The sequence below is a fragment of the Mytilus trossulus genome, chromosome 3, assembly GCF_036588685.1.
Source record: "Mytilus trossulus isolate FHL-02 chromosome 3, PNRI_Mtr1.1.1.hap1, whole genome shotgun sequence".
Taxonomy (NCBI): Eukaryota; Metazoa; Mollusca; class Bivalvia; order Mytilida; family Mytilidae; genus Mytilus; species Mytilus trossulus.
This window is the reverse complement of record NC_086375.1, coordinates 25317173-25389261: the sequence shown is the minus strand read 5'-3', so window position 1 is coordinate 25389261 and position 72089 is coordinate 25317173. Positions and strand designations below refer to the sequence as shown.

Sequence of the window (72089 nt, the reverse complement as noted above, 5' to 3'; positions counted from 1 at the left end):
CGATAGCTATAAAATGCAATCAGCTGATTAATAATTTTCTGTCTGAATCTTAATGAGGTCAAGGTGAATTCCGAGTATTGTCTGATCGGGTAAAGTCCGAGAAACTCGAAAAAAAATTAAATAAACAAGATGGAGGAAAATAAATCGTTGTATATATATCTTTCGCCAAATTCTTTCGCAAATGACGAATTTTTATCGCCACAATTATTATTTTTTCGCAAATTGCGAAAATGGGACCGCCAGCGGAAACCCTGGCGGACACAGATCAGTATACTTTAGATAGACAATAATAGTGCATTGACTTGACATATCAACGATATAAGGATATGGCTTAGAAACGGGGAAATTCGAGACTCTGACGTTGATATGTCAAGTAAATGCACTATTATTGTCATTATACTGCAATCTAAAAAACATTTTCAATCGTTGTTTCAGTACTGTGTTAATTTTATCATTTAATTTAATTATTGGGAAACTTCCTCCTTTTATAAAAAGGCCTCATATCATGCAGGCGGAGAAATAGCCAACACGATGAAATGTACATTATCTGTTGAAAATCGCAATCGATGGTGAACGAATTTGTTTGAAAGAGAACTAAATTATCAACATTAAGCATAAAACATAATGATTTATAGTTTGCAGACCAAAAATATTAACAAGTGAAATATGTTTTTTATATGTATGAAATAGGTTTAAAGTCATATGTTATATATCAGTATGTATGGTCAGATTATGTTTCTGTTTGTGAGAGAGAGTTGTTCCCCTTTTGTCAGTATTTTGTAATTATGTTTGTGACATCATCTTTGTCTGATTAAAATGTAGAAATGGAAGCTGATGTTGTCTATGTGTCCGTATATAATCGCCTCCATCCATGCTACCAGAGCTATTCCCCTAGTCTGTAATATGGTGGATTGACCTAAACGATCGTGAATATGATTTATACATATTTTGGATTTTGTTTTTAATGGATTTTGGATATTTTTACTTGTGAAATTGACCGACTGTTCCTGATGGATCCTGCCATTGCCGCCATGAAGCTGAACACTTTTATTGATTTTAAATTTTTATACCCGAACTTTTATTATAATTCCAACATTTAAGTTTATTTTTGGAATAAAGAAGAACAGACCATGTCTCGTCTTGTATACGTACTGTCTTTGTGATTTGTGATGAATGTCAACTACCTGTATCCCGTTTTAACCTGAAGCACGTGAGATTTACTCGTTGCATCATGCATTTTATTTCTGTAATATTTGGATCCTGTTTATACATTTATTATATGCTATTTTCATTTGACATTATTTAAATAATTTGTATCGGTGATAATTGTATCGCCATGCATACTCAAGTTCCGATTTCACCAGAAGCGCCAGTTTTACTGTTTATTGATGTTGACCCAGATTAACCCGGTGAACTACACGTGTGATGTGTATTGCGTAATGTTGACTGTATTGCTGTTGTGTCCATTCCGCCGTTACCTATATTTATAGATTATTGTTGATTATCTCAACGAGATTGATTTTCTCGCTTGAGCTGGAACAGCGAAAGTGAGAAAAGCAATCGAGTTGAGATGACCAATGATAATCTGTTTATCGCTATTTTACCTATGACGACGTTGTCAATTTCAATGTCAATTTCGTTAGCAACGCACGTGGTCTCCTTAGTTTCTAGCTATAATTTTTCCATCTCAAGCGAGAAGCATGATATGAAAATTATCACAAAAAAAGACTAAAGGAAAAATGCACAAAATAGCGATAATAACTGTTATATTTACCGTATTTTGGTGATAACTGCATCGCCATGGTTTTGAAGAGTTCCAAGAAGACCTATTTTAAAGAAATTCTGTCCGAGAACATTTTATTTTTAACTATGTTGATTTTATGAATCCAGATACTTTTCATGCTAATTTTGTTTACTTTGAATTTAAGCTGATGTGAATGGGTTTATCATTTAGCGATGTGATATTTATTATAAATAAAACCTTATTAAATTTAAGAGTTTAAGGTCTCTGGTGATATTATCAAATGTGTATTCAGCTTTTTATAATGATATCAGTTTGTCTAGTAGGAAATGCCATTAATATGTGTGTATCACTGTAATTGTTTGTGTGAGAGTAATGCGTGCATAAGGTCATCCGAGGGAGGAGTCCGAGATGCCAGACTTTCGGTTTTGCAGCGTTGATACGTTTGTTTTAAAATGGTTACTAGAGTGTGAGAGATCAACTTAATTCATATAAACTTTTAATTTTGATTTGAAATGATTATAAATTGTATTTTTTTATAACACATAAACATATTGACCATTGTAAAAATTTAGTAAATTTTTGTTTTGGGGGCGGGATGTTATATATCAGTATGTATGGTCAGATTATGTTTCTGTTTGTGAGAGAGAGTTGTTACCCTTTTGTCAGTATTTTGTAATTATGTTTGTGACGTCATCTTTGTCTGATTAATATGTAGAAATGGAAGCTGATGTTGTTTTATGTGTCCGTATATAATCGCCTCCATCCATGCTACCAGAGCTATTCCCCTAGTCTGTAATACATATGAAACGAGTGAGTGGTGAAAAATAATGTTTATCCAATTCTTAAACCAATGCATGTATATATCATAAACTTAGTCCTCTGTGCATGATTTTATCATTATTTTCGCAAATATATCATATAATCGTCAATTTTTTTTTCTCTCAGTTTGTTATGATTTAACAAATATGGCTGCTCATTAAATGCCGAGTTTTACCGATTGTCACCTTATAGTAAACAAATCACAAAAAGCATGGGTATTGAGCACGTGTTTAACATGTATAATCAGATATTTGTTTATTTCAATGACAGACCCATGCGTATTGCGATCACCGGATATGTCGGCGAATTGCTTCCTGGAAGCAAGCAATTAAAAATAAGCAAACTTCTTCTAAATATGGACAAATTAAAGAATTTTCCTCAGAAAAAAGTATATGTACATAAGTTGTATAGTGAAAACTATCCATTTAGTTATAAAAAAACATATTTATTTTTTTTTAATTTGAGGTTTCTTATGACTTTAATTAAGTCGTTGTAACATTGAAAAAAGGTTGAATAGGTCGTATGAATAATTAATTATAATTTCGGCATTTTCTATTTAAAAATGCATAAGGAAAAGTGATATCATGTCAGTGACTGTATATGACATAGAAATATACGGTCAACGCATTTTGACTGCTCAAATAGAACGAGTGCAGTATAAATCCGAATATGACTGTTTCGATCTTATTAATAGTATCGTGACGTGTACTTTAATTAAAACAATTCATTTATTTGGCTTTTTAACTATTTTGATCTGAGCGTCACTGATGAGTCTTATGTAGACGAAACGCGCGTCTGGCGTATTAAATTATAATCCTGGTACTTTTGATAACTATTTACACCACTGGGTCGATGCCACTGCTGGTGGACGTTTCGTCCCCGAGGGTATCACCAGCCCAGTAGTCAACACTTCGGTTTTGACATGGATATCAATTATATGGTCATTTTTATAAATTTTCTGTTTTAAAAAATATGATTTTTTCGAAAAACTAAGGATTTTCTTACCACAGGAGTAAATTACCTTAGCCGTATTTGGCACAACTTTTTGGAATTTCGGATCCTCAATGCTCTTCAACTTCGTATTTATTTGGCTTTTTAACTATTTTGATCTGAGCGTCACTGATGAGTCTTATGTAGACGAAACGCGCGTCTGGCGTATTAAATTATAATCCTGGTACTTTTGATAACTATTTACACCACTGGGTCGATGCCACTGCTGGTGGACGTTTCGTCCCCGAGGGTATCACCAGCCCAGTAGTCAACGCTTCGGTGTTGACATGAATATCAATTATATGGTCATTTTTATAAATTTTCTGTTTTCAAAACTTTGAATTTTTCGAAAAACTAAGGATTTTCTTACCCCAGGAGTAGATTACCTTAGCCGTATTTGGCACAACTTTTTGGAATTTCGGATCCTCAATGCTCTTCAACTTCGTATTTATTTGGCTTTCTAACTATTTTGATCTGAGCGTCACTAATGAGTCTTATGTAGACGAAACGCGCGTCTGGCGTATTAAATTATAATCCTGGTACTTTTGATAACTATTTACACCACTGGGTCGATGCCACTGCTGGTGGACGTTTCGTCCCCGAGGGTATCACCAGCCCAGTAGTCAACACTTCGGTTTTGACATGGATATCAATTATATGGTCATTTTTATAAATTTTCTGTTTTAAAAAATATGATTTTTTCGAAAAACTAAGGATTTTCTTACCACAGGAGTAAATTACCTTAGCCGTATTTGGCACAACTTTTTGGAATTTCGGATCCTCAATGCTCTTCAACTTCGTATTTATTTGGCTTTTTAACTATTTTGATCTGAGCGTCACTGATGAGTCTTATGTAGACGAAACGCGCGTCTGGCGTATTAAATTATAATCCTGGTACTTTTGATAACTATTTACACCACTGGGTCGATGCCACTGCTGGTGGACGTTTCGTCCCCGAGGGTATCACCAGCCCAGTAGTCAACGCTTCGGTGTTGACATGAATATCAATTATATGGTCATTTTTATAAATTTTCTGTTTTCAAAACTTTGAATTTTTCGAAAAACTAAGGATTTTCTTACCCCAGGAGTAGATTACCTTAGCCGTATTTGGCACAACTTTTTGGAATTTCGGATCCTCAATGCTCTTCAACTTCGTATTTATTTGGCTTTCTAACTATTTTGATCTGAGCGTCACTGATAAGTCTAATGTAGACGAAACGCGCGTCTGGCGTGTTAAATTATTATCCTGGTACTTTTGATAACTATTTACACCACTGGGTCGATGCCACTGCTGGTGGACGTTTCGTCCCTGAGGGTATCACCAGCCCAGTAGTCAACACTTCGGTGTTGACATGAATATTAATTATATGGTCATTTTAATAAATTGTCTGTTTTCAAAACTTTGAATTTTTCGAAAAACTAAGGATTTTCTTACCCAGGAGTAGATTACCGTAGCCGTATTTGGCACAACTTTTTGGAATTTCGGATCCTCAATGCTCTTCAACTTCGTATTTATTTGGCTTTTTAACTATTTTGATCTGAGCGTCACTGATGAGTCTTATGTAGACGAAACGCGCGTCTGGCGTGTTAAATTATAATCCTGGTACTTTTGATAACTATTTACACCAATGGGCCGATGCCACTGCTGGTGGACGTTTCGTCCCCGAGGGTATCACCAGCCCAGTAGTCAACACTTCGGTGTTGACATGAATATCAATTATATGGTCATTTTAATAAATTGTCTGTTTTCAAAACTTTGAATTTTTCGAAAAACTAAGGATTTTCTTACCCCAGGAGTAGATTACCTTAGCCGTATTTGGCACAACTTTTTGGAATTTCGGATCCTCCATGCTCTTCAACTTCGTATTTATTTGGCTTTTTAACTATTTTCATCTGAGCGTCACTGATGAGTCTTATGTAGACGAAACGCGCGTCTGGTGTATTAAATTATAATCCTGGTACTTTTGATAACTTTTATTACAGAAACTTTATTGGAATGCGTTTTGCATTGACTCAAGTAAAATCAATCATTCCAATGATAATTCGCAAATTCCATCTTGAATTGGATTCTACAAGACCAGCAAAACCCGAAAGTATGCTGATACAAAGGAGTAAAAATTGTCTGTATCTTAAAGTGACACCAATATAAATCTTGGAACTGACAAAAAACTTGTCGTCTTTGCTACTGGAAGATTGCTTCGTAAGGTCATGATCCAGTCGAGGAAAACATGGAGCAGCAGTATTAAAGTTGTAAATCCCATCTTATAAAAAAGAAGATGTGGTATGATTGCCAATGAGACAACTATCCACAAAAGACCAAAATGACACAGACATTAACAACTATAGGTCACCGTACGGTCTTCAACAATGAGCAACGCCCATACCGCATAGTAAGCTATAAAATGCCCCGATAAGACAATGTAAAACAATTCAAACGAGAAAACTAACGGCCTTATTTATGTAAATAAAATGAACGAAAAACAAATATGTAACACATAAGTCTGAGCTGGCACATTTAATATGAATTAAATAAAATCTTTAAAAAAATAAAATATTTTTTCTTTAAAAATACCAAACTACACCCAAGTCTTTGGAAGAGAAATTGTAGAAAAGCTTTGGTTAGCTATAATAAATAAATGACTATGAATTAAGAAACAAGCATGTTCATAACAGCGTGGACAGCGCTCAGGTTATCAATTGGCTGGGTCAGATTAGGTGAACGTTCGTCTGTAATACCTACTTGTCATATGATACGCTTTATAGACATTTAAACTGTGGTGTCGTGAAAGGTTCTAAGCGCCTAAATCAAATAATACGAATAACTAGCAGAGAACTAAACCTTGTGTGTTGATTAAATGTTGAATACTTAAAACAAAATCTTCTCGTGCACCTGCATGTTCTTTTCTGTTTTATTCTATTTTAATCCCCACTGGAAGGCCTCTAGCAGACAGTTTGAGCCTAAAATCACTGTTATCGATAGCCGATGACAAACAAGTTAAAGGTAAACGATTCAGTATTATTAACAACATATTAGTATTCATTTGTCCACAACATTTTGAAAATAATTCTATCCATATAATGATATATTCAAATGCTCCTTCAATCGCATTACAGCACATGTATATACCACTCATCCTTGACTTCCCATACGTGTTGCCTGTTTGACTAATCTACATAAACAGTGGTGTGATCAAATTTCATAGGCGGAGGAAGCCAGAGAGAACCTCCAACCATCGGTTGGAAGACTGACAATCCTTGTCAATAAATATTATATTATGAGTAAAAAATTGTTATTTAAAAAAGATATCTTTAACAAATTGTTAACGTCATTGGAAAACATTTTTTGTACCTTAGTAAATCTTTGGAGACTCTGTAGCAGCAAGACAAAGCACGAGATACTTACATTGTCGACGACACGATCTTGCTTCGTTTTTGTGTTCATTTATTCACTTCATGTTGGTTTGTATTCGGAATTGATTTCCAAATTAAGAGCATCGGTATGCATTTGTTGCTTCATATTTCGTACTGCAGAACATGTTGTTTAGTTAAATCAGATGTACGTTGTACATATTCTCTGTCAAGTATGATAAAAAGTAAAACTCAGCTACTAACAGGATGAACAGTTTTTACTGAACAGACCAACTTTACTGCATATAACTGGATTTAAAGTGTCCATTCTTCAGGAATCTACCTATGTTTTTGGTAGATTAGATTTATTTTTAGATTAAATATATTTAAACAAAATATAAACATTCAATCAAACAAGTCATGCAGTCTATGCTCTGAACGCTTCGTTGTAATAGAGGTAACCGGTGAGATCACGAACCGACGAATAATGACGAACGAACGTATTAGGAGCATTGATTTTCATATTGGTTAAAGTTTATTAAAATCGAATAATGTCCTAAAATACCACTGACACCTCACAAAGTTCCCTTTATTAGAAAACAACGATACAATACGAGCTTTCAAGTATAAGGATGGATATATAAGACTAAGTATTTTATATACCGGAAGTGCCTAAGTACGGATCAAAACGAAGCAGTACGTATAAATGTATACCTGTGGTGATCACCTTCTACACTTTTAATAGTCACGTGGAATGATAGCATGGTTTAATCATGGGGACAATCTATTAATTAACCACGGCGCATTTGTTTGAAAGAAAAAAATATAGAAGATATTGAATATATATTTGTTCTAAATTAAACATTTTAACTAGTAGGAACCGACCATTTAACTTGAAAAAAAATATGCGGCGCGACAATTTTTTTTTTTTTTTTTTTTAATTTAACACTATTTTTTGGTGGTTATTTGCCAAGATAAGATTTTTTCTTAAGAATTTAAAATCAAATATATTATTTCCTTCCGTCTTTTTACTTTATATTATTTTATATATCAGTTAAAGCGGGTATCGATCATATTTCTTTGAGGAGGATTGTTTATTACACATGTATCATTTTACCGTATAATAGAGTTTGGAAGCCAGTTTATTTTAGGTGGGAGCCAGCATATTTATTACTATTATTTTCCTGACCAACAAATTTATTTACTTGACCTGCCAGCTCCGATCCTAGAATCAAAGGGTCGTCTACTAACCCCCATTTAGTATGCGGTGTTGCTGGTATTATTTAGTATATTTTGTCCAGAATAGAACGCCGAAAAAAATTTGGAATTGATACGCTGGAATTATAAAATTATATTATTATATCTAAATTGGTTATAATTCATTGGTCATTCTGCGAAAGAACACATAGTATATTTATATGAAGTTTTCGGTTAAGTATTTGGTATTCTATTTTTTTTTCTTTTTCCCTAAGTACAAAAAGTAGAAGGAATCTCCGCCTTTTTGTTATTTAGCTCATTTTAAACAATGATTCGAATTAATACAAATTTCCAGTTTATTTTTTCTAAAGCTTTTCAGCTTTTCAAACGAGGGGTCAATTCATATTTTAAAAGTATAAATATATAGCATTCCGCAAGAATTAATAATTTTTCAACTCGTCAAATACATGACTGGGTATGAAATTTAAAACCTTATTATATGACTTGGTCGTTAATTTCAGCCCTAAGAATTGACCAGGCGAAACTTATCAGGCAAATCTAAGATTGGGACAGAAATTTTAAACTAAGAGACCAGTATGGGGAAAGGGCATGTTCAAGGAAGGACATGTCCAATCTTGTCGTCAGAAATTATTTTTGTCTCTGCCATTTCTAGCCATTCTTTTTTCGTTCAGTTTCTAAGAATTTAGAATCAAGTTATTTATTTCAGAAAAATACCCCCCTTTTTCCCTGCAAGTTAAATGCAAGTTAAATGTTAAACTCATGTTCTGGTCACAATTTCAACGCGAGATGTGTGGTTTGGGAGAGTTTAGACCTGCATCCAATGAAAGTTGTTACTTGTTTTTAAAAGCTTCAAATTTGCAATAATGAAAAATAAGCGAGCCTAGCTTTTTATCTTTTTATGATTTCCTTATGGCCGGTCCTGCCTTTTTATTTCAGCCCCCCTTTTCCCCTACAAATTAAACGGTCGTGCTCTACTCTTTGTGCTGGCCAGAATTAATTCTTTTACCGAAATCAGAATCAAAATATTTTCTTTTAAAAAATATATCCCCCCTCCACTCCCACCAGAAAATGTTTCGTGACTGACGACGACATACAAAATAAAAAGAATGAAATAGGCAGTACGCGTATCAATCAATAAAAAAATGCACTTATAATCAAAGCGAGATACTCATGAACAGTTACACATCCTTACTTAAAATTAATGATCCCGCTTCGTGTCATACGGCAAATTAGGTGATACGTTCGTGATTCGTACGTGATTCGTGATCTCACCGGTTACCTCTAATAGGCCGAGACACAATCAGATAGGCTGGTAATATCGAGAAAAGTCATTTTATTGGAAATCTCTATTAAGAGTAAACTATTGTCACCATGTGAAATTTGGCGTAAATATAAATTTTCAATCCTGGTATCTATGATGAGTTTATTGATATTTTCCTAGTTGCAAAACTGGTTTGAGAATTCATTCGTTCGTTCATATCAGCTTTTCTCTCGATGTTTTAAAGATCTTTAAAGTCTTTAACTGATCAGTTCTTCTCTTATTATAAACACTTTTTTATCTTTCTGTAAATAATATTTCCGGTGGAATTTATATGTTTGTGCATATAAAAGACTTTATTTCTTTACCATAGTCTACTATTTTTGGAAAAAGTTGTCTTTAATTCAAACAATTACAAATATTGAAGATCCATACTTTGATATGAGTATAAAGATAAAATAAGATAAGATTTTATAGAAAAAACATGTTTACCCTGTATAAGATGCAAACAAACCTTAATAATGCATCTATTTTAAACTTGTAAAGCCATAAAAGGGAATGTAAACAATACACATACTAGTATACCAACTTTGCCATTTTTACTTTCTCTGATAAAGAGTTCCATTTTTTTTCGTTTAATATCAACTGCATATCAGCCTGATTTTTACCGATACTAAATGACAAACACTATAAATAAACCTTATCTCAACAACATATGGGGTACGCATATTTTAGTTGTTATTTTGTGAACTTAATTGTATATATTGTATTATTGATGTTATCTGTCACAAGCTTTAAATTTGCAAGATTTGTTAAATGCTCAGTGTTATGTAATCAACATTTCAAGTAACTACGCAACTTACATATTGCTCATAACAACTTAAAAAGAAGGAAGTATCTTATTGAAATGGCGTTCTCTATGTCACTTAAAAAAGGCCAAGTTCCTGTTAAATGTAAATTATGTGAAACAGATAGACCAATACAGTGTAAATGCATGGACTGCAGTATTCTTATGTGTGTTCATTGTAAGAACAAGGTACATTCTCAATTTAAAAACGCACAGGATCATAAAATCATTAGCATAGAAGAGATCGGACAGCACAGAGAAGAATTGGATTTTACCAATATCAAATGTCATGAACACACAGGACAATCATCATGCCTTTACTGCAATACATGCGAAATGCTTGTGTGTCCAACCTGTATTGCAAAAGTTCATAAGAAGCACGATTTAATTGAAATTAACGATGCATACAACAAAAAGGTAAAAAGACTGAATAAAGAACTAGGTAAAATGCAGAAGAGTAATCAAAATATGAATGCAGCGAAAGGCAAGCTCAACAAACTTATGTCAGTGGAAAATTCTAAATATTCAAAGGCAAGACTAACTTTTCTTATTCATGAGAAAAATGTTAAAGAACGAGTAGAAAAATATTTTAAAGAACTCAAATCTAAATTGAGTCAGAGTCATGAAACGGTTTTAACAATATTCACATCTGATCTCAATTCTATATCATTATTCGCAAACAAGATAGAGGAGAGAATCAACCAAGTCCAGGATTCAATCGCGATTTCCAATGCTACTGACTTCTTTGCACATATCAAGACATTGGAGAAATTTACATCAATTAAAGAACCACAAACCAAGTTTAGCTATAGTTCTTCACTCAGATTCGTTCCAGGTAGTTTTAACCAATCACACATTGGTTATTTCCAAGATGATGGAGTTTTGGAAGTAGAAAAAGATATTTCCCTAGAGATTGAAAGTGAATATCAGACAAACTTCCCTATTATAGCATTTATAAGTACATGCACGGATCATTCAATTTGGTTAAGTGCTAGTCAATATAAATTATTACAGAGAGTTAAACCTGAAGGAAACAATCTGAATGTTATATCTACATTTAACATTAAAGTTTGTGGAATGGTAGTTACCCCATCTCATCAACTCCTTCTGTGTATTGAAGGGAAATCAAGGTTACAACAAATCAGTAGTACTGGTGAACTGACTGATTCTGTTTATGATGTAACTCCTTTCCTTCCCTCGGCTATCCACGTTGTCAGTGAAAATAAACTTATAGTAGGAGCTTATAATGATCACCTCTGTAAAAGTGCTGTGATTATAATGAACGAGAAGGGAAACAAGGAGACTATGTATGAACATGATGAACATAACCGACCTTTATTTGCCTATCCCAAACGTATTACCACAACAAGTAATGGTCATATACATGTCGTGGATAAGATTTCAGGTGACCTCAGCGGTAAACTCTTGGTAATAAGTCCCGATGGACATATAGCAAACGAATATACAGGTCATTCGGCCATCAATAAGAGTAAATCTTTTAAACCAGTGAATATTGTGACATCACCAAATGACAATGTTGTTGTGATAGATAAGGCTACACATATTTTGCACATCCTCAATAACAATGGTCATTTGGTTTCATATTTCAATACTAATGATATAGGAATCTTATTTCCATGGTCTCTTGGTTTCAACACCACTGGACAACTCTATATAGGATGCACAAAGACTGCGGATAGTCAAATTATGGAAGCAAAGTTATATGTAATTGATATTGTAGGATTCTAACTATTCCAAAGTTTTTGGGAACATAAACATGACTTTGGTGAAATATTGGTGATAACTCAACTTAAGTATACAAAATCAACATATCAGATCTGTCAAGAATGGTATCTTTTTGAACTATAAATGCTAAGACAAGATTGTCAATAGTAACTATGGTAATAGCATTTAACTGTTTTCGGGATAAATAAACATTTAGAAATGGTATATAGAACTGAAATTTTACATTTATGATGAATGTTCAAATTTTTTGAAAAAAATATGCGCAGAAAGAAACCAAAATTCTGTCTCATTCCATCTTTTTAAAGAAATAGTCTTAAATGCATTGACCATGTCCAAACCTAAATTATGTCCACATCATTGTGTCCACACTCGTTGATTCAACACTGGCCCATTTTTACCGCGATTTCAAGTGTTATGATAATACGGAAGTCTGTTGATATGAGGGTATAGTTTTTACGCCTGTACAATTTCGTAATAAACGACTTAATAAAAGAGCGAATTTATCAAAGGACATTTTTAGGCATAAGTCGAAAATAAACTTACACCAGCATGACAAAAAGACAAACAACAGTACACAATATAGAAAACTAACGACTAAGCAACACGAACCCCAACAAAAGATGGAGGTGATTTCAGATGCTCCTGATAATTCTTTGAACTAGTTAGCTAATATAAAAAAGAAGATGTGGTATGATTGCCAATTAGACAACTATCCACAAAAGACCAAAATAAACAACATTAACACCTATAGGTCACCGTACGGCCTTCAACAATGAGCAAAGCCCATACCGCATAGTCAGCTATAATAGGCCCCGATAAGACAATGTAAAACAATTCAAACGAGAAAACTATTGGCCTTATTTATGTAAAAAAATGTATTTATTTATGACTTGTAAGAAAAAATAAAAAAACATTCTTCCCAATGACACATTACGGCTTCCGTAAACATAATATTTATAAATAAGTCGGGGTCTTACATTAATTTGTAGGATCCTTTACAATAGATAAATCAGCTGATCTGTATCAATTTCCATCGTCATGTCTTTTATAGCATGTACTGGTGTTACGACGATAGATTAAAAGTGACGAGGTAAGGTAACACCCACGGCCAACGACCGCTCTATTTTAAAGAGCCTAGTTGGTCGGGCATAGTGCAATGCGATTTGGTGCCACAGTATCTCAGTTCGAATCTCGGTGAGGGAATAACAAAAAATGTGCTAACGCTAACGCAAATATTTAGATCCAAAATTGTTTTGCAGATGTTTACACGATTGATATATACAGAATATATTTTCAGCCTTGTATCGCCATCACTGCTGGTGATCTAAAGGATAAAATCTGTTGTAGAGTCGTCACTGGTTCAGATGTACTTATATATTAATATATATATAATTCGTCTAAATAACAGCCCATCAATGCTAGATGTGTGTTTTTATTATTTTTCCTGGCCGGGATTCGAATTTATGTTACTGAGATATCGTGTTACCAAATCAAATTGCAATATCCCTGGCGAACTATACCACTTGACCATTTAGTTTTGACCGTAAACATATACCTCTGAAGCACCTCTCGGTGAATTCGATTATGTTATCTTCACGTAGTTCTTTTTGATTATTAATGTTCTTGAAGGCAAACATTTTTGGTTGGTACCATGATTTATGGACGTCACTGGTGGGTCTGATGTAGACGAAGCGCGCGTATGGTGTATAAAACTGTAGGCCTGGTACCTTTGATAATAATTAGCATGTCGAAATGTCATATTTTATTGTTTATTTGTGTATTTCTCTGTCCGTAATGTTCTTGCATTTATTTGTACTGTAGTCCTGTACTGTAAATTTATCTATATATAGTTATGTTAAAAAGTCATAAAAGCGGGAAGTTTGCCTAGCCGAAAACCCAGGTTCAATCAACCTTTTTTCTTTTTATTAAAATATCATGTACCAAATCAGGAAATGGCAGTTGTTATCTTATAGTTCGTTTCTGTGTGTGTTGTATTGTCGTTTTGATTTTTGTTGCACTTCAGTGTTTCTGTTGTTTCGTTGTTTTCGCCTTGTATTTGATGTGTTTATCTCAGTTTTAGTTTGTTACCCAGATTTTTTTTCTCTCAATCGATTTATGACTTTCGAACAGCGGTATACTACTGTTGCCTTTTTTGCAAGTTGAAGGCCTTCTGGAAACAATGTACCTGATTTACATCAAGTTCTAAAATAGCTATTATATTTAATTCAACAATTGACCAAATTGAGTTGTGAGGCCTTTGCATGGTTCGTTCTCTTTTTGGAAGATGACAGACCAGTTCCTATGAAACTGTTTCCGTTTTTCAATTGAATATGAAGTTATCAAAAATGAATTTAGAACCAATTTGAAACAACAACCTTTCACGTATTTATCATATACTTGTAAGAATTAGTATCATTAATTTTCCAACTGACTTTCTGATATCTATTTCAAGTTTTTTGAAAGGTTGAATAAGACATTCATCAGCTAATGGTTCGTCCTTTTCAAATAAAACCATTTTCCTAACAGCTTCATCAAATATCATTTTATCAAATGAATTGCGTTGAAGAAGGCCTATAAGCGTTTCCTGATTCAAAATAGTCTGTCTAATGATTTGATATTATCAAAAGCCTTGCATCGTTTCATTTGAGTTTGAAAAGGATACAACATCTCGAATATAATCAAACCTTAACTTAAAAGATCAACTCGCCTTTAGAACAATGGAGCACCTCTGGTACACAGTAAAGTTTTGTTCCAAGTTAACTGGTAAGGTATTCGTGACGGATACTAATGTGTTGCCGTCAGTTTAATACACGGTTCGGGCGGTCCCATAGTCACCAATTTTGACTGTACCCGACTTGCTTAAACGACGACGAGTGTCGTTTTTAGCAACCTTGACTGCCAGCGAGGGTCTTGCACGTCGGCCCTGGCTTGTGCCATTTTGGGCATTTATCATGAATAGTGTTGTTAATGGGACAACTTGAAGATTTCGCCATATTATGATGATTGTTTTTATATAAACTGCTGCTGCTAATGATGAAACTGTGTATCATCATACGATTGATGGACCAATACGTTTTACATCTAGTGGTACATATAACATAGGAGACAGGATGAGATCACTTCAAGGAGATATAAATATGAACTATGCTTTGTAAGATCGACACGCTGTGCTGGAGTTTAGCAGTAATTCACAAGGTTTAATACAGTTCACAGGAAGAAATGTTACCCAACTCGGATATATCAGTGGGATTCAAGTCGACAAGTCTTTACACCAACTCCTTAATATTATTCTTGTAAAAAGGGTGTAGATTGATTCTAATATCTATATATTTTTTTTATTTTTAAAGAGAACAAATCTTTTGGGAATTTCAGATCTATTAAGCAGCTAAGTTAGTTTTACTTTCAGCTCTTATTTTAAATCTATGTTTTCCTGCATAGCGACTACGACATTAAACACACCCCAATTACTGCCAGTTACCGTTCACCAATTATTTAGCACATACTTACAACTTCTCGTCCAATCAAATTGCTTGAATTTGCCTTCTAATTTTCATAGTACATACTTTTTCCGTGTACTAAGTAACTACGCATGAATGAACACAAGGGTAAGATTTCATTGTATTGTAATCAAGATATTAGAACAAAAATTGCTACTGGCTATTTTGAAATAAATTCTGAGTTCCAAATTAACTAAATAGTTTGTAATAAGTTTTCAAACAGATTTTAAACATCCTACTAATCAATCTTTTGATCTTCTAAAATTTGTAATCCTTTATCTTCCATGCAATTACTTTGTACACAAAAAGAGTCAACCATGAATCTTTTGAAGGGAAATTATTAATAAAGCAATTTGATATATTTAGTCATAAATTGGTCGATAATTGGTTGCCTAATGTCTAGTGACAAATATTTCATGCATATAAACTATTCACTAGACTACCTATGGGAGTATGGGTACATACCAGGGGCAGATACAGCCATTTTTAAAAGGTGTTTCATCCAAAGATGTGGGAGAGGGGTCCAACTGTTTGTACTCATTCAAACGCATTTTCAAGATAGTTTTAGGTTTTATGTGAAATTAGAAAATGTTTTCAAGAATGTAAAGCTTTCACTGCAATTTAAAAATGTCTGCTCTTGGTCAATTCATTTTGTCATCTTTCCATGTAAATAAGTACATGTAAAGTAAAACAACGCTTTATATCAATAAACATACTTACACCAGCAGCTACCTTCTTTACATTCTAAAGTCAAGCGCCTTTTGAAATCCCATTTTTACAATGATATTATAGTGAGTAGATTTACAAAACTATGTAAATGAGCTACATCCAGTCAGCCAAAACATATCAATAGACTAATTACAGGATTACTCAAGTTGTAAATATGTGCTAAATTGGATATTGTATAGAAAGGTATATACTATGAAAATAAGAGCTTTGGGCAAAGCCCCGCGCTCTAATTTTCATAGTATATACCTTTCTATACAATAACCGAGACGTATGTTATGGTTGCTCACCCAATTTGGTCAATACAATTTAAAACTGCATAAATATCTTCTCTCCTTATGCTGCTCAAACTTTGATAGTGAAATATTCAATTAGATTAATTAGAAAATATGCATCGAAGTGAAGAAGACGAAAAATGCGAAAATGCATGATGTAATGATCCTAAATAGTTATCAAAGGTACCAGGATTATAGTTCAATACGCCAGACGGTCGTCTACACAAGACTCATTAGTGACGTTCAGATCTAAACAGTAAAAAAGCCAAACAAGTACAAAGTTGAAGAGCATTGAGAACCTAAAATTTCTAAAAGTTGTGCCAAATACGGCTAAGGTAATCTACTCCTGGGATAAGAAAATCCTTAGTGTTTCGAAAAATTCAAAGTTTTGTAAGCAGGAAATTTATAAAAATGACAATATTATTGATATTCATGTCAACACCGAAGTGCTGACTACTGGGCTGGTGATACCCTCGGGGACGAAACGTCCACTAGCAGTGGCATCGACCCAGCGGTGTAAATATCAGGCTTATAATTTAATACGCCAGATTAAGATTTTTTTATGGGTACACGTTAGATGTTGATTTTCAAAAGCTTAATTTGCAGCGCGTCATCCATACATTAGCTGGCGTAACGGGGAGATACAAAATCCAAAAGTTTAGTGTGCCATTATATAATTAAATTTTACAATCCACTATAAAATTGGACAGCCGAATTTGAAATAATTTAAATTTAGTTCTTGAGTTATGCCTCTTTGAAAGTAAAAATAAAATAAGCGAATTTACGGTTTAAACCCATCTTTATTTAAAAACTTCATCAATCGTTTTCCCCATTTTGTTTAATCAAAAATATTTGACATGTCAACTGGGAGGTGGGAAAATTTCATGATGCTATTTATTTTATTCTGTTTTGTTCTTTTTTACATGTTTGTTTGTTTGTTTGTGTGTTTGTTTGTGTGTTTGTTTTGTTTTTTTGGTTATAGGTTGGATTTGTATCATCAACAGCAGAACTTTTTTAAAGTTTTATTACATTTTGCTTTTACAATAATTTCTATATTTACTCAATACTTTTTTTGTATTTAAGCTTTTTCTGTAGTTTTATCACAGTGTAATAGTGTTGACTTGAACAACAGAAGTATTTTGTTTTAAGTACGTTATTATATTTTAATGCTATCCCAGGACATTTCTAATTAAACCAATCTTTTCGTTTGTTTTGTTTTAAATGTCACACTGTGGCGTTGTGATCAAGAGTAAATGGTTTCTTTGATGTTGCGTAAAATTAGGGGGCAAATATAACTTAAAAAAACTTGTGGCAGTTGACTGACTTTCGAAATTATGGAATCCTTACCTTATGAGAAAAATTAAAACAATGCGTCCGAAGCGCTTTTCTGTATTTTCAGAAAGTCCCAAAGTCGAAAAATCTATATATATATTGTTTAAATATTAGCTACTAGTAACTAAAAGTCATCAAAGACAATAAGAATTCTTATATTATATCAAAAACATGTAGTTGTAATTCGTTAAGTAGTTTATAAATTATTTACATATAAGTTTTATATTTATTCAATTCGTAGACCCAACTATAATACAGATTCACAAATAGGGATGGCAGAAAACCAATTGAAGAATGTCCTCAGATTTGTATATAATGTATAAAAGAAGGTTTTTAGGAGAGTAGTATTCATTTGGTTACACAAATAATACATGATGGTCCTGGTGTATAGATTCTGCGTACTAACGTTGATTATCATCTTAATACCGTGTTATATTGTTCTTTTATTTGTATTTGTTAGCTCACCTTGGCGTCCGTCGTCCGTCGTCCGTCGTCGTCATCCGGCGTCGTCTGTTAACTTTTACAAAAATCTTCTTCTCTGAAACTACTGGGCTAAATTTAACCAAACTTGGCCACAATCATTATTGTGGTATCTAGTTTGAAAATGTGTCGGTGACCCGGCCAGCCAACCAAGATGGTCGCCATGGCTAAAAATGGAACATAGGGGGTAAAATGTAGATTTTGGCTTATAACTCTGAAACCAAAGCATTTAGAGCAAATCTGACATGGGATAAAATTGATAATTCAGTCAACATATATCTGCCTTGAAATTTTCAGATGAATCGGACAATCGGTTGTTAGGTTGCTACCCCTAAATTGGTAGTTTTAAGGAAATTTTACCGTTTTTTGTTATTATCTTTAATATTATTATAGAAAGCGATAAACAGTAAACAGCAATACTGTTCAGCAAAGTAAGATCTACAAATTGGTCAGTTGACCCCTTAAGGAGTTATTGCCCTTTATAGTCAATTAACTAATTTTCCTAAATTTTTGTAATCTTTTACAGAAATCTTCTTCTCTGAAACTATTCGACCAAATTTTACCAAACTTGGCCATAATCATCATTGGGGTGTCTAGTTTAAACAATGTGTCCAGTGACCCGTCGAAGATGGCCGTTTTGGCTAAAATTAGAACATGAGCCCCCAGGGTAAAATGTAGATTTTGGCTTATTACTCTGAAACCAAAGTATTTAAAGCAAATCTGATGGCTGGGTAAAATTGTTTATTCAGTAAAGATCTATCTTCCCTGAAATTTTCAGATGAATCAGACATGGGGTAAAATTGTTTATCAAGCCAAGATATATCTGCCCTGAAATTTTTAGATGAATCAGACAATCTGTTGTTGGGTGCTGCCCCTGAATTGGTCATTTTAAGGAAATTTTGGTGTTTTTGGTTATTATCTTGAATATTATTATAGATAGAGATAAACTGTAAACTGTAAACTTTGAAACTACAAGGACAAATGTAACCAAATTGTCCACAATCATCATAAGACAACCTAGTGTGTGTTAGCCGACCCTGCCAACGAACCAAGTTGGCAGACATGGCTAAAAATCGTACATAGGGTAAAATGCAGTTTTTGGTTTATATCTCTGAAACTGAAGTATTTAGAGCAAATCTAACTGGTGGCAAAATTGTTCATCAGATTTAGATATATCTGCCCTGAAATTTTCAGACAAATCCAACAACCAGTTGTTGGGTTGCTATCCCTGAGTTAGTAATTTTACGGAAATATTGCATTGTTTGCTATTATCTTAGATATTCGCTATTATCTTAGATATTATTATAGTGTCTAATAATATCTAAAGCATCAGTAAATACAGGTGAGAGACACAGACTCTTAAGAGCCTCTATTTCTATTATTAATATTACTTTTACAGTTTGGTCTGTTTTCGGTGATATGCATTTGACAAGGCTCGGTACTTATACATTCCGTCAATGTGTTGTTTGAATTATCTTTCATTTTAGCAGGTGTATTTTATACGTGTGACTTTTTGTGTTTCTTTGGTACATATGACGTTGCTCTGTATTTTTAAACATCCCGCCATTACATGTACTTATTGTATTATAGTGCCATTATGTTATTGTTCTATTATAATTTTAAAAATACTTTGAACGACAAAATTATTTGATATATCTTCCTGTGTGACGTTTACATTCTGACGTCAAACACGCGACTCTACACTGAACCTTGCCATTCAGTCACAGGACTTCAAATATTTTAATCCTTTATGGGTTGATTTAAAATACATATATAAGTAAGCAATGAAAGCGGTTGTTAGATTGATAGATGTTTTTTGTGCTTTGTTTAATATTTGTTTGTTTTTGTTCTAATTGAGATTGTGACTTGGTGATGACTGCCATGCCCCTAATTTGACAATTTTACTTTTAACGTCTGTTTTGTTCACGCATCGTTGTAAATATAATTGAATTTGACGCGACTATCATACAAGTTAGAGGTTTGGCGCTATAAAAGCAGCAGGTTCAATCCACCATTTTCTACATTTGAAAATGTACCAAGTCAGGAACATGACAGTTGTTGTCCATTCGTTTGATGTGTTTTATCATTTGATTTTCCATTTGATTAGGGACTTTCCGTTTTGAATTTTGCTCGGAGTTCAGTAATTTTACTATGAAGATGCTTATAATAATAGAAATACCCGGAGAAATAAACTTAGTTCAGTTCAACAGCGCATGTATAACAATACTTTCTGTTCACTCACTGAAAAATTAGAGGCATATCTGCCGCGGAAATCTTGATCAGGACTATGTTATGTATACGAATTTATAGTAAAGTTATGAGAGTTGCGTTCCTTTGTATATTGATGCATAGAGAATTTGTCAATTTGAAATAAACATGTCATAACAATAGATGTGTTTTTTTTTATTGCTCTTAATTAGTAAAGATAACTTTAGAGGCATGGGGAGACAAGTATATTTATGTCCCCCGTGTACGTAATTACATTCGAATAATAACGTTTTTGCAGATTTCATATATTTATCTCCATTTTCATTCAAGTAACTTAAGGTCAATCAGAAATTATAGAATAGTTGGCCCAGTCTGTAGTTTTATTATATTCTGCGTGGGCGATATAAAAATCAATTGAATGTATCTATAGATCAGGTTCAGAGTATTGAAGATACAAAAAGGTCGAAATTGTTACATATTTTATAGGTGAAAACGAAAGAGATGTCAGCATATTTTATAAATTACAAACCCCTCCTAAAGCTTTTTCTACCTTCAATTGTGCCCAATAATGGCATATTATTAAAATACCACAGGTTGAATTAATTACAGGACGCTATTTACAATAAAATTGACAATTACAGTGGGAAAGCCAGTGACATTGAAGAGCTACTTCCGGTAGTCCCGCGGGAAAGGGGACATAATCTAAAAAATTTTAGGTGGCGCTGTAACCAGCGTGTAAACAAAAACGTAGCCTGTGCTTCAGACAATAAATCTATTAAAACAACTTATCATCCATCAGTATTTGAGTTTTATTTTTCATTAGAATAGATTTTGTCACACGACTGCCAAATTCGGTATTCAAATAAGTGCTCCGTTATTGAAATATGATAATCCAAAAGACTACCTCCGTTGATTTCCAAAAAACCGCGGGTAATCCCCACGACTACAAACAACTGACACAAATGCATCCTAAAGCTTTTCATTGGTCGAGATATAAATAAATGTGACCTAGAAACATATGGGCACATGACTATGTACAGGATTCCCCGTCACTCTGAGTCTTGTTTACATAATAAATACTTCAACCGGAGGTCAAAATCACAGGCACTTGTTTCTATCCATTGGAAGAACCACTATCAACGTATATTTACTTGTTTCTATCCATTGGAAGAACCACTTTCAACATATATTTACGAGAAGGTACCCAACTACTTTTTTCACCTCTCCGCTTAAAACCCTTATTTCTCTGTCAATTCAGTCTCAATTTTTTTGTAACATACACCATTCGATTTATGAAAAGTTTATCTTTCAGATGATATGCATTGTATTTACCCTTAGAGTACCCCTTACCCCCAGTACACAAGATTTGTCAATAAATTTTCATGTGATCGTTTTTAGTCCTCCTACAAAATACAACTATTTCCGTTTTAGATAATTTGCATAAAACAGTAAAGGATAAATCTAAAGAGTCACAAATGATTAATGTAAAGTCTAGAGAGTGAATGACCCTATGAACTATGAATCGACCAATCACAAGCGGTTTTAAATCTTTCTGCTTCAAACCGGTTGTTGTTGTATTTTGTAGGAGGACTAAAATGAGAATATGAAAATTTATTGACAAATCTTGTGTACCGGGGGTAAGGGGTACTCAAAGGGTGAATACAATGCATATCATCTGAAAGATAAACTTTTCATGAATCGAATGGTGTATGTTACAAAAAAATTGAGACTGAATTGACAGAGAAATAAAGGTTTTAAGCGGAGAGGTGAAAAAAGTAGTTGGGTACCTTCTCGTAAATATACGTTGATAGTGGTTCTTCCAATGGATAGAAACAAGTGCTCGTAAATATACGTTGATAGTGGTTCTTCCAATGGATAGAAACAAGTGCTCGTAAATATACGTTGATAGTGGTTCTTCCAATGGATAGAAACAAGTGCCTGTGGTCAAAATTCAACATTTTTCAGACGTTTTGGAAGTTATTTCGGTGCAAAATCAAGCAAATTATGTCATATTTTACAGATTTTAAGCACAAAATTGATTGAGACAACGAAGGGTGATGATGTTTTCAGGATTTTAAATATATTTTTCTTAAAACGTTGAGTGGTTGAAGGCTTTACAACGTCATTTGTTGATGTTTACAATTTGCTCAAACTCCTCGTATCACATTTTCTGTAGTTATTTAATTATGCTGCTGATGTATAACAGATTTATGGGCGAGATTTATGTATTACATTGAAACTGATTTAATCTATGAACGAATTTGTCCATATAAATAACTTCCATTGTCTGGAAGTAGACCTACCCCCCTTTTTTCAACAACAAAAAATTCAGTTAGTCAAAGTTGTTGTCTGAATAAGCATGCAAAAGTGCAAAGTGTAAGCACTCAGCTAGTCTTTGTTTTAAGCCAATTTTTAGGGTAATGGTTACAGTCATTCTTTGATTCTGTAAATTATTATAAATCTGAAATGTTTCAACTTGTCAATTTTAAAAAGTACATGTACCAATCAACAAGAATTGCCTGCCTAAACACTCACACATGTTTATAAATGTCTGTCCTTATTATGCGTATCAAGCAACCTGATGTACACTGTGACTAACTATTCATGTTTGAGTTTTTCTGGGCCCTGGGGCATATTTAACTCTTGAGAACTTGAGATTAACATTCAATAGGAATGCCCAATGCCTAGTACATCAAATTCTTAATACATGTTAGAGCTACATGTATATGACCATTTAAAGCATTAACAAAATGCTATATCACTTCCAAGGTCTGGTATATGAATGTCTCACTCTGATTTTGGTGATCCGGTTTTGTTGCATTGATATAACTGCTTGACCCATATTTTTATTTTACACCAGTTTACAAGAAAACAAATCTTGGACACAGGATATATTCTTTATTAAGAATCATACCATTCCTATATCTGTGTGCTGATTTTTCTGCAATAGAATACCTTTTCACACATTTTACTCCATTCTAAAAGCACACAATTGCAATAATTTGCAAAATCATGTGTATACATATCTAGGAAAAGGGTACATAGACATCTCATTCATAATACTACACAAGGAGCAGGATCTGCTTATTCTTCCAGAGCACATGAGATCAATTATATGTTGTGGGTTCAAGTTGATCAGTTTTCTTTTTTCTAATTTGTATATTAGTTTAAACTTTTCATCAAAAAGTCTGAAAAAAGAGATATGTATCTACTGAAAATGATTTATTTAGGTGCAGGGGTTGCCACACTTTGAAATCTACATGGAAGCAAAACAGTGAAAAGTCATGTCATGATAGGCTACTTGAGAGACCTCACTATGTCTAGGAGAAGTGAACAATTCTAGAAACTTTCCATTTAAGTCATTCAAACCTTATAAAGAATAAAAGACCATCATTTTGACTTTTTATATCTTTTTTTTCCTTATGTCTCAAATACTACAGTACATACATGTATATTTCTGATACCAGTGACCGATCCAGAACTTTTTCTATTTTTTTTGGGGGGGGGGGGGGGTAAGGGGTTGCTGCTGCCGACTAACTTAGGAGGGACCCGCTCCAGTGATTCCCTATTTAATCAACCAATTTTTTCCTATGAAAGGGGGGCCCTATGAGAATGCTAGCTTTGCATCAATGAATCTCAGGTTTTTCCATGACATTAAGTAATATTGTATTGCAACAGTATAGTGTCTCATGTACATTTACCCCACGTTATCAATATAAAATGGTGGAGTGTTTCACATTGTATGTATATTTGAAAATATAAAAATGTTTAGAAATAAAAGTTTATTAAATGATGAATAAATACAAAGTCATAAAAATAATGTTAAAATGAAAAATATGTAAAAAGTATTTTAAACATTTAAGGAGAACTATTGTTAAAATTAAAAAGTTTTTTTAAAGTAAAATCAAGTCAAATAGTCCTCTGTCCCATACATGTAAATCCTCAATATAGAAATCCTGCTCTTCTTATTCCTATTGTTATCTGAAAATATATAATTTATGCAGATGATATTATCAAATGAATATAATTGCAAACTTCTCTAGATTTTCTATATGATCGGTAAATTATTATATATTTTAATTGTCTACTGACAAAAACATGATCTTCTGAGGTCCCAATTAAAAAAAAAATGTTGAAAGGAAATACTGGAATCCGAAGGATCAATCTCGAAATCCTGAGCTATAAAATTACCAAATCCAGACGTCCCGAAAAAGGTTCTCTAGAAAAGGTAATACTTATACACACCAACAGATGTTTGGAAAAAATTTCTACTTATAAATTCATTTACTTAGTATTTAAAATTCATCACCATAATAACATATCAACCTTTTTAAAAGATATAAATAATGTTTTAATAAAGTATAACGAAATATGCAACATTAAATTATCTTACAGGTATCTGTTATTTAAAAGATAACTTTTCATTCAATCATTCATATCTTTAATTCTTCATACCAGTAATTGATAATAAATGTATCCAACGCCAATAAAACCTGGCCACAACACCAAGCCAATACTGAAGGTGGCAATAAAATTCAACAATAAATAACATAATTTTTTTAATTTTTTTTAGCATGGAAGGAGGAACAGAATTTATACTTTCCTACTGGTGAATATTTCATATACCTGAAACCTTTTAAAAGATATTTTACTTGCCGATATGCACTATTCAGCAAAAATAATAGTACTGTTGTTCACATAGACTAGGGTCTGGATGGGGTGTTCTGCATTTCTTTATCATTTAATCTTTTAGGTCATTGGTCTCTATTTTTTTATACTTTTTGTCCATAATTTCTCTTTCCTCAATATATAAATTAGCACATCAATACTGTAAATTCAGAAATTATTGCGAGGTTTTTATTATTGCGAAAAATGCGACAGAGTTGTAAACGCAATAATTAAAACTTGCATTTTGTAATATTTTAACTGAATTAAGCATGACTTTTCTCAAAATCGTAAAAATTAAAATTGCATTCAAGTTTAAAATGACAAAATCGCAATAATAAGTGCACGCAATAATTTCTGAATTTACAGTAGTTCAAAATGATTATGACCAGACCTAAGGCTTGCTGCTAAGAATATTAAGATTTTTTTCTGGGATGCATAGGAAGTCGTCCCAGAAAAAAAGTAGTCTTGTCAGACTTCATAATAATTTGGACTAGCATGTCATTTGCTCTATTTTTTACTTATTTTATGGTAAATTTTCTCTATTCTTGTTCCTATAGTAATAATTCTCTAATTCTTTATACCTTTTAATAATCATAGTTCCCAGTAACAGATCCAGGGATAGGGTTCCAGGGATTGGAATCTCCCTTTTTGGGGATGATCAATGCATTTGAATGGGGGCATATAGTTGGAACCCCCCTTTGTCCTGGGGTAGTTATTTTTTTCATATATTTTTATTTTGTTTGTTTTTTGTGTTTTTTGTCACACTTTTTGGGTTCAAAAATAAAAATATTCACCTTTTTACTATTCGAGACAACCAAACAAATCAGCACATATGCAGTACACAACTGCAAAACTTTAATTAAAATTTAAATGCTAACATTGACCTGCCAAAATTGAAGTTTTATTCAAATTGAGGTCTCACGCTGGAAAAGGGGCATTTATTTACATGTGGTCTACGGAAATTTACTGGATTTAAGATTCGAAAAGAGGCAAACATGTAGCCATAACCCGATCAGATCAATAAATTATGTTATGGATAGTATTAATATCTTTCTACTAACCATTAAAAGTAATAATACTAGGATTTCGTGAGCTCAGAAACCTTAATCTGTTAAAAAATGGCGTCGATTTGTGTGCTTCCTCAGGCCTTCCTAACTTCCGGATAGGCGCCATATTGGAAAAAACTGGACATACTCAGAGAGGTAGGTCGTCAATTTGAAATGTTGAATTAAGAAAATCTAGCAAACCAATTTTGTATTGGATAAGTGCATATTGTACTGTGAGTTAAAAATTTATAAGTTATCATATTTTTATAAACAAAATTATTATGGTTATTGAGAAAAAGTTCAGGATTGCCAAGAATGTTGCGAAAACACATGTCTGATAAAACCAAGTCTTGGTTTTATGAATTTTTGACAATTGTTCGTTTTTGGATAAGAAATTTCTTTAAATTAAAGGTCCGATAAAAGTTTAATATGTTTTTGAATGTTTATATGGCAACAACATTGCAAATCGGATGTAAATTATGCATTTTGACGCACATGTTATGCCGCTTCATTGTTATGCAAATGAGCGACTATAACCGGTTGTTTGTGTACTTTAACACACATGATGTATCATTGAAAACTTGCAGGCATTGTATGGTATGAATATTTCAATATATCTGTAATTTAAACTTTAATTGCTCAATTCAATACATTAATTAATTGTTACATGTACTTTGACAGAGAGTTGTCTCATTGACAATCAATCGTATGTGCCATCCTTTTCTTCTTATTTATCTGTATATATTTTTAATACACACACATTTATATTATATGTATAATAATTTGAATTCAAACAAGTATCAGATTTTGTTCAGTTTCATTTCATTTTGTTCAGTTTCATTTCATTGGACTAGGGAGGACGCAATTTAGAACAATTACTCTCAACTCAAAAGGGGGGGCACTACCTATACAGAAGGTGAAATATGCTGCTGGAAAACATGAATGTCATCTTTTCAAGCTTGAAAAATATGTGTGGATAGGTCTGGAAAACTATCAGAAATATATGATTACATCATTAAAGTTATAATAATTTCTTCGTCTCTCATCCTTCTTGGTGTTACAAGCTGTTTTTTCAATCTCTTTTTACACATTGGTATTCTACTTTTTTATTGCAGAGAAAAAATATTGACAGGAAACCCAAACAATATAGGAAAAGCTTACATTTTCACCTATATCTGTATTCATCATGTTGCAAAACAATATATATCCATGTCAGATTGGTGAAGTTATTTCACTCAAGTATGGGTCCTTTAGCTATCCTACACTATGATATTTATTTATTCTTTGATTGATCCAGTACTTTATAGTCATGTCCATATTCATATTTTGTCTTCGTATAATTTCAGTCAGTGGAAATACTAGACATAACATCCTAGCTGGTTTTCCAATTTGTCCTACAGACTATGAAAACACTGCTGTAGTTCTTTGTTTCTTTGATAACTTGTACATGTTGTTGTGATGTAACAAATCACTTTTCATAAACTACATGTACAAAATGAAAGAAAGAAGGTAAGTTATTAAAGTTATACTCAAATAGTTCTTCATTTTTTGGGTCAAAGGCGACAGGACACCCTGCCACTTTTTAAGAACACCAACGATTATTTCAATTTAATTTTTTAGATTGAAATGATTTTGTAAAATTTATATATTTATGATAATTTGATAAAGCTTAGAAAAATGTAAGGGTTTTGTTTTAAACTTTTTTTTTATATCTACAATAAAATGAGAAGTGTTATTGTCTTAAAGACTTTAGACATTTATATATAGTTCACATTTAAATTGTTCTTTTAAATTGCATATTGTTATTTTTTTCTTTAAAATAGATTTGCTTTTTGCTTCATGTACACTATTATATTTCAGGTTAGAATGCAGAACTGGTGAAGATGAAGGTTATAATTGTGATCTACATATTGATTAATTTGAAGCAGAATTTGTTCTTTAGAGTGAAATAAAAAAAAACAGTGTGTTTTAGAAAGATGTTCCACTATTACCAAAACAACAAAAATATTCGGGCATAGGACATTTGAGCGAAAAAGAAAAAAGCACATAGGGTCATTTGAGCGCCGAATTCATAGGACATTTGAGCGCCGGGATATTAACCTTACCTGAGTTTTCAGACAGGACATTTGAGCGAAATTTTCCCTGATAATTTTACACGAATTAAGATTTTTTTTTAAAAGTAAGAAAAAAAAGTAAGATTTAGTTATAAATATTTTTTATTTTATTTCACACCCGAGTAATTCGACCGGTTCTGGCTGGTTTATGTAAGTGAAATCCTAAGTTGATCTCTATTTACCAATCAATTCTACTATAATTCATTGGCTATGCAAATTTTCTTTGTTCTAAAATTCTTATATATATATCTATTAAGTGAAATGTCCCTTGGCACTTGAAATCTTAATACTAATAATACATGTACGTGTTAAAATGGATATTATTTTGACCGAGACTAATAAGGGAAAAAGAAGCCTTGTTTGTGACAGTTTCCGATATAGAGTGGACAAAACACTAAAAGGAGAAGAAATATCCTGGAGATGTACAGTAAGTACCTTTTTTTACAAATTTAATGGCAAAAGGTTGCAAAGCAAGACTGAGGACGGATTGTACCGGAACCGTTATAATTCAACAGAAAAATACTCATAACCATGATACCAGTGATCGTGACAATGAACGTCACTTGCTGCGGGTACGATCAAAAAGAAAAGCGGATGATGATATTGCTCAACGTCCTTCAAAAATTATCCGTACAGAGTTACAGAACATGGATGAAGCAAATCTAAAGTCTGAAGACATTGGCAGCGTTTCAAAGGCTATATATAGAAAGAGGCGTAAATCTCACCCTGCACTTCCTAAATCTAGAGAGGAAACACACCAATCATTAAAGAAGATTAATATTCAGTCAAATAAATTTGAAAATTTTGTGCAGTTTAATGATGAACAAACTGGTATAATTATTCTTACGTGTCCAACCAATCTTGAATGTTTATGCAGTGTGCCGGAAATTTTTATGGATGGTACTTACAAATATTGCCCAAAGTTCTTTAAACAGTTATATACTATTCATGGCTATAACAAAGGAAATTATGTCCCTCTTGTATTCTGCTTACTTCCTGGAAAGTCTGAAGAAATTTACGTGAATTGCTTTTCCTCAATTGTCAAGCTATGTTCCGATCAAGGTCACACACTTCAACCGAAAGCAGTACACGTCGATTTTGAAGAACGGGTAATGAAAGTTATGAAGGATTTTTTCCCGTCTATAGAGATCAAATGCTGTAGGTTTCACTTAGGCCAAGCCTGGTGGCGAAAAATCCAGAAAGTTGGACTTAGTCAACAATACAAAGAGCTTCATTCAGACATTAGAAAATGGCTTAAAGGGATTTTTGGGATAGCCTTTTTAGCTCCAGACGAAGTAGCCGACTATTTCGTAGAAGATTTTATGGCCGTTGTACCTAACGACAAGCCTTGTATAGAATTTGCAGATTACCTGACTGATACTTATATAACAGATGAATCGTTATTTCCCCCTCATCTCTGGGCCGAAGTTCCATCCTCGTTAAAACGTACTAACAATGGGCCCGAATCATTTCATGCCCATTATAACGAGCAGTTCTATCACAGTCATCCATCAATTTATACTTTCCTTGACACTATTATCAAATTGCAATCTGTGACTTACATAAAAATTCGGAGTTTGAACATTGATGCACCGCAGAGCCGAACAGAAAAGGAGAAGGAACAGAATCTCCGGGATTTGCATTCGAAATACTGCCAGCAGGAAATTACGAGGGATTTTTATGTCAGAAGCCTGGGATATAAGTTCCAAGCCCGAACAGACTTGTAAATAATGCCGTTGCCGAGTTTTATGTTTTATGACAGTGCTTTGTTTTTAGTGCTTTGTTTACAATTAAAAGATGTTTTAATCTTTTTGTTGGTAAACTCCTGTTTTATGACTGTGCTTTGTTTTTAGTGCTTTGTTTTTTACAATTAAAATATGTTTTAATCTTTTTGTTGGTAAACTCCTCATTTAATGAACTATATTCGTAAGAAAATGTGGTATGATTGCCAATAAGACAATTCTCTATCCAAGACTTGTTTTCGCTCAAATGTCCTACGCTTATTCTTATTTTCGCTCAAATGTCCTAAAATTTAGGCGCTCAAATGTCCTATACTTTGGCGCTCAAACGTCCTTTTTTTTTCGCTCAAATGTCCTGTCAATGCGCTCAAATGTCCATTGCCGAAATATTCATTGTTTGACTGAGAGATAAAGTGTAAATAAAGAGTACTAGACACTTAATTTTCTTTTTCTATTAAATTTTTTTAGTAGCTATATACAGCTATATTACCAAGCTCCAACTAGACCTATATTTATTTAACCCTGTTTCCAAATTATTTGAAATCTTTGTAATCTTATTCAATTAGGTGGTCCTGAGATATTGGTCTATGTATCTAGTGCTGACAGTTATTGTTGTTTTTTTTGTTTGACTTTTAAGATACATGGTCCTAGACTCTTTGCTATAGGATATGCATATAATACCGTATTGATGTAGATATCCCTGTCACATTGATCATTATGGTGTCTTTAAAGGTAGTGTTGTTTGTTGGTGTATAATCAGGATCCCAACACATCTAACAAGAATGTGTCCTCAGTACACGAATGCCCCACTCGTTCTATCATTTTTTATGTTCAGTGGACCATGACATTGGGATAAAAACTCTAATTTGGCATTAAAATTAGAAAGATCATATCATAGGGAACATGTGTACTAATCTTGAAGTTGATTGGACTTCAACTTCATCAAAAACTACCTTGACCAAAAACTTTAACCTGAAGTGGGACAGACGAACGGACGCACAGACCAGAAAACATAATGCCCCTCTATTATCGTAGGTGGGGCATAAAAATGCAAGTGTCAAACAAATAAAACTCAATATGACCAAAAGCAAACAGAGTTTCAAACTACTTACTTAGAACAAAGTCATACAGAATGAGAATGTGGTGGGCTTACACATACTGTACATGCAAATTCTCCTGTAACTTGTGATGGTGTAACAGCTTAACATTTAAGAACAAACAGTTGAACACAGAAATATGAAAATATGTGGTAAGATTGCTAATGATTGAAAAAGACAACTCTCAACCAGAGACCAAATGCATCTATTGAAAAATGACTCATAAATTGTGTCCCTGCATGTAAAAGGTCTCTAGTCAATAAACCCTGAACATGGGCTGGTCTAAAAAAAAACTCCATGACTTTTAGTATAAGATGTGCTTCAGTAAATACAACCCGATGCATATCTAGAATTTGTAAAAGTGGTTTGTGGAGGGGTCCCAAAGCTAGACGAATTTATGAGTGAAACCTGCAAAAATCTTGACTGACCCTAAATGAAGCTTAATGAGAGGGGTGCGAGCACCCTAACTACCAAGTTTTATCCAGCTTCTGACAACTGCATTCCAAATATTATGGACATACGATTTATGGTTACATTGCTGACTGCAGCTTACGGTTCATACCTAGCTGTTTCTTTTGTCACAGCTTCTAATCGTCATAGTTAAAAAAAATCATCAAAGATCTGCAATCCAGATTTATAAATATGCAAATTATAGAATTAAGCAGACAATATATATCAACCAAATTTGTCACTATAAATTGGGTTAGATCCGCCTATCCTGATTCAGTGAACAATACTTAAGATAAAGAAGCCAACTTGCATAAAAACTATATATATTTCTGTATCCGCCACTGAACCAGGGGCGGATTTACGTGGGGGCGTGGCGGGCGTGCGCCCCCCCTAAAATTTGCAAAGTATGGGTTGTCTTCAACTTGTTTCAGTATCAGAAGAGACCATTCCTTCTTAACATTCAAAGTATATAAAACAGTCAGTTTAACCAGGGACTTTCTATACTAAGTAACAGAATAAACTGACCTACAATTTATTCAAGTTCTATAAATATTATATACTTCAAAGGAAGGTGTCTGATTGAAAAATGAAAAACATGTTTAAGCAGTTAAATTACAAACAATTGTTACATTGTTTTTGCTGTTTTATAATCAATTTCTTTGATAATCGAAGTGGCGAATTATGTATACCGTAAATACGTGCATGGCCGTATCCCCACAAAATAAAAATAACTTCGTAAATGTATCTCATTCTGATTTTAGTGGTTTGTGGCGAACACAGTATATGTATATACAATTGTTACATTGTTTTTGCCGTTTTATAAATATTAAGTCTGGCACGACCTCCGAAAATCCAAAAAGTTAAAACATATAATTAAAGGACAATTGGAAATCACGGCGAAAAGTGGAAATTTTCGTTTGCGAAATCTAATACTAGTATCTAGTATTGGTCATGTGAGCTGATGTGATCTGTCTTGTCTCACTTTGCTTCCGTCGATCCACCCGTCTATCTGTCAACTCTTTACATTTCCATCGTCCTAACCAAGGTTGTCGATGATGGTGTTATGGAGTGTTAAAGTAATTCTTAAGTGAACCGGTTTCATTTCACATAATTTAAACCATGTTGAATGGCTAAGTGACATTGACGATCTGCAAACAAGGGCTTCGTATTTTTGTGATGTTTCTGTTTATCACAATTACCAGCACCAATGTCTTTCAGGGATATTTATGACCTTATATTGATTATTTTAGAAGTGCTGGTGTCTTCAGTGTAGATTGGTCTGCACACTCAGTTTGCATAGGAACACAGAATCAAAATAAAATGTTCGCATGATCTTCAGCTTCTGTTTTGGGTTGCAGCTTTATAAACTCTATCATAGATATGCAGAATGAATCTCTTACATGTAGTACGTAAGTTATTGGTGTTAGGAGTTTGTTGAAGATTTTTCTAGTTTGTAAGAGACCTTGTCATCATAACTGAGAGGTTTTTCGCGGAACAGGAACATATATTGTTTTACATCTGTCCGTCCATGATACTATAGTGATTGTAAATTGTTGTCAGGTTGGATTTAGGTGGTTTCTACTTGAAACTTTAATTTCTTGCTGACTGTACCTCACAATAGTTCGAAATACCTACATTGCACCCCTTAGAAGAATATTTTAAAAAAAATAACCTCAAAAATTTTTGCCTCGCTCCGCTTTTTTTTGTTATTTACAAATCTTTAAAAATTGTAACTCAGTTTAAGCAAATCAATGCTTACACGAGGATACCGCAAGTGTTATACATGATATCCAAAATCAAAATTATGCAAGTGAAAGCACCGATAGTTTTTCCTCCGGTGAAAAAATGCGTACTGGATTTGTTACAGAATTAAACTGGTTTAAAAAAAAACATTTTATGTAAATTTCTTGCTGAAATATAAATTCATTTTTAATTACTTTTACTCGATTAATGAAATTTGTATATCGGTAGACTAATTTAAACGAATAAAACAAATTTAAATTATTTTTTCAGGTATTCCCCCCCTTTTCTATAGTTTTCATAATACACGTAGAAAACACTTTGATTAAGTACATTCGTGTGCTAAGACGTGTTTGTTATCATATTTTGGGAGTGTAGAAGAAGACCCCAAATAACCGGTCAAGGGTTCATACACTTATCAAAATAAAAACACGAAAAAACTTTAAGCCAATCGAACTAGCAGGATAATTTATCGGTATGTTCGGACTGTATTCTTATTTGTTATGTAAAATCTAGATATTTCCGAAATAAAGCCGCCATTGTCTGATTATCATCTGAAGCGAGTTAGGCTCCCCTCTCTATGATTTCCCCTGGCTTCCTTTTCGCAGCCTCAGTTACAATTTGACACGGAGTGATGGGTATTTATGCAAATATTTAGGGACTCCTATCATCATAGATACTATTTTTGGTCATTTTATATTTAAATAGCCAATAGGATGCAAATGTGTCAGTTATTTTCAGAAGGGGAAAACACCCGCCATATTTTTATCTCCCAAATTAACAACGTCACTTGCCACTTTCAGATGTTCGTTTCTTGTAAAATAAAATCTTCTAAGAAGAAAAAATAGCATGGTCACCTGTAAAACTTACCTATATAACTTATTGATGATGAAATGACACAAGTTTAATTGTCTTTAATGATAAATTTCTCGAAAAATCACACGTACACGATGTAAACAAATTGCCGCGATGGCGCGATACTGTCGCCCTCTATGAAAAATCGCGATTGTCGCCCTTGATTTTCTGGCCTTTACGTCATATGGAAGGAGGCGCAGAATCGATCCGTGGCTTTCCCACTGTTATAGGTGTTTGGTTTAAGGATTGGTTGATTTAAAGTTCATTAATGTCCAGCCGCAGATATTTCAGTGCTTTTTTTTTTATATAAGCTCTAAATCTTGAAAGGTCGTATCGCACCAAATGGAAGGACAAAAACAGTTTTTGACTGTCTAACATTTCTAATATTGCGGATTGTTCCCTATACTACAATCATGTTCTTGCGAGTTCCCCCATGATAAATATAGAACGGGACTAGATAAGAAAAAAATGAAGTAAATGACATTGACAAAACAAAAAGGTGGGGAAATGACCACAAAAGAGATACATAACACTCTGTCGAACCTTTTCGTGTGTCAAAGGCCAAAAAAACAAGAATAGGTGTGTGTTGATAACACGGCTTTTAAAAGATCTATATTTCATAATTTTTTCACATTATAATTTTCGAGGAGTAAAACCTAACTAGATGTGTACCGTGACGATACTCACGTTCCCGCCTTCTGAATAGTGTACATGTAGTAAGTGTGAAGAAAAATTTGAAACGTCGCAAAAAAAAAAAAACCCGACAAACATTTCTGAGTAAAAAAAAAACCAAAAGGGTCTAGACAGTAGCTTTCAATGGCAATAATTCAAATGTTCATTCCTTGGTGCCATTTACTATGGTCTGTCTAATTATGTACATGTTGCTAGATTTTGTCCGTCAATGGTTGTACCGCATAAACCATCTCATAATGAATTGTAGTTTTCTTGATTGTTGTTGACCGTTTAACTAAAATACTTTTTTTGTGATTTTCCCCTTAAAATATTTTTGACCTAACGATCATAATTTTCGACATTTTGCTATTAAAACCGCTAGATCTTCCAAAATAAATAGTCAACTTATAGCTGTTAATCTCTGTCATTTGGTCTCATTGTATATTATACCACACCTTCTTTTTTTTAAATAGCAGTTAATTGAAAATAACAGACGTTATTTTTTTTGGGAAATAACGATTTTTGAAAACTTGAAAACAGAACATAAAAAAATAAGAAAACCAAAGTGAGCCTCTCGTTATAAATATAAGTCATTTATTATTTGGAATTTTAATCGAAAATGCCTTTTGGCAGCCAGACGATTTAAACGCTTTAAAGTTGCTAACAATGTGCCTTTCTGTTAAAAAATGTATATCATTAAGTAACTAGTAATTTGCCGCTGAGTAAATATAACCAAAGACAGACAAAAAGGGGGAATTAAAAATCTGATTGAATAAGTTCATTTCTTGCTCTCGGGGACGGTAATATTTCTTTTGATAGATGCAAACTTTGTAAAGAAGATAGGTATTGTTAAATATTATAATAGTTTGAAAGAAAACTGTAATGGACTCGGTATGGGTCTTCGTAATTCTTCCCCTTTTTCAATGTAATGCTTGCGTTTAATTATTTTTGTGTGAAAGAAACGCATTAAATTGGTTATATGACTAGCATTTTTATGTAGAATCATAAAGAGATAGCTTGAATGCACACGGAGAAGTATCTTTGATGATAAAAATTATCAATTCATAACTCAATTCTGTAAATATTAAGGGTTACACGGATTGATTTTGAATTGCTATTTACTTTATTATCTAAAATAGATAGGTTTGCAGTTGCGAATTTAAAACATATTCTAAAGGATGAATAACATATTTATGCATTAGCTCTTTGCATGTTTTTTTGGTTGTTGTGTAGATGAGATGTTATAATATTTTGATACTTCAAGCATGTGTTGCACATTTAATAGTTTTTACATATATAGCTTATCAATGATTTCTTGCATCAAATATTTTTCAGTGTCGGTCATAAGACTTTTAGTAATATCTCTGATTTTTGTCATTTTCACTATCCCTTATCGTTTGTAGGTGACTAAATCAGCTCTTCACTAAAAATGCAGAGTAAAACATTAAAATAAGCAAATCTTGAAATTGATATTAATGAACTTTAAGAGACCAATGTTACCGCCATTTTTATTTCTCATTCGCGCCTTTTTGGAAAAGTCTTTAGATATTTACTTAAATAATACTTTATTGTTCTTACAACATTACGACGTAAATGCATGTAAAACCATGTTATGATTTTAAAACAAAGATGGTTAAAACTGAAATTTTGATAGATTTTAAGAAAAACGAGGCTATTGGTGTTTTTTTTTACCTCTGTTTTACATCAAGTGAAATAAATTTGAAGCCCTGAAAAATATGAAAAAAAGAATTAAATAAAAGTAAATGCTGGTATGATATAACATCTAAGGGAGGATTTGTTTTTCGCATTTTTCTATTACTTCTTGACTTTTGAAATCTGGGTCTTTAATTCTTTAAGGAAACGTCAATTTAACTTTAAAAAAGGAGGGTATGGGTTTGTCCGAAAAAAAATTAATCTGATCCTCAATTTGATTAAGAAAAAAATTATTGTGGTCAAGCAGATGGCAACGAAACAGATGACAGACAAACAAACTCTACCCCACCCAACCTGGAGTTAAAAATGGTTGTTATCTTAAAAAAGTGTCCAAACATATTAAAGACTTGCAATCCGTTCCAAACCCAAGTGCTATAAAGAAAAAAGATTTATTCTATTCTTCAGATACCAAACATTTTTTTAGTGATATTTGTCATTTGATGCAAACTTTTAGAAACATAAACACATATAGTTTGAAATTTTGTATCATTATTGCGTAGGTTGAATAACGTTCTTATGTTATGGATAGTTCAAAGTTTGTTGAAAAATCGTTTTCGTATAGCGTTTAAACTCTTTCACAAGCATTAGTTTTCAACTTTTTTCGCCTTCTTTCCTTCTTCAATTATCCATGTAGGTGAATCAAAGAGAAGAGAAATTGACCATACATCTTTCTCTTTTGTTGATTTTTTTCTTTTATGAGCTGTTGGACATCTGCCGAATACAAAATAAGCGTTATTTATATTGAACATTTGTAGATTTGAGTCATAATTTACATTCAAATATGGGTATTTAAATTCTGGCGTTTTGTTCCTCTAATTTTATGTGTTTTAATATCGAAATTTGGTGCACCATGTCATAAATAAGCCTTACATGGATATTTTTATGTGTTTAATGCATTTAAACAGTACTAAATTTACCAAGATTTATTTCCCTATCACGACATTACTTGAGATTTTATACATTAAATATCATTTTAATCGTAGTAAACATGAATGATGGTTTACTAATAATATTTACATTTTGCACAGTGGTATGCAAGGCTTGTCAGTGCAACGTAGAATAAAGGCCTATCTAAACAATAAATTAAAATCTTCACAGAGGATCCGGAGCTCTGTTAATACATGAAAACGAAACAAAGATTTAAGACGGCCTTTTTAGATATAAAATACTAGGACATGCTTGTACCGGTTGAAATTGAAAATGAAACAATTGAATATGTAAAAATCAACAATTTGGTGCACACTGAGTAACCCGCGTAGCAGATTATTTTAAAGTGTGCACCACATTTTTTTTGTTATTTCAAATAGACAAAAAAAAATGATACAGAAATTCCTTATAATATAATTCCAAACTCCATTCTTAACTGGAATAAATCATGAAAAAAACCCGTTGATAACGTCAAGTTCACATGACAAAATTATGTCTATGAGCTGATAGACAACACATTATCAGCCAATCAGAAGACGTGTTACATCCAACATTAAATTACGGTGAAAGTATTGCACAAGGTATCAAAATAATCCAAACTAATTGCAGAGGAGAATATTACAGAAATAAAAAGAATTTCGTATACTTAAGGTTACCGCGATGACCGATAGGTTCAAGTTCAAATGCAGTTCATCTTCTTTCGCTAGTCAACCTTGAGGTTGTGAGTTTGAACGCAAACATGTCACGTGCATACGACTCCAATATTAAATGACTCCAGAATTGCAGCCAAGTTATCTTGCGAAAGTCTCTAGCACTTTTGTTTGGTAGTAAAAATGACATTATGAAGGCTAGCAAGCTACCACGTGCACGAGATCTTCAATATTGTCTTATACCGAAGAATTTCCGGTATAAGACATTATCGCTATTTTGTGCATTTTTCCTTTGATCTTTTTTTGTGATAATTTTCATATCATGCTTCTTGCTTGATATGGAAAAATTATCACTAGAAACTAAGGAAGCCACGTGGCGTTGCTAACGAAATTGACATTGAAAAAAATAGGTAAAATAGCGATAAACAGATTATCATTGGTCATCTCAACTCGATTGCTTTTCTCACTTTCGCTGTACCAGCTCAAGCGAGAAAATCAATCTCGTTGAGATAATCAACGATAATCTATAAATATTGAAGATCTCGTGCACGTGGTCGCTTGCTCACCTCGAATGCTGAAAGCCATTGTTCCAATTCTCGAGTAAGATAACCAAAATATTTATATTCGGTATCAGGTGCTTTCCGACCAAGCACGTACTTTGGAAAGTGAGATCTACAACCATGACAACTGCTTGTCAATATTGACTTAAAGTTTAAAAAGTCCCAATTTCCCTTTGGAAACGGATCAAGATTTGTCATTTCTTCAATAATACACAATACATTATAATGTTTCACTTGAACATATTGGTTTCTTTAGTCCATTCAGTGAAACATACAAAAAGCCTGGAAACGTCTGATATTAACAACAGTCTCGATTCCTGACACACTAAGTCGTAATACCATAAGCGGACCCTTATTTAAAGTGAAGTTTGCGAAATAGAAAATAAGTCATCAGAAAAAATATATCTTTTACCATAAGTGAAATAAGTATAACACTTCGGTTGAATTGGATATCGCTTGGTATCAATGATCGTGATTTGGTTGCAATAATGATAATTAACTCGCTTACGGCTCGTTTATCACCACTAGCTAAGGCTTGTTTATAATCATATTGAAATTAAATACATGGATTTGGGATTCAGACGATATCCAATTCTCACACTCGTTGTTTAAACCCATAAATCTTAATAACATATAAAGCCTACAGTATACACTCTTGGACTAGTTTGGCAATTTTCAACTGATTTCTGTGACCGTGTGTTCATATGTTTTATTGTTACACCTACATGTATGTCCAAGGTTAGGGGAACATATTGGTGCCTTTAAACATGATTGTTCCACTATGTATGCCTGTCCCCAGTCAGGAACCTGTAATTGAGTGATTATCGTTTATTGCTTTTGTTTTTCATGTTTGTATTTCGTTTGTTGTTCCTGGTTATCGGAGAGTTGGCACCTTTAAACATGTATAACTTCGCCCACTTTTCGTTTATGTTGGACTATAGTGTCTTTTTATTTCGTAATTCTTCAAGTCAAGTATTTTTTTCGTTCTGAAGTGAAATAAGTCTCAAATCTGGTTTAACTTCATCTAAGCGTTCTTTGTTTACAAGTCGAAGAATTGTTTTCTTATTTTTTTCAACTTTGATATAAACTGCCTCGACTTCAATACATCATTATTTTTTTTGGCTTCGATACATTTTCGAAAATACAATGAGTTGCATCAATGAATATACATACATCGTGGTTGCGACGTTGGTGGTTCTAACGTGGTATTCCCAGAACGACGGAAGTGCTTCGTGTTGTCATTTATATTTGTTACGTATTACGATTATTAACCAGCTTACACTTCAACGGTGATGACTTTGGAATGATATTGTCTGGTAAAATGATTTACCCTGTAAATATTTGGCAACAGATTATTTAGGGTGAAAACAATGAGAAAGGTTGATATTTTCATTTCATTATTTTCTGACAAATTATACGGGAACGATAGGGTTGAAAAACTACATGATTACAAAATCAGATTTTATTAATCAAGCATCATTGAAGATAATTGAGTGACAGCTACATATAGAACCTTGAAGAGCGAGATTCTCGTAGGTTCTCGAGAGATTCTTTGGAGGCCATCTGCCAATCCTTTCTCTTTACATTGGTGCACTGTTTCGTAGACAATTTAAACAATCTTGTATAAATATTTGAATCTTTTTACTTTACGTTTGTGATATGGTCGACATTTAATATCTGTAATGAAAAGTTTAAACAAAATTTTGCATGACTTCATCTATTAAGTTGTTTATTCACTACCAAATGGAGTACAAAATAAATATTTAATTGGTATGAAACCGGCAAAAGTTTTTAAATCTCATGTTGACAATTTATAAATCAATTATGTATATGAAAATAAGGACAAACATTGACGTCTCTTTAATCCTCTAGTTGTCCTCTTCCACGACGATTTTTGTACATCGATCACCTTCTTATTTGAAATTTTGATGGAAACAGAAAAATGGACTTCTTAATAACCTTTACATGTACAGTCTCTGGTTATAATTGACGTCGCATTTTTTTCGTGAGATTGCATCAGAATACTGGCATGCAATTTTCAGAAAGTTAGCACATCTATAAATTAGTAAGAAAGAGGAAAAAAAAGGACAGTGTAGCAAGTCAGAGTTCATATTAACTAAATATTAGACCCTCTGTGATGTTTGTTCTGTTTTTTGGTATTTTTGTATTTCCATCATAATCATTTTGAAAATCTCCTTCTTGCATATTTATGCCCCCCTTTCTTTTCAAGAAACATCATCATAACATAGGAACAAAAAGTAAAAAAGACACACAAATGTCCAAAATATTTATAAAAAGTTGAATTGATATAAGCAACATGTACCCTACTGCAATGGACCCCTGTTGAAGCCAGAAATATAGCCTAATCTGTCAGGGATTTACCCCCATTCTCGGACTCATTGAAGTAAGCTTTATGTTGCTTAAATCCATTATTGTTAAATATTTTGTGGACGATGTTTTGTGTATCTTTCCATCGGGGTGGAACCAATCTCACTGCCAGATTTAGTAGAAGTTCTTCCTCCAGCAGAGGTGGATTAAAGGGTACCATGGATCTCGCCCCCACCCCCTTGTGATCGTATAAACAAATGTGGATTTACTGATTTTAACGTCAAATTAAACTGTTTTCAGAGAATCTTTTGCCCCCTTCATGAATATCCGCAAAACTGCACGTGACACTTACAATAACGAACGGCAAACATAGTTGTCACTTTAAAATATGTATGCTTTTCTAAAACTTTTATCATATTACAAAATTAATTCATTTTTTTTTTCATAAGAACAATAGACATCAAATCCTCACATATTTTCATCACTCTGTCATACTTATCTTTTAGGATTGAAATATCATATTTCAATATGGAAATTCAATCCTAATGTCTAAAATATTAATACCAAGTTTTAAATCAAATAGATAACAATCTTGCAATAAATAAAAGTTAACAATTTCAGTAAAGAATGTCTTTTGATAAAGTATGTTTATATTCTTTCAAATTTTCGTAAGAAAAAAATCAGCTTATCTCTTCTATGTCAACATTTATCAAGATGAACGGTTCTCTGTTGATCAACGTGTTTCAACCGATTCTAGACCATGACTCACTGCTCCACTTGCGGGTATCCAACTGAATGTCGAACATACTTTCATTTCGTCGATTTTAAAATAGTTGAACCACTCTCTTACTACCAATAGAAACAGTCTGTTCTTAAATTAAAGAAGACGTGACGGACATGAGCGGATTAAGAGAGGGGTCGGCAGGGGGGCCGGGCCGCCTATTTGGAGATAAATGTGTTGGTTATATAGGGAAGGAGCGGGCCCCTCTTATGCCATCAATAGGACCCCACTTGTGAAAATTTCTGGATCCGCCACTGGTCACGTGGGTATATGTAAATGTGACAGTAACCCAACGACAAATTTAAAACTCAAGACAAATGACATAAGACTAAAACAGGTGTACGTACAATCAAGCAAAGTGCAAAAAGTTAAGATTTTTTTTCTCCGAAACTAAAAATGAATGTCAATTACATCCCTCAATTCACAAATTGACAAATTATGAAGATACAACTTACGTTGGCCTTGACTTGGGCACATGTACATGTCGATGGATTAAACTTTGCTTCAGATATCAACCCACCCACTTGAAATAAATATCGACCAGCAGATAATAAATGTTCATGTAAGAGCAGACAATAAAAATCAGTACATGAAAAAACCTTGTAACTCTTAAAGTGAATGTTGTGAATAAATAGCAGGTTACCATTTTGCATATTTGATCTTGGTTTCACAAGGAAATAAAAAGATGAAATATTAGCAGTAATAAGTATAATTTGTTCATCTAAGTACACATGGTAAACAATTTCCAAAACTTTAGTCAAATAAGGAGTGGCTAGTCGATAAGTATTTTCTTATTGAAAATTTCACTTATAAAATACACGATAACTTTTGGTAAACGATTATGTGAGAAATATTTGCCACTGGATTGTTTTGAAGCTTCCAGACGTTTCGTGTATAATGAACTGGTTATTGTGATCTTAAGTAAACCTGATGAAGGTTATTTACATGCTTTCTTGTTCCAGTGGCAATTTTTCCCTCTCTTTAAGATTTTAAAACTGTGACAGAAAATTAGATATAGGTAACATATGATTTTAAATTCGTGTGAATTTAACAGACAAAAACTCACATACGTGCTTAGGGCTTGAAACCCAATTTTCTGCATTTTTCATCGATGCTTAACAAAATTTGAGTATATTTTCTTTAACAATTCAACTTATTTTCACTAAAACTAAAACTAAATGGTAAACAATATTTAAAATGTCAGCAGTTTTTTTGTTCTGTTGGATAACTCAAACTGTTCCTCTCTTCTTATAATGGGGGGGGGGGGGGGGGGGGGGGGGGGGACTTTCTTTAAGTGACGCTTTCGAAGGATTTTTCTATGTACTTCTATTTTGTTGTTAGATGTTAATATCATCGTTTTCACAAAAAGATATTTCTTTGACAGTTAGGCCATGTGCTTTATTGTTTTTGAGTCCGGCTAATTGTTTAAAACATATTGAGAGAGATGAAAAACACACAAACAAATCTAATTCACGCCAATATGAAACCAAAACGTCATTTCAGTGTTTTTCTTCTAAATAATCATTCAAATGATTTTATCTAGCAAAATTCAGTTTTTAAAGTTATGTTTTTAATAAAAAATAATTAATAATTGTCATATATTAAGACTTTTTTTTAATATTTTTTACTACGTTTTTCTTTATGTGTGTTTGGTCTTATGTTGAAAAAAATCTTTCAATTTTAGTCACAAGACTGATGCTTTCTTTTCCTTTGTGGATTTTTAAATGTGATAAAATTATTGAATACCAAAATTAAAACACAAAACTAACTCAACACGATAAATAATACACAAATGTTTTTATATAAATTAGAACAGATGAAATGAACACGAAATTACATCCACATACTGATACTTAGTCATACTCAGAATCTCTCGTCCCGAGCTTTGACTACACTCACTGAAATTCAGCCGTACTCGGAATGTCTCTTCCCGAGCCTTGACTACATGATGCATTGATAAATCCTATCGATTCTTCAACCAGACATGTTTTCATAATATCATAACCTTTGTTGCAGTTTGGGTTCCGTATAATGTCACTGTGCATTATTAGATTTTTGTGAAAATTTGTTTGTTCTATATTCCCTTTAGTTCTGCACTCGTCCAGAAGCTCTCGGGTACTATTATGTCCTGGGTTCGTGTCATGGTTAAAACGACTGTCTAGGCCCACTCTAGCAATGGCCTTAGGCTTTCTATTGTCAGTAACACGTAATCTAGATGGCGTTTTATTATTTGAACAACACTGAAGTACTAATTTAAACAGTTTCGAATATCTTTGCTTTATTTTCCCAATGTGTTGTGCATAAATATACGGGTCCAAAGCACTATTAAGAAAGACTAGAGCTATTCCACATAATTTAACTTGATATAATGTAATTGACTCTCCCGTGGCTAGTTCCACAAAGTGTGAAATAATAAGCGGTCCCCAGCAAAGTCCCATCAAAAGAATGACCACGAGGCACATTGTCAACGCCTTATTATCCCGATAGGGAAAAGTCGAATTAGAACATGTATGACACTTTCTACTTGGACAGTTTTGCCTAATTAAATTTCGACATTGTTTACAAGGCGGTGTACTTACTGTCTTGCTAAGTTTATCGGTTTGTCTGTGAACCATTATTGTAATAATTATATACGACAGTGCCACGATCACAAAACTGACAATTGTCACAGGCGCAACAAAGAATAAAACGAAATTTTGTAGTTGTGGATTACTGCTATTTATTATAGCTTGACATGTTTTCTGGTTCGGATTCCAGTTGTGTGTTACATGAAGTGTTCCTCCGACACTCAAAGTGAAACTAAATATCCAAATCATTGTGAGAATTATTGCGGTTCTTGTGATACTCAATGTTCCACTAGCCTGTCCTACAACTCGGGCTAGTCTATGAAGAGCTATTGCAACTAATGTGAATAAGGAAAGCATCCCACTTGCAGCTCCCAAAAATAATACACTCCCACAAAACATTTTCGGAACAGGTGGTTCCGAATACAGTAAAAATAAATATGTCGGTGCTAAAAATGTACATGTAATAAAATCTGCACCAGTTAAATTTAGAACTAAAACGTCAAAATTCGTTCGAATTCGTTTCTTTTTCACTGCAGCATATATCACAACAGAATTTCCGATACATCCCATAAGTAATACGAAAATAATAAGCACTGTACAGACGGCGAGTGAGGCCGTGTGAACCGTTCCAACAAACGCGGACGTCGTAGATGACACCTCTTGTGAACAGTTTCTCTTTGGCGTCATCATGTGTAGAACTGTCACTGTATTGTATATTTTGCTTGACCCGGACAACATATCTTTAGATTCGAATAAATACGGCATCGAATTTAATACATGGTGTAGCAAAAACTCCCTTGTAGCAATTAATTTAATCAGGTTTAAAGTTACAAACTTTCGGTCAATGAATATTTCTTCCCATCGGCTATATTAAAGTATGGAATTATTTATATATTTAACAATCCCAACTTAAAACATTAAAGTATTTACGACATATCATAATATGTGCAGATTTAGTCAGACAAGAAACAATAAGATATTAGCTTTGTATTACTCAAGTTAAAGTGGGACGAATTTCCACGCGATTACACCAATACTGTAGACGCTTTCAATGAAAAATGTTTCGTTTTTTCCATGTCACTACACATTATCCCTCGCTACATAACTGTAACCTCACAAAAATCCTACACAAAACAGCAGTATTAAACATTTATCACTCAGATTTATTGCATTTTTACAACAAATTCACATCTCTCTGCAGAGTATAAACAACTAAAGTCTGTTGATCTGCTATTTGATGGCAGATGTATTTTCACTTTAGTCTGAAGTTAAATTATCACTTTCGTTCTATAAGATTTCCCTTGCTGTCTGTGAAGATAAAAAATGAGTTTGACGAGCTTATCTCTGTTCTATCTCCGTCTTAAAGATTTGGCAAATATGTTTCATTATCACTCTTGTCGGTAATGTTACGGTTCCTAATTGCTCCCATTCCTTGAACGATTTGTCAAATTGTAACATCAGTTTTACCATAAAGCATATAATCCACACAGATCCTGCCAATAAATTTAAAAAGATGGTTAAAACATTCGTATAGTTAAACAGTTAAGCTGCACTGATTCCGAACTGAAAAACGGAATGTCTTTTGGCTTAAAGAACTTCAAAGGTAAAAAGGTTAATATTATATCCGCACAATTTACTACATTTTTAATGAACGTCGCTCAGATGAATAATGAATACCATGTGTATGAATAGATTTATAGCGTGATTTGACGGGTAGATCTGACAACCTGTTATTATATTCCCTATACCAATGGAAACCTGATCCGGCGACCGACTCCTTGCCGAACTGTAAAGTGACAGGGCCTAAGCAGATTGATTATGCTGTATATATGTCACTGCAGACGACAAAGACTTAAAATTTTGACGAGGACACACAATGGAAAACTGTAAGAAATCTACTGTATTAACTTTTCTCATTCTTTGTTGTGTTAAATACAGTTTTTATGGATGACGTGTTTCATAAGGCCTCCCGTAATGAGAGTGTATAAACCTTCTATTGAAAACTTGATCTCTTTACAAAACATTTAAAAGCCATCCTCACAAAGTGTTTCTTCATTTTCCTTCATCCTGTTTATATCAGCTCATATCTAATTCAGAAAAGAAATTGAAAAAAAGAAAGATTGTTCAGATTTCAGATATGATGTTAGAAATTCATAGTATTTAATGAGGGACTATGATAAACAGATTTTACTTTAAACAAGATACTCTGTAATCTTAAAAATCTCCTATGAAAATAATTAAAAAGGGAGATAATAAAATGAACAGAATATTAGAATAAATTGTATCCATCTTGAGAAAAATAGGATTTTTCATCTGTTCAGTGATATCATGTGCCAAAAGAAAAGTTTTATCAAACTTGAATTAGGTTATTGGAATTCACTTACTTTCAATTAAGCAGTAGCATAAAAAGATAAAAACTCTCTTATATTTCAGAACTATAAGCGAAATTTCAACTAGAGGTCAAAAAGTTTAAACAAAATATATGTCAATTAGAATTAGCATAATTTTATCATAAGAAAGAATTAGATTTTTAGCCTTAACTGAAATAAATTTGGGTTCTTGCCTATATGTGATAGAAAGAACAACATAACATACATTTAAAACGAACTATATTAAAACGGAGATGCAGAGGTAGATTTAGGGGGCTATTTGAATTTTATTGGGGGGGGGGCTAGGATATAAAATTTTGTCCTGCATTTTTTTTTAGTTGTAATATCTGTCCTGTCTTTTTATGTTTCACTCTATCCGGTCCTGCTTTTTTTTTTTTACTCAAAACTCCTTTCCTGCCTATTTTTTCAAATTTCATCCTAGCCCCCCATAAAAATCAAATGGTAGCTCCCTTAGGAGGCTATATATATATTAATAAATTAATTCATATATGATAAATGCATAGACTTTTCTGAGTTCATGAAGTATAACTGGAAATGTTGGCTTGCCAGGTCCGCCCCCCCCCCCTTTTTTTAATATCAAAACCCTGTATCTACACCTGGAATAGGAATAGAGATCTTAACAGAACTACTTTAACCCCTTCATTTGTCTATGCATGTTCCTGTCCCAACTCAGAAAACCTCGTTTATAGTAGTTGTCGCACATGCTAAATCTTAATTGAGGTTTCGCTATTTGAAAAAAAATGTATTACTGGCGGATCATATACTTAAGGCGATTCAGATCCAAACATGTTGCCCTCTAGATTTCTTTTTCATTATATTTTTTTGATAGGTAGCTGTCGTATCAACGTACACACCCTACACCTCCTTTAATTTGTTAAGGTATAGAATCTAAATTAATTGAATAGAGTGGAAATGGCTGTGATAATAGGAAATTGGTCATTTAGTACAGTAATACATTTAGACCACATCATTCCAATGTCTCCAAGATTTTTATATTCGCCGGTCGATCAAATATCAATCCGTCTTGGATTTCATTTCACAAAATTTTACTGTGGGTTAACCCGAATATTCATTGTCAATATCAAATTCCCTATTAACGACAAAGCCCGCTGTGAAATGTTTATTGAATCTTATGATACCGAACTTAATTTATTATCCACCTCGGCCAACACCTGACGTTTAACATCAAAACAATTTCATTTAATTCGCCCTTTTTTGTTTTGCTTTACCATACAACTTCTTAAGATAGCGTATTGTTTTACCAAATTTAATAACTTCGAAAGGCCGTTTCTGTTTTTTAATTAGTTTTTCGTCAAGTTAAACATTCAATGCTATAAATCATCCAGGGAGAGCAAAACACAAACTTATTGGTATCTATTTTCTCACAACTTCTTGTTCCTTTTTCGCGATTTCTTTATCTAGCAGTTTACAGATCAGTAAACATATTTTTTCTTCAAAATAATTCGAATATAACGTGTATGTGAATTAATTAATAATCTAGCTCTTTTATATACATGTATCTTACCAGAAGTCCATTACTAAACTACTAATTGACTTCTGATCTTACTTAAGTTCGTACGTCACTTTAAGCATTCGGAGTTTGTTCATTGTCAAAACATTTATTGATTTTTTTCTCTTAAACCTCAGACTTTAAAACCTATCTTCAAACGGATGAAAAAAACAAGGAAAAACGCAACTTTGGCCTAATTATAGTCGGTCATATTTGCATGATATAGAAATGATAAAGAATAAAAATTGCACTTAAACTGGGTTTGTTACAAAAGGTTCAAGGAACAAAGGGTTCATGAGACATGTAAAGTATAGCCATTGAATATGTAAATTCCAGACAACATAAAACTTATTTTATAAAATTATAATATAAAAAGAACAAAGGGTTCATGGTACATACATGTTAAATGTAACCCTTGTGTAAAAATCTAGAAACTGCAATTAAATACCTTGGAAATAATAACTAAATTGAGAAAATTACAAAAATGTGTTTTACATCTTTTGATTAATAAAACTTCATCATTTAGCTTATCACAGTTAGCCTTATAAACATTTTTTTACTTAAATGTATGTTGCTACTAATTTCACATTTTCGAATATATTAATGAAATCAAATGAGTTTTACTCTAAGGATAAAAGATGCATTGAAAATGATAAGAAAATAAATAATGCTTATCGGAATAAAAAGAGACCAGTATACATTTATAAGTTTTTTTTAGTTCTCAGGTTATTTGTTTATTTGAAATAACTATAGGTCCAAATAATCTGATTATTTAATAAATCAACAAAATTGACTTGGTAAAACTAAGGCCAAGTAATATGTTTTTCAACACAATTGGACAAAGAAAACGTTGACCAGGTAAAACCCAACAACCCATAAAATGCAAAATCATATCTATAGGTCAACGTACGAGTCGCCAACAAAAGATGCATATCCAAGTCTACATCGCAACGAGGCCAGACAATTTGCGAATATATGTCAAACTTCAAACTTCAAAGTTCTGCAATCAATAAAAAAAAATTCTCTAAATATAAACATGACTACAATATTGACTTCGTCTTCAACAAAAGATGGTTTTCATAAAAAAAACTTGGCCAGAGAGAAATGTACATGGGGATTGAATAACTCCTGCACAGCTCTATCCAAGTTTCCTGAAAAATATTATGAGATTGTTTTCCATCCAAAACCTCCATTGTAATTTTTTTTTTAATCAAAGTCCTCTTTGACGGTTTGACCAATCACCTTGTACAGGAAAACTTTGATAGTTACAGCGGGCCTTTAACCGGAGGGGAAACCACACACATCAATGACGCAACCTTACAAAATAGCATTGCCATACCTGAATAAATTGCTGTATCTTTTTCTTATTGATTGTCCCCGGTGATTCTTGAGGAACCACACACGTAAACGACACATTATAGTATACATTCGTTCAATCAAACGAACAAAGGGATATAAAAGATCTTCAGAAGTTAATTACAAATTTCTCTCATCTTGTGTGGTTACTTTACGGATCCTAATTAGAATGTACATGGACAATAAATATAGTAAATAAACTTACTATACAGAAGAATAATAATAAAAAAAGAAATAGGGCAAATGTCTTTTTATTTCAAATAAGCATTACCATTTTCAAAATGTAACTCAGCTTCAAATAATAGCTTCAAAGAAGATATAATATCATTATGCCACAAATCTGAACATGTGAATACATATTGAACATGTTTTTAAGGACAGAATATACCAAAGTAGGGGGATGGTGTTGGGCAATATAAATCAAAAGTCAAAGCTGACAACAACATGGCTGAATAGAAAGAAAAAAACGCAATCACAATCCGCATAACACATCTCTATATGTAATCTAAAATTCGAACGACAGATACTTAAAGACAAATGAGTAGTGATGTCGGGTACTCCGGAAGGGTAAACAGATTGGGATATATTTCACATGTGGCAACCATCGTTTTGGTGGCTCATGGTAAACCAAGCTCGATGATAAGTTTTTATTCGGTAATGGCACAAAGGGAAGAAGTGACATTATGCAGTTTACATGTATCTGAACATGTAACACAATTGTAAATGATTCAAAAAATGAAACCGTTATCAAGGGGGCACTAAAAAATAAATCAGTTACGACAAGTAGACAGAACCATGCCTAATAGAGAGATAACAAAAAAACAAAAAAAAACAATCGATGGTATTATGCACAAAATCAAAAAACATAATTATGTCAGTAATATAGATTTTATTCCAATTTGGGTATGGCCTTCCTTCGGTGAATTTCGGATTTTTAAAGAGTAAAATTTCAAATATTCTATTAAACCAATCTTTTGAACACAAACATGGAATTACGCCAAATAACATTTTTATTTCATTGATATATTAAATTTTCTAAACTGGTATTAGAAAGTATGTAGACTAGCTTTATACATGTCCCTTCCTAATTATCTTTTTTTGTAATTTTACCTCTTTAACAACTTTAATGTTATAACTAAGAGGATTTCATTATAGTGACAACTGCAGAGAAAGGCAATCGGTTTACTTGCAATTTTCAGTATACATGTAATTTTGTAAGAAAGAAATAAAAGAGAGGAAATTGAAAGTATAGAATAGATGTGAATTTCATAAGTGGAACGTTACAAATTCGAAAGATTTTATGCAGTATAAGGACCTCTCTGTAAACAAGATCTTTAATAAAGATGTCTAACATACATTATGTACACAGATAAAATAAATAATTACCTGGGAAAAAGGGGACACAAACAAAAGTAATCTTTCTGGTCTTTCGAATAAGATTAGAGGTGTTAAAATTAAAAGAAGAAAAATGGCTACTAAAATTACGTACACATAAATATCTGTTTAGACCAACTTTCAAAAAGTTAATCATTAATTGAGGAACTCTGTACAATGTAAATAATTTTGGTGTCATTGGGTCGAGTCGCATTGAAATTAACTTCATTATCCTTTTATAAATACTTAAATGTAAACATTATGTCAACTAACGATAAACAGATAAAAGAACAATATGAGAGAACAATAAATATTTTTACAACATGTGAGCACTATCACGACTAGCCAGAACTTGACACAAAGAGCTACATGTACCTGCCAGAAATACCACTAAATAAGGAGTGAAATGCAAGTAAACTGTGTGTTTGGAAGAACATTAAAATAAAATGGCATTACGGTATATGAAAAATTTATACTTTGCTTGGTGCAAATTTACATTAAACACGTATATATATAAAATTATATATATGTGTTTAATGTATATATATAAAATTATGTATATGCAGCGTTAAAAAAGATGACCGTCTGCCACCTACGCAAAATGTAAGAGGATATTTCTAAACAGGTAAGAATAAGTAAAAATGATGAAACAAAGAAAAACATGATAAAAATTAACTTACCTCAACATAAGTAATCCTAAGAAACCTCAACATAAGTAATCCTAAGAAAATGAAGACAAAAATAAACTTGTCACTTGTTTGGGAAAATTATTCACTCTAGTTTCCTCAAGTGAGAGTTCTTCACTCTAGCACCCTGAAGTGTCGTCTGCCTGTCTACTTAAAGTGATAAAATATCACAAGCTAAACAATGTTTACACCACTGCTAGATCAATTTACTTTTATGACGACGAAGACACTCCATCAACCTTAGTGTTTATATAAACCCCATTGTAAAAATCTCCACATATCTACTATACCGCATTTGTAAGAAGATTTAATTCATAAAATTGTGGTTCTTATCCGGATTTCCTCCATAAAAACTTTTTAATGTTATACTTTGAGGCAACATGAAAGATTATTTTATCTAATTTTTGTCATTTAAAAAAAATCGGAATGTTGATCCGAGTTTTGATCCGTCGTGATATTTTGTCTGAATAAATACTAATCTGCCTGTATTAAATTCTGCATTCTTCTTAAAACGTTGCCTTCTAGTCATATACCCACGATAAATCTTTGTTAGACATTGTTGTATTTAGCTTTTTCGTCCAATTAAATAACTTCAATCCCTGAAGTGAGATTTATGTATATAGAGGGTTAGAGTTAGGTTAAAGTTAGGGCCAGGGTTAAGGGTTTTGTACATAAAAGCTAGCAACTATAAGTCACCGTACGGCTTTCAACAATCCATTTGAAAAATGAAATAGGTACTATTTAGGACGCCTCCGGGTGCGGAAATTTCTCGCTACATTGAAGACCTGTTGGTGACCTTTTGCTGTTGTCTTTTCTATGATCATGTTGTTGTCTCTTTGACACATTCCCCATTTCCATTCTCAGTTTTACTATGTTTAGATTATTAATACACACACACACACACATATATATATAGGTTTGAACATAGTTTTCAATTCAGACTCATATATATATATATATATATATTGGGTTGATGTTTAGACGAAAAATATATGAACCCCAAAAAAGTAAAATCACAAAAATACTGGACTCCGAGGAAAACTCAAAACGGAAAGTCTCTAATCAAAAGTATTCTCAAATTTAAATTTTAACAATAACATCATGACATGTAATAGAACAATAACATTATGGCGGTTTTTTTTAAAGTACAGAGTCACGTCATATGAACAAAAGAAACACAAATTGTCGCGCATACAAATTGAAAACACCACCAAAAATGAAAGATAATACACACACGGGATGTAGAAGTACCGAGGCACGTCAAATGGAAATCACACAAAATAGACCAAACAGTAAAAGTAATATTAATAAGACCAAACTTATACTCATTGAACAACACATTTTTCATGGCCATCATCCAGTACGATAGAATAAGATATTACCAGATTCTAGAATTATTACCATTAACATGTTCTATCATCCAGATAGTGACCATGAATCGCAGACTTACAAAGACCTACCGATAGCGGAAAGCGACGATCGATCTGGCGATTGGTAAACTATAGCATGGGAACGAGAACAAAAAAACAAACAGTGGCTTTTGAAACGTTTAAAACACTTATGTCCTTAGCACCGTTAAAGGGTTAATTTATTCAGTTTGTGTGTAGGTACTTCTTACAAGCGTGATAGCAAAATAAATTGAAAAGTATATTGAAAGGTTTCGTCAATTTACCTTAGAAAAATAAGTCAACATTTAACGCGTCCATGTTTGCATATAGCAATTTGCATATCTTTGATAGTTACGACTATTAAAAAGAAGAAAACAAAGGAGGATATCCCAAAAGAGTCAATCACTAACCATGCCGGTCTAATATTAGATGTCTGCTATGCTCATTTAGTGAAAGAAAACATTTTTTTTCGTGGCTTCAAAACACAGGCACTTGTTTTTATCATCGGTAAAGAGGGACGAAAGATACCAGAGGGACAGTCAAACTCATAAATCGAAAATAAACTGACAACGCCATGACTAAAAATGAAAAAGACAAACAGACAAAAAATAGTACACATGACACAAAATAGAAAACACGAACCCCACCAAAAACTAGGGGTAATCTCAGGTGCTCCAGAAGGGTCGACTATCTATATAAATGGAAGATGGATAGTCGATCTTCCAATGGATAGAAAGAAGTAAGTGCCTCTGCTTCAAATTACTAGTTTATGCTTGAATGGCCCAATACAACGTACAATTACTGCTAATTTTTCATCTACATTATGTCTGCACTTTGAAAATATACAAGGTAAAAAAAAAAAAAAAAAAAAAAAACCCAAAACGTTGCAATGCATGTTTGTAAGATCATTTATAGTTTTTATAACAACAAATTGATAACAATAAGTTAAAGGAATAGTTTGCTAACATTATTTTGAAGAAAACAAATAACTAGTTTTCTCTGTTTGAAACAATATTGGACATTGTCAAACAATTTTAACAGGACCACAACATTCAAGTTAACATGTCAATATCGTGTATGACCTACTCTTTCTTTTATGACCGCCTGACTCCTTCGTTGCATTGAATCAATGAGACGACGAATACAGTCTTTAGGAAAGTTGTTGCATTCCCTAAACGTGTTGCTCGGAGCTGTGCGCGCGTTTCCGGTGGATTTCGACTATTCCTGATACATCGTCAAAGTTCGTTCAAAAGATGTTCGATTGACAATTAATCTGGAGACATTGCTGGTCATGGCAACACGGGAATATTGTTAATAATAATTCTCCAAAAAATTCATCGAAATGTGTGCTACCACATGACAACGGGCGTTGTTTGCTAAAAACACAGTTAAGGGCATACGATACAGTTTTGATCCTGTATTTACAAGTTCATGAAAATTTGCATATAGGCTATTTTTTACCTGATAAAATCTAATATGTCATAAAAAATATATCTTCATGTGCTACTTTTTGAGTAAAATGAGGTCGAAATTTTGTATATTTGCTCAAAATTCAGATTTGTGGCCGTAATTTCTTTTTCGAAAGAAAGACATAACTTTTTTGTTATAAAAGATAAACTCAAATTGTTTTTTTGTTAAATAATCGGTAATTTCTGTATTTTATAAATATCCTAAAAAAATATGCAATTTTTTTATTCAGAAATAACTTATATTTATCAAATGTTCATAAATTAGGAAAAAAACGTCATTTTTTACTGCATGTTTATCAAAATTTACAAAAATCCTCTATTTACAGTTTTATAAAATTTGGGTCACGTAATCTCCCTGCAAAATGAAACAAAATGCCGTTTTGAAAAATAGGGGTCCATGAACTCGTTTTCAAATTAAATCAGTTTGCATGATAAAAATCAGTCGAAAAATGCATCTTTTCCCGATAAGTTACTCTTTGACGTCGCGAAAATAACAAATTACGTTAGCAACGTCATTACCTGCCCTGTACATGTAACTGTATCGTATGCCCTTAAAACGATGTCTTCGGAGAAATTTCAGAACAACTGGAGTTAAACGTCGCTATACCTTGTTTCATTCATTTTAGGTATAGGAAAGCCATACTATTTAAAAAAAGTTTTGTAAACAGTCAATTTATGGTTATGACCATTTAATGGTAATTCATGTGAAGACATAAGTGATGAATTCCTGGCCGGCGATACCTACGGGGAATTAAAATTCCGTTGTATTTGCGCCAGACGCGTGTTTCGTCTACAATTGACCCTGTGGTTGTAAATATAGTTATCAAGGGACCAGGCATATAATTTCATTACTCCAGACGCTCGTTTCGTCTACATAAGACTCATTAGTGAGACTCGGATCAAAATACAAAAAAAAGGCAAAGACGCATTAAGTGGAAGAGCCTTTATGACCTAAAATTCCAAAAAGTTTTGTAAATACGGCTAAGGTAATCTATGCTTTGGATTAGAAAATCCTTATTATTTTGAATATTTCTTACATTTGCTAACAAGATTGAAATTGTGCATTTGTGCCAGACGCGCGTTTTGTCTACAAAAGACTCACCAGTGACGCTCTATTTGGAGAAAGTTAAAAATGACAAATACGAAGTTGAAGAACACTGAGGACAAAAAACGCTTAAATGTTTTGGATTTCGGTTTACAATATTGTTTGACTGCATTGATTCATGTAAAAAAAAAATTGCCAGCTTCTGCCTAAAAATAAGAGAACGTTATTAAAAGCTTTTCAAACTCACGAAATACTAATTGAACCAATTAAAATCAATAACATACTTAATTTAAAATAAAGGCGGTTCAGTTAAAGTTACATACTTACTTTATGCTTTATTTGGTCATGAAAGACGATTTACAAATTACAACAAATAGGATGCATACATTTAATGACACTTACAACAAATGCAAAATGTTCTTTTAAATATCATAAGGTTAAAACTGAGAAGCAATGTCAACAGCAATATCGATTAAGAGTTAATATCACACAAACCTTTTTATTTTTGAAACAAGAGGCTGTCACAACGACAGCAAACCGGATTTATTAGCATTTATTTGTGTCCTGGCAATATCACAAGAACCATTACTGATGATTGGTGAAAGTGAAAATCGTCAATATCAGATTTGACCTCTATATTGTCATCAGTATCAACATATTAAAATTTGAAAAGCTTAGATTGAATGGTTCATGAGTAAATGCAACAACGTGAATGAAAACAACATTTTACAATCTTTCAAGAACCATAACTCCTGAACGGTAATAGTCAAAATCGCCATTATTAAATTTGACCTCTATTTTATCATCAGTAACAACATATTAAAATTTGAAAAGCTTTGGTTGAATGGTTCATGAGAAAATGCACAGACACGACTGGAAACACCATTTTTCAATCTTTCAAGAACCATAACTCCTGAACGGTAAAAGTCAAAATCATCATTATTGAACTTGACCTCTATTTTGTCATTAGTAACAACATATTAGAATTTGAAAAGCTTTGGTTGAATGGTTCATGAGAAAATGCACGGACACGACTGGAAACACCATTTTTCAATCTTTCAAGAACCATAACTCCTGATCGGTAAAAGTCAAAATCGTCATTATTGAACTTGACCTCCATTTTGTCACCAGTAACAACATATTAAAATTTGGGAAGCTTTGGTAGAACAGTTCATGCTTAAATGCACGGACACGACTGGAAACGCCATTTTTCAATCTTTCAAGAACCATAACTCCTGAACGGTAATAGTAAAAATCGCTATTATTGAACTTGACCTTCATTTAGTTGTCAGTAACAACATACAAAAATTTTAAAAGCTTTAATTGAACGGTTCATGAGTTAATGCACGGACAACATTTGATTGCGGCCCGCCCGACCGACCGCCCGACTGTGGTTTTCAAATATCGCCACAGAATAAACTTGAGGTGCCAGTCTTGTATTACAACTCCCGATTCTTTTGCATGTCAAAACCTAGTGAACATTTTATAGTCCATTAGTTCTGAATATTTTTCTGGTCTCATTTTTTTCTGTTTGATTAAAAGTTTATGCTGAATTGAAACATATATTTAACTTGAAAAAAATCTTGCATATCTTTGAAAATATCAAACCAGAAAAGTGGAAGTATATCATGTTTACTGGAAGTGATGCGTCTTAGTAAAACAACAAGCAGAAAGTAGAAATAAAGTTTTGACGTCAGGGTTACATACCTTTTTTTAATTTTTCGAGGCATGATCCACATTTTTGTCGATATCATCAAAATTTCACCTTAAATGTAATACATATACGATATCCACATAAAAGTGACCTTCTGTGTAGATAATCTTAGCTGCAAAATCTTTCGAAATGTTCGTTCATCATTGCTCTTCAATGGTATTTAGTAATTTATTTCGACTTTTTATTTTTTTTTATTCGATCGTCTTGAAAAGGGTTTTGTAGACAAAACGCGTACCTGGTTAATGATAATCAATTCTAATCTTGATATCTATGTTGAGTTTACGTTATTGGCTTAATTAATAATATGGTAAGGGGTATTTTTGTTCAGGCATTATTCTAATGTGCTATAGTTTGTGGAGAGTTTGTCTCTTCATAGTTTCTCTATTTAAACATGATAGTGTCGTTTATTTGTAAATTCAATTTGTGCTTTTGATTGCCTTCTTGGTATATTCTCTCTCTTTTTACAACTGAACGACTGGGTTCCAAGAAGAAAAAAAACCAAGTGTTAATTAATGTGTCCATGTATTAAATCCTTTCAATTGGTACAATTCAATTATTGTCTATATTTGAATAAGTGATTTATTGTTTTATGTAAATAAATTCGACAAAATCATCCTTTACATTAATTCCTGAATGTTTGTAATAATATGTGTAAATGAAAGAGAAAGAGAAATAACTCAACCTGTTTTGTTTAAAACTGACGAAAAATGTCTATTAAGTATTTTAAGTAAAAAGTAAAAAAATACTCAACTCCGGGGAAGGTTCAAAATGGAAAGTCCATAATCAGTAATCCATTACTATTTTTAAGAATATATGAATACATCCGGGTGCGGGAATTTCTCGTTACATTGAAGACCTGTTGGTGACCTTCTGCTGTTATTTTTATTTTTTTTATATGGTCGGGTTGTTGTCTCTTTGACACATTCCCCATTTCCATTCTCAATTTTATATTATAGTAACTATTAATTGCGGGGTTACTGTTACTAGCACAATTAGCACTGCTTATGGAAATTAAGTCCACCAGAGCAACATTTACTCAGGGGGCAATACTTCTGTACTGACAAGATTCTAACAAAACGTTTATGAAAGTATATGTTGATAAATTAAGAATTATTAAGAAACTAAGGTTCTTACTTCCTAAGGCAAAGTTGTCCTTAAATGAATTTTGTTTTATTTTTATGTCCCTTTATTGTCCTGAAACTTTTCTTGATTAGGTTTCAAATTATTAGAGATTCCTGGTGAAGCTTAATCAACAAAATCACTTCGTATGAATATAATTAGTAGAGTGTCATTTTCATTTACTAGCTGACTATTTGTCCACTAGGGAATCATCAGCTCAGTACTCAGTAATTTGGCATTTTTCCCTCATGTAAATTTATCCTTAAGTTAAATGAAATTTTTAAGAATAATATCCCTTTTGATCGTACAGCTGTTAACGATTCTATATCTTACACATCATTGGCTTTTAAATGTTTGGGTTTGACTTTAAGAAATCTTTTTGAAATTGTGAAGAATTTTCTATATAAGAACAACCGATATTATCTTACCGATCCCATTTCTTTCTTATGTGATGAATTTCGCTACATAATATGAAAAGTTCAGTACAATATGTCTAAAAATGAGGCCCCTCATTGGGGGTGTCAAAGTAATCACATAATCACAATTGGTTTGCCAATATAAACACATTATCATATAATTTTTTATACAAAAAAATCAAATATACTGTCCTAGATTATTAAAAAATCAAATAATCATGAAATATTTTGTCTGGTTATCAAATAGTACTCAAAGCTTGATTAATAAAGCTGTCATCAACACTTGGATCATACAAATGCCACGAAAGGGCACATTCATCTTTGGTCAGAGATTGTTCTGACGTCTGCTGGCGTTTTTATGTCATATGAATTTCTGTTTTTGACGTCAGAGCGCAGTCTATGTAGATATAGATTCCACAACTACAACAAATGTGTAACGATAGTTCTGCACTCGTGACAGTTTAATTTTAATATTCAAAGCGCGAGGCTTGCCGAGATTTTTAAATACTTATAAAATTTATTTATAACTGTCGAGAGTGAAGAAATATCGTAATACACGAGTTATAGTGGTGGAATCTGTTTCTTCTCTAATGATTTTTATCCTTCTGGTTCAAAGATTTGAAGAAAGTTGTGTACTTTTTATATGACGTCATCAGGCATGGTCGTCTTTTTCATGACGTCACAATAGGAAAATTCAGAAGGAAACCAAGAAAATTTAACGTCACAATTAAGATACCTACAAATACAACTTCTTTCCACGTACGATCACAGACTGGCATACACTACCAATGATACTGGTAAATATAGAAGATGCAGAGGCATTCAAGAAACAGCCTCACATATTTTTAAGAGAGAAGTCAGGCAACGAACATTTGATTTTAATTTCACATTTAAATATGTTTTTAATGAGCACCATATTGAATGACATAATTAGTACTTGCGTTATGGGTCTTAGGCTCTTTGCATTTCAGCGATGTAGATGTAGAGATGTAGAAGATTCGACCAATCATATGCTGAGAACAGATTTTTTACTACTGATAAAAAATATTTTTCTCACCGGTCAAGAAATGTGAAAATAATGCAAATATCAGGGGAAAACACTATCTTAAGGTTAAAAGTTTCTTTCTTGAAATCGAATAAGATCAACGTCCAATTAGATAAAGCATACGTCATTCGGTTCCTTATTTATTTTCTATATAACCGCGTACTAACTTCATGAAGTAGAAATGAATGCTTTCTATACATTAATCAAACATTTTGAGCAACAGTATTTGACTTTAAACAAGAAGAAGCGACATTTCTTTATTTATTCTTTGCACGTTTTTTCGAGGAGGCAAATTTCGTCCATGGGTTAATATGCATAAATTAACTCTCAAAATTCTATGGGCACTAAATGCAAGAACGCAGTCATATGAAAAAAGAGGGACGAAAGATAACAAAGGGACAGTCAAAAATTAAATCTAAATTAAACTGACAACGCCATGTCTAAAAATGAAAAAGACAAACAGACAAACAATAGTACACATGACACAACATAGAACACTAAAGAATAAACAACACAAACCCCACCAAAACTAAGTGTGATCTCAGGTGCTCCGGAAGGGTAAGCAGATCCTGCTTCACATGTGGCGCTCGTCGTGTTGCTCAGGTAGCAATACACAGTTAGGAGTTTAGTTTCGCATTTTGGCCCCGGTGGATTTTTCAAAAAGGAAAGTTATTGTGTAATAAAATTCATTTTTAGACAGCTGAGTGCTAATTTAGCCTTCAAAGATGGTTTATAAGAGCATCAATATTATTTTTTACATGTTGTTTTGGGCTATTTTCTGTTTGACAATCCATATTTTCATAGCTAGACCGGCTATCGGTCCAGAAATTGATGTAATGTTTACAAACACGTTTTTTCTACACGAAGTTTTTGACGCAATTTTACAAAAAAAATTAGACGGAAGACATATGATTTTCATTGGATTTGCTGAATGATATATGTACACAGTTTCAGAAAAGGTATTACTTCAAGCGATTGAAATTCTACTTTTAGCCAAATTTTGGGAAAATATATGTTACATCTTTCCCCCCTTTTAGCAATATTTTATAACAAATAAATGCAGATTGTTGCCATGGATACACCCAAAAGACATTATATTTTACCATTTTATATACTGGATATAAAATTTATGGAAGATTCTGATTACATACATAGGCACATATATGACACAAACAGTAAGCTTGATATTGCAAGAAAGCAATGAAAAGGGGATGGTAAAATCAATAACTGTTTATTGCTACCTTACGTGATAACAAATCCGGTAAATAATGTAATTCGGAAGTTTTGTTACAATTATGAAAGGGAAGGGGATTGTAGTTACGACATAAGGAACATATCCAATATCATTTGTGAAACGTTTATTCCATAACCAACTTGTGATGGCGTCCGTAAAATTTACGAAGGGATGATTTCAACTTCACCATTTGGAACCCTTGGTTTAATTGTAATCACAATAGCTTCATTGTGAGCAGCAACCCTCTATCAAGAAAATTATGATAGGAAATGCAAGCACGGGAATATCGTATCAATTGGGAGATATATACCCCGTATGCAGGTGCTGCTGGAAGGTTGCTACTTAGAAATGGTAAGTTCACAATTGGAAAGCTGAAATCATTTATCTGTCGTAAAGTGTTTTTTTTAACAGACCCTCATTGCCAATTTCTAGATGTAGGTCAAAATATGAGGCCGACTTAACTGTATCTGTAGTATCCTTTATCACTAGTTCGATGTGATAGATGCGTTCCACATGATCACCAAATTTTGAATTATTTAGTGAAAGAACATCATCTATATAGCGGAAAGTAGAGTTAAAGGATATTGCTAACTTCTTATCTTTCTTCCTAAGAAGTTCTTGCATGAAGTCAGCCTCATAATAATGAAGAAACAAGTCGGCAAGTAGAGGGTCACAGTTTGTTCCCATTGGAAAGCCGACAGTCTGTTGAAAATCAAGTCCTCCGAACGTAACAAATGTGTTGTCAATCAAGAAATCAAGCATCTTGATAATATCAGTTTCAGAGAATTTTTTGTTTGAATCAGAGTGACCCTTTACAAAGTAGGATTTATCCCTCCCTAAGACAAGATACTTGTATCTACGTTGGTCGTTCTTTTTTATGAAGCAAAACAATACCAACTCTTTCAATTTGTCTTTTAGTTTGTAATGTGAAATACTTGTGAAAAGACAAAGAAAAGTCAAATGTTTAATACTGTTACAAAATAAAAGAGAGTTAGATTGTATGTACTCTTAAAGATCTTTGGAATTTTTAAGTATCCACATCTGATTTAAGCCACCTCTAGAATAGGCAGTTTCACAATAACTTTGAAGCCCGTCTTTTATTGCTGATAAAATAGATGTTAATAATTTAGAAAGAGGTTTCGTGGAGCATTTGGAAGACCCAGCAAAATGCCGTTGTTTGTAAGGACACTTATGTAGTTTAGGTATCCAATACAGTGATGGAAGATCTACTTCTTCATTTTTAGTTGAAATTCCGAAGGAACATAGAAAAGACCTATGATTATCCAGGATTTCCTCTTTGGTAAGTGACGTGAGAGTATATGTTGAGTTTCCAAGTGAATGGTCAATACCTAATTCGTTTATCAAGCAGATAATGTAATGTGTTTTACACACAAACATGGTGTTGTTTGGGGCTTTATCTGAGGGGACAACAACATATTTGTCATGGAGGTAGGATAGGTGAAAACCTGTCCAAAGGGAAAGGACGAAGCTAAAATGGGGAGGTTGAGAGAGCAAATATTTCGTTTGAACTGTAAGGGATTAAAAGTTGTAGGTTGAATCAAATGCGATATAGAATGATTTGTAATAATCTATATATGACGGTTGTTTTCCATTTGTTCTGTTGTTTGATTAAGTCTCACATTTAATTCCGTAAATTTCTTGGACTTTCGTATTTTTTAATTTCCCTTAGTGTTCAGTATTTTTTTTATTACACTTTGTTTTTAAGAATTTTGCGCCCGAATTAAGGGTCAACACTTTCCATTTTTGATGTATGGATTGCGATCTTGCTTCCCTCAAAACCAACAAGTCCTACAAAAAATTCCACCAGATATCAAAGCAATCTTGGACAAATAGAATTTGAAACAACTACCTGCATGTGTGTGTACTAAGAATATGAATTTACAACTGCAATTACTCTCAGATCTGTACTTAGTGTCTTTTTGTTGTTTGAATGAATACGTGTCCGTTTAGGTCGACGTTGTATTTTTGTTAGATGTATTTCTATTTGTATCCATCTGATGAGTTAAGTCTTTTCAACCATTTCTTAGTGTGTTCTTGTATCATATTGTTCATGTCAGGGCCTTTAATTTAACCCGCCAATACGATATGGGGTTTTCTCATTGTTGAAGGTCGTGTATTTGCCTATTATTGAAATGTGTGAAAATATGAAACAATATCATGGTTCTATTAATTTCGCATCATTTATACCAATATGTCTTTATGTAGCTTCCCATTGTTTAAAACGAATTAAAATTAAAAATACTAAAAAAGAACCATGTGATATGATAGTCATAGGTTCAGCTTTCTACCACAGACCAATGACGTAGAAGTTAATAACTATAAGTCACCATACGGCTTCAATAATGTGAAAAAACTTTACACAGAGGCCTCGGACCAAAATAAAAAATGTAAAAATGCATACAAGAATTCTAAGGGCCTAATTATGTACAACAGAATAAATGAAAAACAAGTATGACATACAGAAACATAAGACAACAACTAAATTTCAAACTGCTGACTTGGGCTATAATAATTTACAAATTAAATTAAGTTTGAAAAAATAGATAATAGAATGTTAGACAGAAAAGATACAACGTTTTTTTTTAGTTCACATTAAGAAAACATACATCAATACATCAATTAAGAAAAATTTCGCCCTTCGTCTTTAAAAACTACTTATTCACTCGGAGGTTTTTTTTTTACTTTTATGGTTTTAAATATAAAATCTATCTACTGAATAAGGTTTGAAATTTACAGCTCCCTTTACCTCTAATGAGTAACTTTAGATAATAAAAAGCAGATACTATTCAAATTGGACAGAGTAATGGGAATGGTGTACGAAGCAAGGTGTATGGTGTAATTACATATGATAAAATCTTGCGTCTTGCGTTTATATTTTTTTGATTGGTCCAAAATATTCCTGAGAGCTAAAATTTATTAAGAAAGATCTTAGTTATTTCGTTTTAAAAAAAATCACCAGTAACAACAAATCTCAAAATATAATTTGTCTAATTATGATTATAACACAATGTTCAGTGCTGTACCCCCATTTTTTTAATATAACTATAATGTGTGTTTGTTTTGCTCACACATCATTGTCAATATAATGGAATGTATTCTTCTGTCATACAAGTAAGAGGTTTAGCTATATATAAAACCAGTTTTAATCCACAATTCTCTACATTAAAACAAATGCATTTATCAAGTCAGCAATCTGACAGTTGTCATCTATTCGTTTGATATTTTGAATTTGCAATTTTATTACGGAGGTCGGAATAATATTTTTTTCCATTTTTGGCATACATAACTCAATAAAGAAATAAGTGTTTACAGAGTTATACAGACATACAGTTTGTAAAATATTGCACTGATTTATCTGTAATTTTATCTGCTTATTTTATATGTATCATAGTTTACGTATCAGTTGCAAGTCATAATTGTCTATAGCTATATACTACATTATGTCCGTTTTATATCAATATATAAAAGGGTATCTGGTGTAAACGATGATAACGACAACACATTGCTAAAACAAATACAGCTAAATGTTATATAGGTCAAGATACAGTAAGGTTTATGTACAATATGTTTATCTTTTACAAAATCGAACCGAGTGTAAACAGTTGTGAATAAATTAAACTTAACAGAACCTATGAAAGACAATAACAATCAAATCCAAGGAGTAAACAAAGACTCACAAAACCGAAGGACATTTACATCAACAGTTATAAATAATAGATAAGAAGCAACATGAACTCCACTAAAACCAGGAGTGAAATCAGGTGCTCCGGAAAAGTAGGCATTTCCTAAACCGTATACGGCACCCGTCGTGTTATTTCTTTGTTCAGTTCGGTAATGATGGAAGGGTTATTATGACTGAGGAAGAATATCAGATATGATTTCTGACAGACTTTTGTTGTAATGGCCAATCAGCTCATGATGACGACCGTATATTTTCTTGAGGGTTGACCTTATTATAATTGATTCATAGCCCTGTTTTAGAAACTTTTGAGAAAGCAGTATTCCTAGTTCAAAAAAATCAACGTACTTTAAGCTAGCTGTAGAGTAACGTATCAATTGAGACGCATATACTCCATATACTGGTGCCGCTGGGATGTTGCTACATAGAAATAGAAAGATGACTGTAGGAAAATTTAAATCATCGCGTTTGTTATAAATTTTGGTATTCAACCTATCATCATTAGTCATTTCGAGAAAAATGTCTAAAGATGAAGCAAATTTATCTGTGTCGGTAGTTTTATTAGTTTCAAGTTCACCTGGATATATTAAATGTAAGAGAACACTGAATCTATTATTATTAAGAGACAGTACATAACTTTTGCTACCAACACCAAATTTGTTGTTAATTTATGAAAAAGGCATTCGTCTTGATAATCGTAAGCATGGAGAACCAGAAACTGCTAATCTGTAAATTGTAAAGCCATTTTTTACAAAGGTGTACCATGATGTAAACATTATTTTTCTAACGTTTTAACTTCTAATTAGGAACAAAAAATGGACTAAATTATTTAATCAGTCGTATGACAAAATAAGATCATTCAAAACTGTAACGGGCGTAAACATTCCCAAAGAATATGTTTATTATATTGCCGAGCAAAGGTTATCGCTGGATATCTATATGGCATAAACAAATTTACGTTACTTGTAAAGCAGAAGCAATTTACCCTTTCGGAACACCTAAGGTCCCCCATTGTTTTTGTAAGGGGTTCGTGAAGTTAAATCTTTAGTTGCGGGTAGTATTTTTATTACTTGTTTATTGTCTATCTTTTAACCTGATGTTTTTTTTTACTTTCCCAATGTCTGTAATTTATTATTTGTTCAACATGTTTCAAAAGATTCAAATTTTTTTTTTATATATAGATTATACCGTTGGTTTTCCCGTTTGAATGGTTTTACACTAGTAATTTGGGGACCCTTTATAGCTTGTTGTTCGGTGTGAACCAATGCTCCGTGATGAAGGCCGTACAATGACCTATAATGGTTTACTTTAATAAATTGTTATTTGGATGGAAAGTTGTTTCATTGGCACTCACACCACATCTTTCTATATCTATTATGAGTTGAGAAGTAAGAATAAAATTAAAGCAGATCTCGTTGAATCGATTAGGTTTTGTCGAGTCACAACATAAATTTGTAACAAATATCAAATAGGACATAAAGATAAAAGTTATTTTATAATTTCTATCTATATATCCTTGATAAAAACGATAAACTCGAATATGTACTCGTTTTATATCAAATATTTTGCATTACAATTCATAACTCGAAAGTAATAACTTGTACAACGTTTTATCAACACACAATGTTGGCGTTTTATTTTCTTTTGTTGGCATCAGCGTACAGCTTTCTTCTAGAGAATCCACAAGGAAATGGAGGGACAACAATCACAAATCAGTACCTAACAATATCTAAATTTTATGAGGAGATGAAGCTCCAGCAAGCAGACACAGCAAACGTGCATCGAGAAACAATAAAACTTCGACACGATACGGACAACTCTCTAACGTTGCTTACTTTTCAACTGCAACAGAAATTTGATCTTCTTGATAAGAAGTTGGCTGAAATTGCAAGACACAACGATTCTAATTCGGATTTTATTAACTTGGAACAAAAGTATATACAGTTAGAACAAAAGTATTCGAATCTTGAACAGAATTATATCACACAGGGACATGAATTAGCGATGTTAAAGAACACTTTACAAGCTAATCACAATACGTCAATTAAGGATTTAGGCACGCAAATTAAGACTTTACAGAAGAATCACAATGCGTCAATCACGAATCTAGGTATTGAACTGAAAAATGTTGAGAAGAATCAAAATATTCATTTCGTTGATGTTGAGTCGAAGATGCGCGCAGCAACCATTATGAATAATCAAACTTTTATACATTTACAGCAACAGATAGACAATAGCACGGAACAAGGTAATTATTGGTAATTGTAAATTTAAATAAATTTTGAACACAATTTCAAATCAAAGAGTCACATAACTCGGGAGAAGTTGTGTCTTATAGATTTTTTTGCGGAACCTATGATATTCAGGTTTGAATCTTGTTCCTTACCTGGAGGTAGAAGAAGAAGAAGAATCTACATTTAACACAAACGATGTTCTACTTTTGGTAGTTCACACAATAATATTTTTTTAGGTCGATCAAATATTTCCTTAATCAACCTGACCTATTCTGTAATATGTTGGAGCAACTTTTAAGATTGAAAGATTTAAGTTAACAGTCGCCTTTATTGACACATGCAACAACGGAAAGTACTTAATTTTAACACAAAAACTACAGGTACTAATTTAAGTTATAAATTCAATTCTATGTATATTAATATCTAAATAGGAATGTGATTGTGTAGTTTAGTTAAAACTGTATTTTTATTCAAATATATTGAATTCGATTGGGCAACAGACAAGGTTTATTGCAATGATACTGTAAGAGGCGAAATTGTCAATAGGAAAAGTAAACAAGATGTGCTCAATTGTTTATAAATTAGTGACTCAATTAGCACATGAACTCCATAGCAACCTGGCTACATATAATTTTTTTTATTAATGAACAAGGACTTTCATCTTTATACATGGAGATCGATATTCAACTTTTTATGATGGTAATTAGCTAAAACATGTTTTTTTTATTATTATAACAATGAACGACCAATTTTAACAAACATAGGACTCAAATGTAAAAAAAAAGCGACCGTTTAAAAATGTTTTGATGAACTAAGCGACAAATAACCCTAAAAGAACCAGACATAGCCTTTAAGATCTAACCAAAGAAGATGGCAGTATTGGTAATGAATATCGCTATTTCTCCCATTGCATTTTTTTTTACAACAAGTGAAATGAATACCTTAAAGTTACTAGATGAAATTAATCTTGAAATTGTAATTATCTCAAGATCAGTGCATTAAGGAATGTATCCAAAAGATTAAACACTTGTATAGGTGCATTATATTATAATCGATGAAGTGGATATTTTCTCAAATAACTTGCCCTTCTACTCCATATATAAAGGCCTTCCATTTTATATCTATTGAAAATAAGAGGTTTATCAAAATATAGTATATACAATATACAATTAGACGTCTGACATGTCATGATAAACATTTCTTACATAATTCTGAATTTCACATACTCGTTTTTTTTTCATTTCAGTGGCAATGACTGCACATCCTTCATCTAACTCAAACAAGGCTGGTATTATTAAGTTTGACAACGTCGCGTTCAGCGTTGGCATCAAGAGCCTAACAGCGTTTAAAAATAGCGGGAAGTTTGTATGTGAGAAGGAAGGACTATACATTTTGTCTGTAAAAATCTACTCCAATACCAATGGTGCTCATTTTTACATTTCCCTAAATGGTAATACTATATCGTACACAAATATTAGTTTTAACGGCAACCATCCTTCAGCAATGGAAAATACCGGTACTGCTGTTCTAACAGTACAGTTACGACTTAATGACAGTGTGTGGGTATTTTATCCACGTGCATCTCATGTTGCAGGCAGTGCATGGTCAACATTCACGATTGTTAAAATTAAATAAGATAAACTGTATAGCAATGTTACTATCCCTGTGATTGTATATGAACAAATATATACGAATATAAACATACCTTGAAATCTTATGATGAATATTTACAATCAATTTACTTTATATTTTCATGATTACACGTTGGAATGCAAGTACAACTTATATTATGGGGCTATCCTAAGTGACACCACACTCCAAGTAACTAGATGCTTTTAGTATTGGAGCGTGAAATTTTAGAGAGCATCCCATTCTTGGAGTGTGATAAAACACAGACAACGAGAGAAGGCGGCAGGAGGGAAAATAAAATAGTAGTCGAAAGTTCTTACTCTAACGAACAAGAACTTCACAAAACCAACACACTCGGCCAACAAACAAATGCTATCTCAGAGAGAGAAAGATTCAACCTCCATCCTTAGATCAACTGCATCTCGAAATATGATTTAAATCTAAAGTTCTCGTGACTTCTTTTCTCGTGAGATGTCGCTTAGGATATGGGGCTATCCTAAGTGACATTACACTCCAAGTAACTAGATGCTTTTAGTATTGGAGCGTGAAATTTCAGTTCGCATATCTATACTCTCTAGATTATTACCATTGAAGCAAATCCCTATCCGTCTATCATACCTTATGAACTATTAATCCTAAAGCTCATAAAAAACAAAACCCCAAACTAACCAAAACTAATTCCTTAAATATATATGAAAGACAAAACCATGAAATTTATTGTAGTTTTCATCGTAAACTGTAACGCTTGATCTGGTAATCATTATATGCCGTATTGTCCGATAATTGTTTTATTACCAATTACTCCACGTTTATTGTTATCATTAAGTAAATAAATACAAAATTAACAAATCCAAATTTATTCATATATATACAAATCTTCATCAAACGTTAAATACAATACACTGAAAACCATTTTAATACAAATAACACACTCTTGAAAAATGAGAAGTAAGAGAAATGCTGAAGGCAATTTGGTTGTGTCACCCACTTTGTCAAATAGTCTCTCAGCTGTTTGAGGTTAACGAGCAATTTCCTTAAATATGGAACCTACAAAGTTGTCTACAAAGTTTTTTATCCTAGAATATCTATCATAACTTTTTTTGGAGAACCAGCCTACATGAGTCAAACATTTTCCCTTTAAAATTGCCTTTGGAATGTCTGAAATAATTTTCAATATTAACCCCATTTTCTTACCATTCTAAAACTTCTGCAGAAGGATTTAGTTCCCGCCAAGCTTCTAAATGTTTGTGCAGATTTCTTGCGATAAAGGATTTTGGCTATCTAAATGGTAGATTTTCTGAATCAAAAATACTATTTTCTCCTACTTCTTCTGCGCGGGGAACGGAAAATGTCTGTATAATCCACCCAAACTTCTTTGTTTTCTTTAAAATCAATACTGCTAGGGTCAAATAATGACTTCATTTCCCATTCAGATAAATCAAATTTCATTCTTTTTGGATTATAATCCTTAAATGAAAAAAATACAGAGAAAAAAATCCCCGACCTCCATTCCGCGTGACAAACAATAAGCCACTAAGGATTAGATTCCCATGGAATGTCAGAACACTTTGAAACCTTACGAAATGTTAACGATAAAACATAATTACTCCTTCTTCAACTTCGGACACGAGTTCACGTGATGGCCATTCTCCTTACAGAAGAAACAAACGCCCCTAGTTCTCCTTTGGAATCTAGGGCAAAAACCTTTGGGCCACCAATCAAATTGGCATAAAGGATGGCTTGGTGCATGAGTTGTAAACCGTTCTCTAAATTTACGTCTTTCCTGGCTAGCATCAGATCATCCTTAAAAACTTCTGCCGTTAATTTCTTAAAATCTATTGACACCTTATCAAGGGAATATTTGTTCAACGGATGATCTTTTTTAAGACGTGCCATGTTTTCTACCAGAACGTCATCATCCGTGGATTTGAAATCCAAGATCATAGTGTATGTGTGGCTCAGCCATCTACAAAATATAATATATATTACATATATTCGAACATATATATATACATGTATAAAGAAACAGCTAAATATGACAAATATCAACTCAGATTAAAAGATAAACCCCTATTGCAAACATAATACTTATATATCACTATGGAATGTGCCTTCAACTTATTCATTCATTTCAATACCACCCGTCACGTGACACCTGACAAATTATACCGGTAGCACCTATTATCAAAATTGATAATTATTACCTCAAATAAAATAAAATAACATCATGTTCTGTATGGAGCACTCAAACGATGGGCTGAACTCACTTTATGATAATTAAAACTAAGTGGTAGTTATTCTTCTATCTTAAACCCGCTAAACAAAAATAAAACTCATTCATGAACCATCATTAGCTATCGAGCGCACCTTAAATTTAACAACAAACTTGTGTAATTACCTTTTACGCTTTAAATATTTCACAGTAGGTTCGCCTGTTCAATCAATGAAATAAAATCAATACTGACCTATCAGGGTCAATCAACTGACGAGACATGTTTTTTCGTTGTGACTAAAATATGCTAGATAGGAAAACTGAACACTCAAATCGTACGCATCATATATATAATAGCATATCAAATGTAATATTCTAAAATCACATAATAAAATCATAATTCAAACTGACTCTAAAGGGAAGAAATAAAGAGCCCACCTTAAACGCACGAACCAAGTTAAAGGCGGGAAACCGGCGAAACACGTACCTCATATCAGTAAACAATTCTGTTTTCAACAAAATAAAGTCAACCAGCCGATTAAATATAACCAAATTTACACCGTGTTTCGAGAAAAATTACGACATCGTCAAAACAATAAATGTAAATTGGATGGTAATCTTTAAATCAAACACGACAAACTAAGTTCGCTCTCTTAAGTAAAGAGACCAACATCATGAAATTAAGTCTATAGGACCAGCATCCTATAACCCAAAGACAACACATGTCTGTTCTTAAATAAGACAGGATCACCATCTTAAATAACAAGACAAAAAATGTCCGTTCAAATAACCTGAAAAAATTCCGACGGACGACACCATCCGTTCCCATACAAGAATAAAATAAATAAATAATGCAGACCATCTGCTAAATAGGACCACCGTCCTTTAAAAATTTCGACGGACGACACCATCCGTTCTCATTAAAGAATAAAATAAATAAAAATGCAGACCATCTGCTAAGTAGGACCACCGTCCTTTAAAAAATTCCAACGGACGACACCATCCGTTCCCATAACAAAATTGAATAATTGAAAATGCAGACGACACCATTTGCCTAAAAGTATACTAACCATATAAACAAAATTGAATATACTGACATTGAACCGATAAATGAAAACTCGGATATCTTTCGTATATAGAATAAAGCACGTTTTGCACGAGCCCGGGAACATA

The 72089-nt window shown here is 32.8% G+C and overlaps 4 protein-coding genes and 2 long non-coding RNA genes across 8 annotated transcripts; 4 read left to right on the top strand and 2 right to left on the bottom strand.

Annotated features, from left to right (window-relative positions):
• Positions 1-10284: 10284 nt before the first annotated feature.
• Positions 10285-11973, top strand: LOC134710574 (uncharacterized). Its single transcript, XM_063570950.1, has one exon. It carries the CDS (start codon positions 10285-10287, stop codon positions 11971-11973), a length of 1689 nt encoding a protein of 562 aa, XP_063427020.1.
• A 12282-nt stretch (positions 11974-24255) lies between these two features.
• Positions 24256-26298, bottom strand: LOC134710916 (uncharacterized). Its single transcript, XR_010106135.1, has 2 exons — positions 26218-26298; positions 24256-24469 (listed from the first exon to the last, which is right to left on the bottom strand). It is a non-coding gene; the product is annotated as an uncharacterized LOC134710916 (long non-coding RNA).
• On the top strand, positions 26297-28206 carry LOC134710915 (uncharacterized). The gene is made up of 3 exons (XR_010106134.1): positions 26297-26358; positions 27549-27711; positions 28063-28206. It is a non-coding gene; the product is annotated as an uncharacterized LOC134710915 (long non-coding RNA).
• Positions 28207-28768: 562 nt separating this feature from the next.
• On the top strand, positions 28769-30043 carry LOC134710573 (uncharacterized). The gene has a single exon (XM_063570949.1). The coding sequence runs from the start codon at positions 28769-28771 to the stop codon at positions 30041-30043; it is 1275 nt and encodes a 424-aa protein (XP_063427019.1).
• A 13567-nt stretch (positions 30044-43610) lies between these two features.
• LOC134710907 (probable G-protein coupled receptor 75) lies at positions 43611-52113 on the bottom strand. Of its 3 annotated transcripts, none has more exons than XM_063571324.1 (2): positions 51706-52113; positions 43611-45888 (listed from the first exon to the last, which is right to left on the bottom strand). In XM_063571324.1, the coding sequence occupies exon 2, from the start codon at positions 45158-45160 to the stop codon at positions 43724-43726; it is 1437 nt and encodes a 478-aa protein (XP_063427394.1). In that variant the 5' UTR covers positions 45161-45888; positions 51706-52113; the 3' UTR covers positions 43611-43723. The 3 variants fall into 3 exon arrangements, with proteins under 3 accessions (XP_063427394.1, XP_063427393.1, XP_063427395.1); XM_063571323.1 differs by having other exon boundaries at positions 51731-52113; XM_063571325.1 differs by lacking the exon at positions 51706-52113 and adding an exon at positions 46123-46290.
• A 14265-nt stretch (positions 52114-66378) lies between these two features.
• Positions 66379-68710, top strand: LOC134710572 (uncharacterized). The gene is made up of 2 exons (XM_063570948.1): positions 66379-67089; positions 68322-68710. Exons 1-2 carry the CDS (start codon positions 66465-66467, stop codon positions 68708-68710), a joined length of 1014 nt encoding a protein of 337 aa, XP_063427018.1. The 5' UTR covers positions 66379-66464.
• Positions 68711-72089: the final 3379 nt, after the last annotated feature.

Excerpts from the sequence above, each read along its gene's own strand:
- LOC134710572 (XM_063570948.1), top strand. The coding sequence starts at position 66,465 with ATGTTGGCGTTTTATTTTCTTTTGTTGGCATCAGCGTACAGCTTTCTT. Across the intron at positions 67,090-68,321 it reads AGACAATAGCACGGAACAAG|TGGCAATGACTGCACATCCT; the intron begins GTAATTATTGGT and ends TTTTCATTTCAG.
- LOC134710907 (XM_063571324.1), bottom strand. The coding sequence starts at position 45,160 with ATGCCGTATTTATTCGAATCTAAAGATATGTTGTCCGGGTCAAGCAAA.
- LOC134710573 (XM_063570949.1), top strand. The coding sequence starts at position 28,769 with ATGGCAAAAGGTTGCAAAGCAAGACTGAGGACGGATTGTACCGGAACC.
- LOC134710574 (XM_063570950.1), top strand. The coding sequence starts at position 10,285 with ATGGCGTTCTCTATGTCACTTAAAAAAGGCCAAGTTCCTGTTAAATGT.